This window comes from Carcharhinus amblyrhynchos, chromosome 13 (genome assembly GCF_965287045.1).
Source record: "Carcharhinus amblyrhynchos chromosome 13, sCarAmb.v2.hapA, whole genome shotgun sequence".
NCBI classification, from domain to species: Eukaryota; Metazoa; Chordata; class Chondrichthyes; order Carcharhiniformes; family Carcharhinidae; genus Carcharhinus; species Carcharhinus amblyrhynchos.
Genome location: NC_137336.1, coordinates 41,801,005 through 41,861,952, shown reverse-complemented (window position 1 = coordinate 41,861,952; position 60,948 = coordinate 41,801,005). Strand labels below are relative to the sequence as shown.

The 60,948-nt window shown below is 39.4% G+C and overlaps 1 protein-coding gene across 1 annotated transcript; it reads left to right on the top strand.

The window, feature by feature from the left end:
• Window positions 1-312: 312 nt before the first annotated feature.
• On the top strand, window positions 313-37,573 carry tspan17 (tetraspanin 17). The gene is made up of 8 exons (XM_080201571.1): window positions 313-717; window positions 15,616-15,666; window positions 17,379-17,525; window positions 19,730-19,900; window positions 24,437-24,562; window positions 28,842-28,889; window positions 35,694-35,810; window positions 36,061-37,573. Exons 1-8 carry the CDS (start codon window positions 637-639, stop codon window positions 36,124-36,126), a joined length of 807 nt encoding a protein of 268 aa, XP_080057697.1. The 5' UTR covers window positions 313-636; the 3' UTR covers window positions 36,127-37,573.
• Window positions 37,574-60,948: the final 23,375 nt, after the last annotated feature.

The window sequence follows — 60,948 nt, the reverse complement described above, 5'->3', positions numbered from 1 at the left end:
TACCTTACTGTGACCCCACCCCTCGCCCCAACTAAAGCGCACGCGCACCACCTCACTGTGCCGCACCCCCCCCCCCCCCCCCCCGCTGAAGAGCACGCGCACTTCCCACCGTCGCCCCCTCCCCGGCTGAGGCGCAGGTGCACGCGCACTCCCCACCTTCACCTCCCCGGCTGAGGCGCACGCACACTCCCTAGCGTCGCTCACTTCCCCCCGGCGGCGGCTCACGCACGCGCGCGCACGACCTCACCGTCGCCCCCTCCCCGCTGGAGACGCACGCGGACGCCCCGAAACTTGGCGCGTGCACACCGTTGGGAGGCGCAGGCGCACTGGCGGTGAAATGCCGGATGGCGGCGCCGGTGGTGGCGCTGCTGCAGGCCGGCGGCTGGGGTGAACACAGAGGCTGATAACGCGATGGAAGTGTGAGCGGGGAGCGGTGTGTTGTCGCCTTTTCCCCACCCCTCCACTCCCGTCCCGCGGCTTGAGCGGAGACCGATGTTTGTCCGCTCGCTGTCCTTGATGCGGTGGCGGAGCCTGGCTCCCTGGTTTCTCATGCTCGCTGCTGAGCTTCAATGAAGGCGGCGGCTGGCCGGCTCTGGGTTTTACTGTTTACCTCCCTCCCCCCTTCCTCAGCTCACCATGTCCGGGAAACATTTCAAAGGACCTGAAGTTAGTTGCTGCGTGAAATATGTTTTGTTCGGCTTCAACATAGTGTTTTGGGTAAGTGTTGCCGGCTGTTGTTTACACAGAGTGACCGAGCACCCGGGAGCCTTTTGTCTGACTCCGGCCCTCGGGACTTTCTTTTCCTTGTCTCTGGGACTGTGTCAGAACAAAAAAAATCTTCAGATCCCCTCGTTTCAGGCTGATCTGGAGGAAAAGTCCGCAGCTCATAGTTTGTGGAGTATTTTGCAACCAGTAAGAGCTTCCAATAATTTCAGTGCAGAGAGGTGGCAGAAGCTGCGTTCAAAAAGGACAATTATTGCCAATGTTTTAGTTTTGAGTTGATTTTCTTGCTCGTCGGTTGCTCGAAGCTGTTTGCCCGTTGACTTTTTCCTTTTGTTTGATTCCACTCAACAGTGCAAATGATCAAAGGGAGCATGATTCGTTTTTTTAAAAAGAAACAAAATCCCTAATTCCTGTATAGATTTCATCAGCCAGTATCTCTGTCAATGCACATTTTGTATTCTTTTAAAAAATCTGGTGATTTAAATAGTTGGGACAGCAAAGTGTCACCACTTTGGAAATTACAGCTTACTCTTAGTTATTTGTAGATACGGCGTTGCCCAATTTTAAGATTTTGGTCACAAGTTAATGATAAAATAAAAACGAAAAAGTAGTTTTTTCAACTTTTAAGGCATAGGCTTAAAAATTGAGTAGACTAATAAAAAGGCAATTGTCTGTAAAGAATGAGGTTTGAAGATTTAAAGGAGTTTGATTCACAACCAAAGTGGCCTTTGGGGTGAATAGGATGCAAGTTTGTGTGTTCCCTGCTTGTATTAAAACGTATCCCTGAGAAGTGTGCTGCTTGATCATTCACATAAGGCTCTTAAATGATTTGAGTTAATATAATGCAAACGTTTTAAATACCTAAGATTAAAAAGAGATGATTACAAATAGCAAGCTTTTGAGGTTGTTGTCGCAGTGTATTTGCCATTACTTTTCCTTTTGTAATTATTTGTAAAATGAAATGCAAAAGGCTAACATTCATAAATCAATTATTTCATTAATCTCATCTTCCAGCAGTTTGCTAGTGTTGTTAGTGTCACCTTCTTTCCAGAACTTGACAGCCATGGGTTTCCACCTGTTTGTCCTGTGCTGCCCATACACATTCCATTTAGATCAACTGCATCCAGTCTGTTATGCCTATCATCCATTTTCTCCTCTTGCATTTTCTGTTGATCTTTCTTTCCAATAATTCTGTCTATTGACTGCTCCAATTATATGACCAAAATATTTTACCTTTCTCTGTTTGTGTGCTAACTTTTTTTTGCAGTCATATCCAGCTGTTTATCATTAGATCTTCCATCTGACTAAATATGCAGAGCATCCTCCTACACGTCCACATCCCAAATTAAATCCTCTTATCAGTAGATTGTGTTTCTGAAGCATATAATGTAGATGATAAATAGGAGCATCTCAGTATTGTTATCCTAAGATTCAGATTCAATTTCAGTTAATATCTTCCACTTTGTCAAAGCTGGTCTTGGCTATCACAATTCTCCTTCAGATTTCACATTCACATAACCCATTATCTGTGCTAATCTGCCCAAGGCATGTGGACTTTCTTGGTTGTTCCATAAGAACATAAGAAATAGGAGCAGGAGTAGGCCATCTAACCCTTCGAGCCTGCCCCGCCATTCAATAAGATCATGCTGATCCATTTGCTTCAGTTATTACTTCAAGCATTAGGTCTCTAGATCATCATTCTCTTGGTCCTCTTCACGTTCGTTTGTAATCTGTCTTCTGCACTTTTGCTTTGTTTACAATTTCCAGTAGTGCCTCTTCCGACACTGCAGCTAGTTGCTGTATCATCTGTGTAGCTCAAGTTGTTGACGTTTGACCTATCAATGTTTGCTAATCTATACGGTTGGAAATTTGAAGTATAACATCACTGATAATGCCAACAGCAATTGATGAGTTTCCTTGATGAGTATCTTTAAATGGCAAGCAGGTGAGGAAAAGAACAGGAAGACCATTTGATTGGTGATTCAATTAAAAGGATGTGACGTGATAGTCTATTTTCTTTGGCAGTAACAGTATGCTTTCAGTTACCTGACCACGTGTTGTTGCCCTGTTGTGATCTCTTTGGTATGAGTTAACATTTTAAAATATGTAGATTTATATCAGTCGACTAAGAAAAATGGCAGCATACAGACTAGCCAAATTTCTGTCAAATTAATTATGGCATCTCATTGATCCATGGTGTCATGTAGTGAGCATGAATCAATATCTGGAACTGAAAAGCTTGTGGTGTCGTGTCACTGTTATTGAGCAGTTATCATAAACCAGAAGATGCTATGAGCTTTGCAATTTGAAAAAAAATACAGTTGCAAAATTGGATTAAATTATTAATAACGATATATTGATTCTCAATTTGTTTTAGATATTTGCCTTTTAAAATTATACTTAGTGAAACGTGGTCAAATAATTCCTGAAACGGCCTGAATATGTAGGCCTGCAGTGAAGACCCTGTAATAGCATTGCTATGTGGTAATTTCAAACTGGGCCACTGAACCTGATCGACAGGTGGAGATGGTGGTGTAATAGCAGTCTTACTGGACTAATACTCCAGAAGTCTAGAAAAATTAACTTGAGACATGGAAGTTGGTGGAATTGAAGTTCAAATTCATAAAAAAACTGGAACATGAAATTTCTTTCAATAATGCTAACCACGAAGCCATCATCTGTTATCATAATTCACTAATGCCCTTCAAGAAAAGAAATCTGCCGTCCTTATGCGGTCTGGTCTACATGTGACTCCAGATCCACAGAAATATGGTTGACTCTAAAATGGCCTAGCAAGGGCCAAGAGGGATGATGAATGCTAGCTTGGCTAGTGCCAAAGAATAAAACAAAAAGAGATAGTATAGGTAGTAATCTTGAATCTGGAATGAGATGGAGGTCATTTTGGTTCAGGATTGGTTGACTTCAAGTTCTAATGCTCTTCTGAGGTTTTAGATTGTGAATATGTATTGTATTAACTCTGTATATTTGATAAGAGCTAAGCTGACAATTGCTTGCTCATAATATTTATAATTTTCAGCAGAAAATGTTACAGGATGTCATCAAGGTGTTCATATCTATGCAGAAGTATTCAGAAGTGTGTTGTTCCTCTTGAATTATAATGCATTTTATACTGCACCAGAATGGCTTGCTATTTCAGACATTGGTTTGCATTGTCGGCTGTGGCTCAGTGGATAGCACTCTTGCCTCTCAGTCAGAAAGTTGTGGATTCAAATTGCACTCCAGAGATCTGAGTACAAAAATTAAGGCTGATTCCCCACTGCAACAAAAAGGGAATATTGCACTGAGTAAAAGATCCCATGGTACTGTTTTGAAGAGGAGGAGAGGAGTTATCCCTGGTGCCGTGTCCAATGTTTATCCTCCATCAAAAGCCAAAAACAGACAATTTATATTGCTATGTCTGGGACCTTGATGTATGGAAATTGGCTGAGGTGTTTTCCTACATTTCAGCAACAACAGCACTTAAAAAGAATATTCATAGAATATTCCAAACACTTTACAAGAGGCCATGGAAGGCACTATACAAATGCAAGTCTTTCTTTTCAAATGTCTACATGATGATGAATGCTGTCAGCTATTTCTGTTCTTTTTTTAATGAATACAGATATGTGTAAAAGAAATGGGCAATTTACATGGCATCATAAAGGGGGACTGAAATGTCAGGAGTTTCATTGACAAAGATCTATGGATTAATATACACTGTTTTGCATGCTGAGACACTGGAGCAACAATTAAGCAAACAAAATATTGATCTACATGGGGAATAAGGTACAAATCAGATAACAGTTGTGTTTAATGATATGCAGAAACTGTGCAGTATTTTGCTCAGACTGTATGATGAGTACGGTTCATTTTTGGTTATTTGAGGAACAAGGGGGGCATTCAGTCCCTGGAGGAGAGCCATAAAGCTTATTCTTAATGTCAAAGGACTGATTGTGCAGATACAAAACAACATTCGTCCATTAGGGAATAGAATGAACTAGTGGAAGAATTTACAGGCCAACTAACAATCTGATGACAGATTTTGATATGAAAGCTCCTTCCATGGCCACAACCATCTTTATACCAGCTCTTATGGTACTTATTCCTATGCTTACAGAAGTAATGGGTGAATGGGCCTTGATGCTGTTACAGGCAGTAGAGATTTGGGAGTTTACCTTGAATGGAAGATAGCAGGCCAGTCCTGAACTAACAAAAGTAATAGATAACTTCAACTTTATGGACGCTGTAAGATGTGAAGCTGGTCAGAAGTATTAGAATGGCCTAGTCTAAAGACAGCAAGGTATACATTGAATGTGCATATCATAATTCAGAGCCAAAGCTTTGGTTTCTGCTCACCAGGGGTAAGGATTAATTTGAGGAAAAATCTTGGCCTTTTCAGGCTTAAAAGTAGGAGATTGGGAGGGAAGTTTGTAAAACAATACAGAATTGTAAAAATAATATGATACAATAATATCGTCTGTTGTATTAGAGGGAAATGAGGAAAAAGACTTTGTGGGTAGTGGAAGCAGGATGGGCCAAAGCTGTCCTTACCTGTACCAACTTGTTTACTGGTTTATCCAGGAATACTGTGGTTAAATCTGGGTGTGGTTCCAGTAATGAATGTGAGATGCTTTATTGCTTTCAGTTGAAATCCTGTATTTCATACTGGGTATAGTTGCAATTTGGAAAAAAGCAACACTGTGATTGCAATGCAGATGGAACTGTGTATTCAGATATGCCAATCTATATAAGAAAAATTACTGTGTTATTTTTGAAGCATATGGGTCACGCCTAAATGATTTATTTTAATTAAAAATAACCAGTAATGTTTTTTAAAAAGTGAAATTTCAGGACTGTACTAAATCACATTATTGTTTCACACTGAAGTCATTAGTGTTAACAATGAAATATTAAAATAATAGTTTGAAAATGTTAACAAAGCAGCATCTCATTTTTTATTCTGAAATATGTTTTTTATTGAAAGGTATGTAGTATGATCTGTGTATGGAGGCCGACTAACTTTTGGGAATTGTAATAAAATTACTTGATTTTTACGAGTGTTTGAGGTTTGGATTCCAGTATTTTGCCCATTCTCTGAAAATCATGCAATTGGTCTTGATCGTTTTGCTGTACTTTGCAAAATTACTAATATTTCATCTTATTGGAGCTAAAGCAAATGGAAGGTTGTCAACAGGAAATTAAAAGTATATTGCTACTTTTATTATATTGTTTTCCTCTTTCACGAGTTTTGTTAAAACAAAGTATTGAAAATACTTAGTGGGTCAGGCATCATCAGAGTTAAGGCATCAGGAATTAATATTGCAGGTAGACGACCTTTCATGGAAAAAGTTCGAGATATAACATGTTTTAGACAAGGAAAAAGGGGACGGAAACAAAGAACAAAAAAGAAAGTCTGTGATTGTGTTAAGCAGAGAGATTAAAAGGCAAAAGGATTGGTCATGAAACAAGTGGTGCGACCTGGGGTGGTGTACATAGCAGAATCATAATCAGCTAATTTCTGGAAAAAATGGGAGCAGACCTTATGTGGAATTATTAAATTTGATATTGGTTGTAAAGTGGCTGTTCAAAAAATGAAGTGCTGTTTTTCAGCAGTGTAGGAGGTCAAGGCTAGATTTGGCAGTGAGGTGAAACATTAGAATAACAAGCGACTTTCATGATTGCATTTGTAATTTGTAGAGTTGTTTCCCAAAGGGATCACCCAATCAATGTTTGATCTCCCCAATGTAGAGGAGACTGCATTTATGAGCAGCAAATAAAGTAGCACAAGTAAATTGCTGTTTCTCCTGGAAGGTGTTTGGTCCTTTGGGACAACAGAATAAGAACAAAAACATGCAATTAATAAAGACTAGATACCTGCCCTAGGGAAGTGTTTGAGTGAATCTTAGGCTGTAGGCAACACTGCTAAAAGTGTAGGTATTACCTGTCTTGTCTTGTGAAATAGATGATCTGTTACTTTGAACATTGCAGTTCTTGAAATGATGGTGCAGTTCTTGAAATGATGGTGCTCCCATTCTGGTCTTAGGTCGGTAACTACAACGTAACATGCCTGAAGAAACAGCCACCAAGGGCAGGGAGTTGAGTTGAAGGGACTTTGAACCAGTGTTTCAAGAAAATTATTATACTATGCATTGGTAGAGGTCATAGCAATGGATGATATTGCTTCCGTTTTTGTCCATAGCCCATAAAGTAGACGTTGTGGTGTTTGAAGCTGTGCCCATCCAGGTGAGGGGAAAGTGTTTAGTTATGCTTCCAACTTGAGCCCTGTGGAGAGTTTTGTCCTCCATTAGTTTGCAGATTGTCCAACTTGGGCCAGGAATCAAGTCATTCTTAAGATTATTATGTAATTTCAGCCCTGCTTTGTAACTATGATATTTACATAACTGCAATTACTGCCAATGCATGCCCAGTTGTAATGTTTTGGACTGTCAATGCGAACAACAGAATAGGCGGTGACCAGAAGCAGAGATGCTTATCAGATAGTTGTTAAAGACTGATTAAAAAAGCATCACCTTCTCTGATTCAGTGGGGAAGAAAGAAGCTGAGGGAGGGGAGATTTCTGACAGCTGCAATTCAGGATTATAACCTCCATATTCTGTCTTTGGAGCTCTGGAGTTTCTTCAGTTAGATCTTATTCTAATCCTGAAGCTGTTCACTCAGTTTCTGATTCCTGCGGGTGGATGGGTCTCCTTGCACATTCTGAATCACTCGCTCTGGAACCTTTTCTCCTTAAACTTTCGTACCGGGTAGTAGCCCTGGAGCTGCAAACATTATGGCGTTTGCAATTTGGAATTACGGCCATCATGGCTGGATCAGCTGCCTTCCTTCCAACACCATGCGATCATGCCCAGATTGCCTGCTCACCCGCCATGGGGTTCAGAAATTGGGTGAAGTGCTTGGGAATCAGCGTAAGATCCAGCCAGCCAGCATTGTTTCTCCTAGAAGTGATGCCAGTGGATTTCTATGCATGCACAGACAAGTGTGTATGTGTAGGTGTGTTTCGACAGCCATCTTCACTTGGCAGGAAATGCTCTGTATTTACATAACTGGTTAAGCCGCTGATTAATTGTAGTTCTCATGGTGTTGATGTGTGACTTGGCAGTAGCAGTGTCAGCAAGGGAGATAGAGAGAAAATGGAATTACAGGCCGGTCAGCCTGATGTCAGTAGTGAGTCAATTCCACAGTCCATTGTCAAAGATTTTACAGCAGAGGACTTGGAAAATAGTAGTAGAATCGGACAGAGTCAGCATGGATTTATAAAAGGGAAATTATGCTTGTCAAATTTACTAGAATTCTTTGAGGATGTAACTAGTGGAATTGATGAGGGGGACCCAGTAGATGTGGTTTGTTTGGACTTTCTGAAGGTTTTTGACAAGGTCCCATGCAAGAGGTTGGCAGGTAACGTATAAAGCACATGGGTCAGGGATAGTTTATTCAAATGGATAGAAAACTGGTGGCAGACAGGAAACAAAGTAGGAATAAATGGGTCTTTTTCCAAATGCCACATAGTGACCAGTGAAGTACCATAGGGATCTGTGCTAGCACCTCAGCTATTCACAATATATATTAATGATTTAGATAAGGGAACTAAATGCAATATCCTCCAATTTGCAAATTACGCAATGCTGGGTGAGCTCTGAGGAGGATGCAGAGCTGCTTCAATGTGATTTGGGACAAGCTGAGTGAGTGGGCAAATGCATGGCAGAAGCAGTATAATGTGGATAAATGTGAGGTTATCCACTTCGATAGCAAAAACAGGAAGGCAGATTATTATCTGAATGGGTATAAATTGAGAGGGAAATGTGCAGTGAGACCTGGGAGTCCTTTTACACCAATCACTATAGGTAAGCATGCTGATGCAGCAGGTGGTAAAGAAGGCAAATTGTATTTTGGTCTTCATTGCAAGAAGATTCAAGTACAGGAGCAAGGATATCTTACTGCACTTCTACAAGGCCTTGGTGAGGCCATACCTGGAATATTGTATGCAGTTTTGGTGTCTTTATCTAAGAAAGGATGCTCCTGCTATAGAGGGAATGCAGCAAAGATTTACCAGACTGATTCCTAGATGGCAGGACTGATGTATGAAGTGAGATTGTGTCAGTCAGGATATTAGCTGGAATTCAGAAGAACGAGAAGAGGATCTCATAAAAACTTAAGTTCCAACAGGTCTAGACAGGGTAGATGCAGGAAGGATGTTCCCAATGGTGGAGGTCTCCAGAACCAGAGATCATAATCAAATGATACGGGATAAACCTTTCAGGACTGAGATGAGGAGAAACTCCTTCACCCAGAGAGTGGTGAGCTTGTGCAATTCACATCACAAAAAGCAGTTGAGGCCAAAACATTGTATGTTTTCAAGAAGGAGTTAGATATAGCTCTTGGGGCGAAATGGATTAAAGAATATGGGGAAAAGCGAGATCAGGCTATTAAGCTGGATGATAATGAATGATACCAAAGGCTTGAAGAGCCAAATGGCCTAACTCCAGCTCCTGTGATGTATGTTTCTGTGTCTTTGAAGACCAGCGAATGGTGAGCCGAGCACTTCAGTGGTATGAGTGCCACTGATCAGCACACACCTGGATATTGCCCAGTTCTAGCTTTAGTTGACAACAGCTGCTGCAGGAAAGAAGCTTAACATTGTGTAGTTGTCAACAAATGTCCTATGAAGCTGAGAATGTTTGAGCAAATTATGGTGCCCAGGGAACTCTTGCAATGTTTGATCTCCATCAACCACGATCTCTTCCTCTGTCAAGTATAATTCCAGCCGTTGAAGGGTTTTCCTGTTGGTCCCTACTGACTAGTTTCTTTGGGCAATGCTGCCTTTGTTTTGAAAGCAGGCCCTCAGGTGACCCAGCATTCTGTTTTTGGATTATGCCTGTGATCAGGTTGGGATCCAAGTCACTTTGGGATCTGAACTAAGCATCAGTGATGTAAGCACTGCATGATTGCACTGTTAATGACTATCTATTTCCTTGGTTATTAGGAGCAGGCTGCTGGATTTGCTGTTTGTGGGTTTTTTCCTGTTGAATATGGTATATCTGAAGAATTTTTTCAAGTTGTCAGGTAGATGATTGGCAAAGCTGCACTGATTTTTTTCAATATTTGATCTCTGAATGTGCCAATGCTGTCAAGGTTGCATTTATTGTCCATTACTAGTTGTTGTGAAAAAGTAGTTGTAGCCACTACCTTGAACTATTGTAATCATTTGTGGTAATCATGTTCCTACAATATTGTTAGACAGGGAATTCTAGCGTATTTACCAGTGGAAATGAAGAAACTTAGAGAAAAAGATCAAAATAACAACTGAAATTTGTAAAAAAAAATACAGCAGAGATACATTCCAAATGTCTTGGGATATTCATTATTTAAGATACCTCATGGAGTGCAAACGGTTTAGATCTGTAAGCTTAAATAACTCATCTCATTAAAGTGACCATGAAATTTATAATAGAAATAGTAATACATTTGATATAGAAATTGCAATCTGGATTTAAATCTTGACTAAGCACAATTTTTGTTACATATCTTAAAAGTAGACAGGAACATGTATATGCTTCGTTAATGGTGGAGAAACATTTGATCATGTTTATTATCCAATGTTAATATATATATTGCTGAAACAGTAAAGTTGAGGTTTGTCCAGAATCTATGTCCGGATTGGAAAATGAGTATCAGGCTAGAAAAGGGACAGGCAATCACACACACACTAAGTGAAGGGAGAGTGTAGTAAGGCTGTGTACAGTCATCAAAATTAAGCGGCCAATACAGAACAAATATTCGGAGGTGAAAGCAAAATACTGGGGATGTTGGAATCTGAAACAAAAACAGAAAATGCTGGAAAATCTCAGCAGGTCTGACAACATCTGTGGAGAGATAATAGAGTAAGAAGTCTCAACACCAAGTAAAAGTCCCATGGGTTTATATGGTTGCAAAAGTCACTAGCTTTTGGAGTGCTGCTCCTTCGTCAGGTGAAGGAAGCTAGTGGCTTTTGCTACCAAATAAACCTGTTGGACTTTAACCTGGTGTTGAGACTTCTTACTGTGTTTATCCCAGTCCAACGTTGGCATCTCCACATCGAGCGAGAATAGAGTTGGCATTTTGAGTCTGGATGACCCTTCGTCAGAGCCTTTGGAGAGTCAGACGTACTTCCAGGGTTTAGAATTGAAGACCAGAATCAAACAAGCTTGCAACGCACTGACAGCACAAAGCTACTTGCATAATTAAAAGAGGCCCTATAAAATATCATAAGCCAAGTAAAATGGAGAAGTTTAGGATATGGATTGAACATGGACACCAAAAAGACAAAAACAATGCTAGTCAGAAGGAAGACATTAAAAAAAAGTGAAGATCGAAATAGATGGTGTCACACTGCAACATATTGATAAGTTTGCCTATATAGGACAAATGATAAGCTGGGATGTGATGCTGAATTCAGAAGAAGGATAGAGATAGCCAGAAGTAACGTTGTGAAGATGAAGGATGTGTTAACAACAAGAAAACTCAAGCTTGTGACAAGAAAAACACTCAAATTGCTACATTGCTCCACTTTCCTGTATGCCTCAAATGGATAAAGATCGATAGATGAATATCGAAGAAAATTTGGATGCCAAGATGTATGCTTAAAATTCCATTTACAGACTGTATGACAAATGAAGAGGTATTTAAAATTGCAAGAACAAAAATAACAATTGTATCCAGAAAATAAAATGTCAATACTTCAACAATTTGATCGGAGCTGAAAACCTAAACTTCTACGCTAGAGGGCAAAATGGAGAGCAGCAGAAAGAGTCAGTTTAGGTACAATTGGGCAATCAATGTCACTGTGTAGTTGCAGCAAGCTACATTGGACCTGAGAATGGCACGCCAGACAGACGTCACGATGTACAATGACAGAAGATCTTCTGGTAGGAAAAGCTACAAGAAGAGGCAGAGAAGGGGGAAAGAGGGAACAGCAGCTATATATCCAAGGCAGGATACTGTATGTTGGAGTGGAATCTTGCTGGCAGAGGATCTTTTATGTTTTCCTTGCAGGACAGTTGTGATCACCACCTTATCCAAAAGTCAACATTCAGGACTACTTAGTGACAGCCTAGATTGTTTTTGACTTTGAAATGAGAATTCACCCATAACTCATGTTTCAGTGTCTATTTTAAAAGTAAAGTGCTTTGATGTGCAAGCTTTTAATACGACATTTGAGGATGGTTTTACATCTGACATTAAAGGGTTAAAAGCATTTTCAATACATTGCAACCATTACACAATATTGTGATGCTAAAGCCAGGAATGGATTTGTGTATGGAATATTTTTGGAGGTATTATTTAGCTGAGACAGTTTTTTTCTATATTGCTATATATCTCAAATAAAATGTTACTTTCTAAAATTCAAGAGACAAAATTACATTATAGAGTGAAGTAAACCTTTTAATATACATGTTGTAATTCAAGTAGAATGTAATTATGTATTACAATGCCAGCTGACTTTGACTCCCAAGTACATTTTTGAAATACATTAAAGTGCTTCTAATGTTTGTCATTTAATTTTGAGATTTGAGTGGAAAAATTTATAGTTTGCAGTGCTCATTTTAAAACATGGATAAATGCTATGTACTATTTACTCCAATATAATTGCTGTGGTTAACTCTTCATCCGATAGAAAGCTAAATTTTCTATTCTGAAAACGTGTACCCATCTCCTTGTCGGTTTGTAAGGTACAAGCCAGGTGCCCGTGGGTTCTGCTGCATAGTAAATGTGTTTTGATTTTTACTCTTATTTTTTCATGTAACATCTTATGCTGAAGGCATTTTTCGTAGACGTACTTTGAAGTGCTTTAAAATAAACAAAACTATCACTTTTGATTTAATTACTGATCAAATCATATAGATGATTGTTTCTAGTCAAATAATGTGCAGAATGTGGAGGAAAAAGCAGGATGATGGCACAAAGTCATAATATATTAATTCGGAGAGCTGGTGCAGACACTGGGCCGAATCACCGCTTCATGCGCCAGAATGATTTTGTGATTGAGCTAATCAGCTGTTGTCTGCATGACAATCAAAGGGAAAAAATAATCTTAGTCTCACTCATGACAAATAAAGAGAAAATTGCAGGGAGACTTACTTTCATTCGTGGGATGTGGACGTCACTGGCAAGGCCAGCACTTTTTCTCCATCCCCCAATGTCCTGTAAAATGTCGGTGAGCCGACTTAATGAATGGCTGCAATTGTGTATTGAAGATGAAGGGAGGGCGTTCAATATTGTACATTTGCTTACAATAAAGTCCTGCCTTTTGCAACTTTTATTCACCTATTCATTTGCCCATGCTTAAGTCTTTGTACACCAGATCATCCATTTGTATGAGCAATTGTTCCCTTATCTGTGTTTTCTTTCTCCACTCATTAAAGACATGTTATTATTATGCGTTAACAACTCTATTCTGGAGAGATGTGGCCACAGTTGGTGGTTGGTGCTGATGGGCAGAGATCTCAGTATATTCTAACAGAGAGATGGTGTAAGTCTCTAGAAGCAGATCCAGTAGTCCTAACCCTGGGCAATTATTCTCTCTTTTTAAGCACCTTTCCAACAGGGGTGAGCAGCTGTTCCTGGAATGGTTGCAGCTGAAATGATGCATGAATGGAGACATTAACCTGGAAATGTCTGAATCCCCCAGACCAGAGCTGCAATAACAACCCTGTTCATTTTGAAATGTTCACTGATTTGTTTTTTGTATGTGAAACTTGGGAGTGAGGAAGGATAATGGTTGCCAGAGTCAAAAGAAAATGTTACTTTGTAATTTTTAAAATGAAAGTACTTTGCAATTCTTTATGCTTGTCTGTCATTTTTGAGATGATTCATGTTTTTCTTAAATGAGGATTGTCTCTTAAATTTTTCAATAAATGTCTTGGATGTTAAAAGAACGGATGAGTCTTTTGTTACAACATTGAGGTCAGAGGCTTTCCTTGACTATCAAATACCATAACTTGCTGTACAGTAACTGCATAAAGCAATACAGCCCTGCTTCCATTGTTGGAATCTATTTGACTCCCATTTTAAAACATAGCCATCATTTGTAATTTGGCCATTTGCGAGGTTTTGCAGAAATGTAACTCTACCGAATGCTGCGAATTTAATGTACTGTAACACTGAAACATTTAATATAAATGCAGTTTGTTATAATTCAGGTAGAATGTGATTATGTATTGCAATAAGAGCTAACTTTGTCTTCCAAGTGCATTTCTGACCCAGTAACGGTATGTAATATGTTGTCTGAGGTCACGTGCCAACCAATACAAGAACAGCTTCTTCTGTTCTGCCATCAGACTTTTGAATGTGCCTACTTTGCATTAAGTTGATCTTTTTGCTACACCCTAGTTACGACTGTAGCACCACATTCTGCACTTTCTCGTTTCCTTCTCTATGAACGCTATGCTTTGTAGAGTGTGCAAGAAACAATACTTTTCACTGTATGCTAATACATATGACAATGAATCAAATCTAAGTATGAGTGTGCAGAATTTAATGTTCCCAAGTGCTTGCCACCCTTGCCTTTCCAGGTTGTAAAGATCACCAGTTTGGAAGTTCAATTTTAGAATTATTGGTGACTTGCTGCTCTGCATTGTAGATAGTATTTTCGTCAGCCACAGTGGAGGAAATGGTAGATGAGTTGCCAATTAACTTGGCAGTTTTGTCCTGGACGGTGCTGTCATCTTTGAGCATTGGAGCTGCACTCATCCAGGCAAATGGGAAGTGTTCAGTTACACTCTTGACGTGTGCTTTGTAAATGGTAGGCTTTGGGGGAGGTCCGGTGATGAATTCCCAGCCTGTGATCTCCTCAGGAAGCTGATAGTGGGGGAGTTAACAATGATAATGGTATTGAATATCAAAGGGAGGTGGATAGACTTCCTCCTTTTGGAGATGGCCATTGCCAAGCAGCTGTTATGCAATGTTTCTTCTACATGCAACCTATATCAAAGATTTTTGTTGCTGCTTATAATGAGTTAATGAAGTACCTGTCTTGCTTATTCTTGATATATTCACTTGGCCCGCTGTTGCTTTTGTGTCTGTCATTTATTTATACTCGTGTTTTTCCTCACATATTCTTGAAGTGGTGGACTGTTGGTCCAGGTGGGGGTGGTGGGGAAAGTATTTACAGTGTATTTGTAATTTGCCTGTTACTTGTTCATTACTGACTACATCCTTTAGTATTTTCTGTCACCCATACCTCAAGGTTTCGCTCTTGACAAGTTGAAAGAAGGAAGATGAATTTGCATTTATTTAGAACCTTTTGTGCCGTAGGTTGTCCCAAATATCTTAAAGGCCAGTGAATTTCTTGTCACTGTCGCTTTGTAGGCAAAGGAGTGGCTAAAGATCCACTCAACTTGTAATAGTTTCTGAAAACTCAATTTCAAACCCATTTAGGTTTGAGCAGCCTAATTCTATTTCTGAATAATTGACTGGGAAAACCAGTAGTGCAGTGCACACCATTGATTGATGGTGCAAAATAGTAGGACATGAAATTAACTGAGGGCAATTTCTATAAAACCAGAAATTGGAAAATACCATTTCCAGTTCATAAATACTGGACCTTCAACAGAAAATGGAAATGCAATACTTAAACAAAAATGATTGGGAGAGGCAAGTGTAAGGTTAATTTTGTCTTGCATACGTTGCTTTAAATTGAAAGTATAGAAATCTTACTCGCTCTAACCGGAAGTGTTGTATAATTATATGTAGCTCACTCAGTGATTTTGTCGCATGTATCCAGCACTGATTTCAAAGCCTTAGAGCTATCTTATTAGTTAATAAGTTAGTAATTGTTATCATATATATTAACATCTGCTCTATAAACTTAGTGTTATTGTATGTTTTGTCTTGCAGTTGCTTGGAGCAGCATTTCTTGGAATAGGCCTCTGGGCGTGGGCTGAAAAGGTATTTTGCGTAAGCATGGACTTTGTACAAGATGCAGTCAAGCCTAATTTACATAACTTTTGTATGCAATCTTTTCTCTGGGGGGAAAAAAATGCATCTTGTATTGTTAGAATTAGTAACGTTTGAAGGAGGAAGGACCATATAAATTGGATTCTGTTTCTGCTAATGAAGTATTTCCACTTCAGTCCCTTTTATTCTTTGTTTACTGACTTGATCATCATTGGAAAGCCAACATTTATTTCCCATCCCTTATCACCCTTGAGAAAGTGGCAATGAGCTATGTTCTTGAACTGCTGTAGTTGTTATGTTGTTGGGTAAAGAGTTCCAGGATATTTACCCAGTGGCAAAAAGGAATGGTGATATATTTCTTAGTGAGTATGTCACTTGAAGGGAAACTTCTAAGTGGTGCTGTTCCCATCCACCTGCTGTGAACCATAGGATCTCTACAGTGCAGTAGAGACCAAAATCCCCATAACCCCCATGGTGAATCCACCTAACCTACACATCTTCAGACACTGACACAATTTTAGTCTGGCTACTCCACCTGACTACGTCTTTATGGGAGGAGACATGGAGAATGTGCAAACTCTACACAGTTACCCAAGGAAGGCCGAATCAAACCTATGTACTTGGTGCTGTGAGGCAGCAGTGCTAACCATTGTGCTGCACATTCTTGTGCTTATTCTTCTAGTCAGTTGAGGTCACAGGTTTGGGAAGTGCACCTGAAAAAGCCTTAAGAGAGTTGCTATCAGCAGGTTTTTCAAAACCTTTTGAGCCACAGAATCCTTCTGACCTCCCAAAAGTATTGACGTAACCCCAAGAAGTATTTTATTGTAATGGAGACTTAAATCATAGTTTTTTTTAATCATTGTGCAATAGGTACAAACATACAAAATCAAATTGAAAAATGTTTTTTCTATTTCTTATAACTATACACTCATTCTAACTAAAAAGTCCTCTAGTTGAAAAAGTACTTCCAATCTTGTCATTTTTAATGGGAGGTGTAATGCTGACCTTTGGCTCACATTCATTTAAGACTGGGAGTGCTGTTTGAGAGGGAGATTCTTATTTCAGACATGCATGCGCAGACACAGTCACCAAAAGAAACACACGCTCTCCCTCCCTCTCTCCCTCACGCACACATCTCTTTCTTGTGCATGCTTCACTTTCTCTGTTGTGCAAACCACTGTCCCATGCACACCTCTCTTTCTATCGCATGCACTTATTGCCCTCGTGTGGGGGGGCGAAGTGTGCACAGTGGCATGTGGTGGCAAGAGGCAGGTGCGCGTGGGGGGGCAAGGGACGTGTGCGTGGGGCTAGTTGTCTCCCAGTGTGGCGTGTGCACGTCTCTCTCTTTTCCAGTCCGGTGTGAGCGCTTCTCCCCATCTCCTCCTCCCCCCCTCTCTGGTGCGTGCGCTTCCCCTCCCCCCGCTCTGGTGTGTCGCCCCCTCAGGTGCATGTCCTCCCCCTCTGTCGTGCGCTTTTCTCTCTCTTTCGCCGCACACCCCTCTTGCATGCTTGTTTCTTTCTGTCTCCCTTGGAAGCAAAATAATGTTTTAGTATTTCTCTGATCTTGCAATTCTGGGCTGTCCTGATTCTTTTTTTGCTTGTTGGAATGTAAGTCTTAGAGCACTGCATAATAATAGGAAGCTAGCTAGAATATTTCTGTATCTTTGACCAATTCTAACGCTGTGCAATATTTTCTCTTCCAGGGTGTGCTTTCAAACATTTCTTCTATTACAGATCTGGGAGGGTTTGACCCAGTGTGGTTGTTCATTGTGGTAGGTGGAGTGATGTTCATTCTTGGATTTGCTGGCTGTATTGGTGCACTCCGTGAGAACACATTCCTTTTGAAGTTTGTAAGTATATTTACATTCCTCTTAATGTGTTGGAAAATTACAATATAGATTGTTTATTAAGTTTTCTTTCAGTTATAATTAAGTTCCTCAACAGTTCCTGAAACAACAATTGTGTTCTAAATATTTCCTCACTTTTAAACTATGATTGAAAATTGTTTGTAGATTTAGTAAGTTAGAAAACAAACCAAAATAGTGCATGTTGGAATTCTGTCAAATAATTATTGAATCGTTTATGAAATTTGATTCATACGTATTTGAGCATATTTTTGCTCAAAACTAGAAAATTATTTGGAATTGCATTCGAGAATGTTATTAACAGATTTGAAAAGGAGTGGTAATGATTTTTCGAGATTGCAGAAGCCAACTGATGCTGGCAATATATGCATACATGATTTGACCATTATGGCTGTGAATGCTACAATCCAATACATCAGGGAGGAACTCAGCAATACTCCCTTTGGCTCCACGTGTTGTAGAAATCATTGCTAACTATTTGTGGTTAAACTGCTTCTGACAAAAATGATGTTTTTTTTCTAGTTTTAATTTAATAGCTATTCCTTTGTACCTATTCAAAGCACATAAACAATTAAAAACTCCCATTGCAATTCAAATTCCTGTACCAAACTTATTTTGATAGTGTAGTACGTTTTGTGAAGTCAATAATCCAACATCTTGTTGTCTGATGGTTACTGTGTATAGGATCCACAATTCCTTTTTAAATTTGACTGGTGGGGAATTCAAAACCCAGGTCTGCACAGTAATACCTGTCTGCATTAACCATAGATTAATTTTGTCTGAATTGGAAGCTAATGTAATTTAAAATTTTAGAAGAAACTGGTCACTTTGGTAAGACATTTAAGGAAATGCAGACCAATTGGGTCCAACTTATTTACAATGGCTAACTTAGGTTTTAAGAGTTGAAATAGTTTTGTAATTTTGTACACTTGAGCTAAGAATATCTACTGCAAGTATGTAACTGTGTGACCATTAAATGTTGTTTTTCCCTGTTTTCAAAATGGGGCAACTTCTCGAGACAGTGTAAATCCAACACCTAAAGTTGTATGGTTACTGGATATGGTTTGCTGTTTCTTTGCTAGTCATGTTGCTGAGAACTCTTGAGACATCATGCTATATGAAGGCATGGGAACTTGCACACAAGAATAGTTTCTGATTAAAATCTTGAAAGTAGTAAGATTTGAAAATACGTCACTAACTTTTTTGGGTGTTAGTATTTCAAACACTCAAGCATGCAGGCAAAAGACATTAGCATGACAGCATTTGAGTTGAGCTTTATCTTCAACCATGATCTCCCAAATAAAAATTACCGTCGGACCAAATGGAGAGGCAAATCTGCTGTTTGTCAACTCAACTCTACGTTGACCATGATGTAACCTGTTAGCAGCACGATCTCTCTCTTGCTTGTCCTTAAAGTAACATCAGCTGGTCTTAAAGGAAGACGCTTCAGCTTTTGTTGGTACCTAGTCTCAGGAATTAAAGATATGGCAGCACCAGTATCAAGCTCCATCCTGATGGTTGTCCACTTAACTTCGGAATCACCCAGAATCAATAATTCACACTTTATGGATAAGACATTGAGTCTGAGCTCTTCATTTCGCTGGACATTATCTTCACACTCATAATTCTTTTAATCCATGTTACAGCTTGCTCTTCTTCTTGAAGGTATCCAGATTCTTCACCTGAATATTCTTCTCAGGGATTTCTGATCGAGCCCAATAAGCTTTTGCAACGTAACCCATTTTGCCACAATTCCTGTGGTGACTAGAAGTTTATAGATTTTTGAAAAAGCATGTTAAGAGTAAAGGTGCAAAGTTTTAAATAAATTGTGGATTATTTTTCAGTTTACATTTTTTTCAAGTTAACAAAATATTTTTAAATTGGATTTGTGATAATTTCACCATTTCCAAAATTAGCAATGGGAAATAATAGAGGAAGAGACAGTGAGCAAGAAGGAGGATTTTGGTGAAGTTAATATGGGGAAGAAACACCAAATATTGATTTTTCTCTCCCAGTAATGTTATAACCAACAATTTATTTTTAATATATTTGATATATTTAAAAAATACAGATGTTCTGATGTTTTGAAAATTTAAATATATTGTACCAACTGAGAAAACATGCTACGCTTCTATATTTGTGTTATATGTTGGTGTAAGGCAAATTCTATTAAAAATTTTATTTTTCAGTTTTCAGTATTTTTGGGTCTAATTTTCTTCTTGGAGTTGACGACGGGGATACTAGCATTTGTCTTCAAGGACTGGATCAAGGACCAGCTCAATTTATTTATCAACAAAAATGTTCAAGCTTATAGGGATGACATAGATCTTCAAAATCTTATTGATTTTGCACAAGAATATGTAAGTAAATTGAATCATCTGTGTACTAACAGGGTAAAATTGATAAATAATTTCACAAACTTTAGCAAAAAGGGACCTAAAATAACATGGTTACACACAGGAGGCAGTAATTTCACTGTAATGTATTGTAGTTTATATAATCCTTCATACACATGAATGCTGACAGCATAGGAATTGTTTTGAAATTGATTTGATGAATACTCATGCCTTTCCCAGTTGTAGATGCAGATCATAGAATCCCTACGGTGTGGAAGAGGCCATTCTGCTCATCGAGTCTGCACCGAATCTCTGAAAGGACATTTTATCCCATCCCTGTAACCTCTCAGGTTTACCCTGCTAATCCTCTAACATATACATTTAAAGGGCAATTTAACATGACCAGTCCATCTAATCTGCACATCTTTGGACTGTGGGAGGAAACTGGAGTGTTTTACACAGAGAAAACATGCAAGATCCACGCAGACAGTCATCCAAGGCCGGAATTCAACCTGGATCCGTGGAGCTTGAGGCAACAGTGCTAGCCACCACGCAACCCAAATGGAAAATAATTGCCAATCTGCAAATTACTGATTTTTGTTTTATTCCGACTTTTCCCTGTTTCTTAACCAATCTTTTATTTGTGCAAGTGTATTATCCCCAATACCATAAGCTGTTCGCTTGTGCAATACCTTTTATGTGCCATCTTATTGAATGCCTTTTGGAAATCCAAATATATTTGAATCTACTGATTCTCCTTTATCTACATTCTCAAAGAACTCTAAATAAATTTCCCTTTCATAAAACCATATGGACTCTGCTTGATTATTTTCTAAATGTCCTGCTACTACCCTCTTAATAGATTTCAGCATTTTTCCAGTGACAGAAGTTGGGCTAGCTGCAAATAGTTCCTGCTTTTTGTCTTCCTCTTCCTTGAATAAGGGCATTATGGTTATGGTTCTCTAAACCACTGGGACTTTCCAGATCTAGGAAATTTTGTAAGATTGCAACCATTGCACCCACTGTCTTGGCAGTTACTCCTTAGTATGAGGGAACTTGTTAATCTTTAGTCCCATTGGTTTCCTTGGTACTTTTTATCTAGCAATAATTGTTTTAAATCCCTCCCTCGATATTGCCATTGATTTTTTTTTTACTTTTGGGATGTTTTTTGTCTTCTTTTCATAATCTGCCATTTCCATACCAGGACCTTAAGGAGTGTGAAATAGTGTTATTGTTATGCTAGTGTAATTTAATCTATAATTGTCAGATGTACTAGATCTCCCATTTCTGCTCCATTGCTAAAGTTGCTTCACACAAGGTCTGTTTCCATTTTCTTAACAATTACTTATGTTTTACTCAATAATTCTTATCTAACGCCCAGGTTCAAGATTTGAATGTTGCTCTCCTGTCTGAGAAGTCCTTCTCGCACCTCTCTCACTCTTGGATTATATACAAAGCAAACTTCTTTGTGTCTTGGTCTTCTCTTCTAATCTCTCCATAGTCTTTATTTTGTCATTACTGCTGAATCAATTGCTCTTAAATTTTCCTTTCATTTATAACCTTCAATAAACCATCTTTATCCTCCCTTTATCACTATTTAAAACTTTTATTCATCAAGCTCTTTCTGTGCAACTCTTCTTTCAGTCTCTCTCCCATTTACAATATTCAGGTTTTTGACTATTCAAGATTGTTATCCCTACTTTTTGATTAGTCCCATCTCTTTCATTTCTGGACATGTTCTACACGTCACAGATTGAGTCTTTGTTTTTTCCTCTCAGTTTAATAGGAGGAAACATTTTCTAATTTTTGAAGATATAATTCCATGTAAATTGATTGTTCAAACGTTTAGGGTCTATATGAGTTGTTAGCTTTGGTTCAATCTCTTTTTAAAGTAGGGGGCTAAACTAAGGAGCTTGTCGCCTGCTTCTTTGTTTAAAGGCATAAACATAGTTCAGTAGACAGAGGGAAGAAAAAAGGGGAAAATAAATAGTTCTATTGGCTATAATCAGGTTACAAATTAACCCATGCGTTGAATTGAATTTGGATTATAATTGTGTTATAATTGGGGCACACCTTGAAACTTAACTAGGACTGTGGTCTGAAGTTTATTATTGAGAAGTTTCAACTCATCAAATGCATGTGGGAGCTGATTGGTATAAAATTTGTGAAACTGCAAGTTTTGCATTTGAAAATGCTATACTGTCGCTTACTTGTCTTAATATGACTCAATAATGCAAATTAAGAAATAGCAGCTGTTATGCTATTCTGTACATTTTGAAGCCTTCAAAGAGTTCTTAGCCACATGCATTTCAAGGCAAACAATTTCTTAATCTCAGTTTTTAATCTGGTAATGACTTAATTCTGAAGCAATGAAATTTTAATGCAATATTCTTAACTAAAAAGTTAGTGGCATTAGATTTGGCCTTTCATTTGGAAGATTTTCACAAATTCATCCAAATACAAAATGTATGATAATACAACCTTTGAGCTAAAGATTGTAGTGCAAATATGAATGGAAATTTTTGCATTTGACAGTGTGCAGCATTACTACATGAAGAGAACCTTTGTATAAATTGTATCTGTTGTGGAAATACATCTGAACTGTTTTATTGCTAATGTTCAATTATATTATGTCTGCCAATTGAAAGTGTTACAATTCATGTGAAGACCATCTTACTGAGGCCCTCTCCCCTGCCTCATCCCTGTAACCCCACCCGCACACATTTAGCATGGCTAATCCATTGAACCACTTCATTTTGGGACACTAATGGGCATTACACCTAACCTCCACATCTTTGGACAAATAAATATTCTTTTGAGTTAAATCTAAAATGTTTGATAGATCCTCTCACAGATTGCATGCTTCAGAAAAGTGAAGCCTTCTGTAGAAAAGCAGGTGGGCTGCATTGGTAGTTAATTTGTTGATGAAGTTAGCTGAATTTAGAATAATGCAAATCAACTTTGAGTAAATATACACAGGATATTAAAGGGTGGGCGTTGGAAAATGCTTTTGTCTATATTCATTCAGTGTTTTCAGAATTTTGCTAATATTGCCTGTCCTTGGATTAAACTTGTGTTTCTTTTTAAAAAAAACAAAGTCACCAACGACTATTATTCTTGTCATGGAAAATGTTGGAAAATCCCAACAGATCTGACAGCATCTATGGGGAGAGAATGCAGCCAACGTTTTGAGTCCAAATGACCCTTCGTCAGAGCTCTGAAGGGTCATCTAGACTTGAAACATCGGCTCTATTCTCTCCCCACAGCTGCTGTCAGACCTGCTGAGATTTTCCAGCATTTTCTGTTTTTGTTTCAGATTGCAGCATCCTGCAGTATTTTGCTTTTATATTATTCTTGTCCATTTCTGCCATTGGCTTTGATGAAATTTCCTGTTACAGGTATTAATGTCTTGGCATAGTTCGTTATATTGTAATGATGGTAAAATCCTACTTCTGTTATCCTATATGGTGTCTGTGACTTGTAGTTTTTAAAGATGTTCCTTTCATTTGTCTAGTAAATTATAATGACTCTGGTAATGAGAAGGTGAAGGATTATTGGCATCACATGCTATGCACTGTGAAAGAAAACAGCTGTTTGCAGCACAATTTTCCACATACTGTGCTAGAAATTACAGCTCTGTAATTGTGAAGAATTCATTAAACAAATTTGAGATGTCCCTTTAACCACTTAAGCCATTTTAAACCACAGTAGGTGTCCAAAAATGGTTTAACTTTAATTGTGGTTAATTCTGGAGACATGTTTTCCTTAATAGGTTCCTTTGCTTTCCTTATGGGTTGGGAGTAGTGCCCGTAAAAGATGGAAGGCTTTTTTTTCAAAAAAAAAAAGCACCTGCAAGAAAAATTATTTGTTGAGAAGAGGAATGACTTTAAATACTGTCTGGAGTTTGGGGCATTGGACAATTTAAAGAATTAGTTTCCCATTCTACAATAAAATATTTTTTTCCCTGACAGCAAGAGTATCTTACATGTGACACATATTCATGGATATTATTTGTTTTCATAGAATCATCAAATTCCTACAGTGCAAAAGGAGGCCATTTGGCCTATTGATTCTGCACCAACTCTGAAAGAGTACCTTGCCCAGGCCTTTTCTCTGCTTTGTACACCTTGTACATTTCGGGACACTAAGGGGCAATTTACCATGGCATATCCACCTAACCTGCTTATCTTTGGAGTGTGGGAAGAAACAGGAACACCTGGAGGAAACCCATGCAAACCTTAGTGTCACCCAAGACTGGAATTGAACTGGGTCCCTGGCGCTGTGGGGCTGCAATGCTAGCCATTGTGCTGCCCCACAGCGCCAGGGATGCATCAGATTTTTTGCTAGCTTGTTTTCCTGTTAGAAGATGAAAATAATTGAAAGAAATTGGCTCTTTAAACACCAGAACACTCAGGAGCTATATGGCAAATAGGAATTGTATCTTCTGTGTGAATCAGGTTTCATAATTAACGCAGCTGTAGTGTGCTTTAGAGCCATCATATTTCAAGGATGTCATTGCAGTCTAATGGTGATATTTCATTTTTATTTTGTCATTTTTAGTGGTTGTGCTGTGGTGCTCGAGGACCCATCGACTGGGACCTAAATATTTACTTTAACTGTACAGATTTCAACCCAAGCAGAGAGCGCTGTGGTGTTCCGTTTTCCTGCTGTATCAAAGACCCTGCGGTATGAATATTTTATAAATTTGTGGTGGTGTACTGTATATAGTTATGGTTAAACTTGAAGGAACAGACATTGCATCCGTGAGTGAATTGGGGATTAAAAGTCTTTATAAGATTCAGATTTTTTGAACTTTCTACCATGACAGTTGATAATGAATTCTTAATGCATGTTTTGATGTCAAATGTTTTGGTCAAACAAAAAAATTGCAATAATTAATACATTTAATAATGCTCCATTTAGTTACTATAGATAATTACAATTTTTAGTGTTCCATCACAATGAATTGATCTGTCATACTAGATTGAGTTAGAATTTACTGCTACAAACTAAAGAAGCAGAAATTACTGCACTGGATACTCTGACACCATTTTTGCTTGAAAATAGATCAAGAACAAAATGTGAAATTTGAAAGTTGTAGAATGAACTGGAGGAGGGAACCGAGTGTTTGGTGTCGAAATTTGCTGATGACACCAAGATTGGGGGAGCGGCAAATTGCATGGAGGGTGTGGAGAGTCTGCAGAAGGATCTAGATAGGCTGGGCGAATGGGCCAGGAAATGGCAAATGGAATTTAATGTTGGCAAGTGCAAGGTGGTCCACTTTGGTAGGAATAATGGTAGGAAGGACTATTACTTACGTGGCAAAAAACTGCAGCAGGCGACGGTGCAGAGGGACCTCGGGGTCCTTGTGCATGAGTCGCAAAAACCCAGCCTGCAGGTGCAACTGGTGGTCAGGAAGGCGAATGGGATGCTGGCCTTCATCGCGAGGGGGATTGAATATAAAAGTAGGGAGGTCTTGCTGCAGCTGTATAGGGCATTGGTGAGGCCGCAGCTGGAGTACTGTGTGCAGTTTTGGTCACCGTACTTACGCAAGGATGTTTTGGCCTTGGAGGGAGTGCAGAGGAGGTTTACTAGGCTGATGCCGGAGTTGAGGGGGTTGAGCTATGAGGAGAGACTGAATAAACTGGGCTTGTACTCGTTAGAGTTTAGAAGAATGAGGGGAGATCTCATTGAGACGTATAAGATGATGAATGGGATGGATAGGATAGAGGTGGAGAGGCTCTTCCCGCTCAGAGAGGACAGTAGGACTAGGGGGCACAGCCTCAAGATAAAGGGGGGGGGCGGTTTAGAACGGAGTTGAGGAAGAACTTCTTCACTCAAAGGGTGGTGAATCTCTGGAATTCTCTGCCCGTTGAGGTGGTGGAGGCTGCCTCGCTAAATATTTTTAAGATGCGGGTTGATGGGTTTTTGATAAGCAAGGGGATTAAGGGTTATGGGGGGAGGGTGGGAATGTGGAACTGAGACACGACAGATCAGCCATGATCTTGTTGAATGGCGGGGCAGGCTCGAAGGGCTGGATGGCCTACTCCTGCTCCTATTTCTTATGTTCTTAAATGTTAACTGGTGCACAATGTTAGTCACTTAACTTTAAGTAGAAGTTTGTGCTTCATGGAATGGTGTAGTCCTGTAATTATAGTCTTGTGTTGGTGCACCGTGGGTTTTACTATGGTAAAGACCGAAGTAACTATTTTATAGAACTACAAAAGAAACAAGGATTTGCAAAAATGTTGGTCAGTAATTTTCCTGTGAAGAAATAATAAGTTGTGCTTGTGACTTAATCAAAATATGGGATATTATGCAGTGATTGTGAGTTGTAGGTATACTGCCTGTGACTTCTCAATCTGTTATTACTCTGATTCTGGAAAACCTTGGTGGAAATGTCCTGTTGCCAACTTCCTGTATCTGATTGACATAACCTTGCTCTCCTCTAGCCCTGTGGGAAAGTGCAACTCATTCAAATTTCCTGAATGTACAGCAGTTCTGTGAAGGCGTTTGAGTCAAAAGTTTTAGTTGCTTCAGAACTTAGTCATATTTCTGGATTTTATTCACAATTTTGTAACACACATTTTATTAAGTTAATTTCTTCAGGGCTGTAATTGTTTGTGGTGTTTTTCCATGAGTTTTGCATTTTTTTTAAACATGCTCCAGTGTATGTTAATGAGATTGTCTGGAAATTTTGGCATCGCTTACAAGTAGGAAGGTCAATGTAAATTTCAGCAGGACTTGCTGGTTATGTAGTTTAAGAAAATTCCAGACTCAAATGTAGTGTCCTAGCCCTACCCACCTTCAGCTGTTTTATCAATGACTGCCTTCCATCATGAGGTCAGAGCTGGGAGTGTTTGCTGATGGTTCTGCAATGTTCAGCACCGTCCACGACTCCACAGATACTGAAGCAGTCCCTGTCTGAAAGATCCAGACAATATCTAGGTTTGGCCTAACGAGTGGCAAGTAATGTTCATGCCACGTATGTGCCAGGCAAGGACCATCTCCCAACAAGAGAGAATCTAACTATCTTCCCTTGACGTTCAATGACATTACTATCGCTGAATGTCAACATCCTGGGGGGTTACAGTTGACCAGAAGCTGAACTAGATGAGCCATATAAATACCGTGGCTACAAGAGCAGGTCAGATGCTGAGAATCATGTGGCGGGTAACCCATGTGCTGACTCCCCAAAGCTTGCCTGCTATCTATTAGGCATGTCAGAGTGTAATGGAATACTCTCCCCTCTTCTGGATGAATATAGGTCCAACAACACTCAAGAAACTCCAAGGCCATCCTGGATGAAGTAGTTTGCTTGATTTGCATCCAGTCCACCACCTTCAACATTCAATCTCTTCACTGATGAACAGTGGCAACAGTGTATGCAATTTAGAAGATGTACTGCAGCAACTTACCGACCCTTTCCCCCACATCACATAGGACTACAGCAGTTCAAGGAGGTGGCTGACCAACACCTTTTCAAGGGCAGTTAATGATGGACGGAAAATGCTGGCCTCACCAGTGATGCCCACATCCCGTGAAATAATTTTTAAAAATGTCTACACTTTTTCACCTTTTATGAGTAGGTTGCTTGCACTATCTTTGGATGGATGTGTTTTGGACTGTTATACTCTTTATGCTATGTAGCAACTGTCTTGAGTGAGAGATCTGAATTAGATGCCTTCAAAATCTGGACTGGGGTAAAGCAAGGCTGTGTTATAGCCCCCATACAATTTGTAATCTATCTGACAAAGGCCCTTTACTTCATCAAAGAATCGTTGGTGCCCTTTCTTAGTGTTATTGAAGGATATTAATATCACAGTAGCTAGAAACTTCTACCTTTTGGAAAAATAAGGCACTGCGGTTTGGTGAAGCATAAAATTCCAAGAAGCAATTAATGAAATAGCAAAAGTCAGTGAATTAATTTGCTCATTAAAAAGACTGTCGTAACTGTCAAAGTAAACTGACCACAACAAACATACATTCGCGGATGACCACAATGTTGACCACTGCTCCAGATTTGCATTCCATTGTCAATCGCTCAATTCTGCACACAAGAAATGCAGACTGTACTTGAAAGTTGCCAAAGCAAAACTCGTGTCAACCCACACCTAGTTAGCCAAATATTCCACCTTTCATGCATGTTGAAGGAGGGACTCTGGAATATGTTGGGCACTTCCCATAGCTCGGCATCCGCCATTGACCAGTGCAGCTCAGTCTTCTATAAATTAAGGCAGAAAGTATTTGACGACAACAACTTGTAAATCAACAGTAGTCCTAGTGTTCAGTTGTTGTCCCTGTATTCCTGTACTGCAGTGATACCTGGACGATGTATTTGTGATACACAAGCACTAGAGAAATTCCATCAGAAGTGCCACCGGTGTATTCTCTGGATTCAATGGGAGGACCATTGAACAAACGCCAGTGTCTGAGTGTCTCCTCTGCCAGGTCTAGTTTTCTCACCTCCCACGGCCAACAGAGACATTATGAAGCTCTCCTTGAAGTACAGAATTTACATTAGTGATTGGAAGGAACTTGTTGCCAGCCGTTTGAAATGGTGATAACCTGTCCATCAAAGTGTATTCTGTGTTGAATTACAGCACCTTAACAGCAAGGCAGAGTGGCAACAGTGAGGAAAGAAAAGGAAGTAAATCCTTCACTCTACTCCAATATCTTGTGGGACATTCTGCCCCCTGTGCCCACAGATCTGCTGGTTGAGAAATGGCTTGCTGAGTCACCTGAAGGTCCATGGCAGAAATTCTTGACCCTGAGTAGACGACATCGTCAAATTGAGGACCAGCTACTACTGTTTTGTACTGTAATGCTGCCCAAGAGTTCCGTCATTGACAGCTTGTTACCAAACTAAGTAATTCACTGAAATGTATCTACTAAAGTAATTTACTAAAATATATCAATATTTTGCTGGAACGATGAAACATTTTAATCATTTTGGTTTTTGCAGGAGGATGTCATTAATACCCAGTGTGGATATGATGTTAGGTTGAAAATGGTAAGTGTTTGCAATTCATTTCTTGTTAAATAGAGGGAGAAAAGTTACAATTTGCTCTTGTTACTATTGGGGTCAAACAAACAACATTTCTGATTAATTTGGGAAACAGATGCCCACATTGTTTTAGTCTTACAGGAAGATTGTACGTGCATCTATTCTTGAAAACAGGTTGAAAATAGATTTCATCCTATCTGCCGTTTTTTTTTCTTTTCCTTTCTTAGCATTGTTGAAAGATATTAATATCACGTTAGTTGGAAACTTCTGCCTTTTGCAAAAAAAAGGCTCTGCGATTTGGTGAAGTACAAAATTCCAGGAAGCAATTTGTTTGTAATGAAATAGCAAGCGTCAATGAATTCATTTCTGTTTACATTTTGTTCCACTTTGATCATTTAAGCTACACAAAAAAATACTTCAAAGCCTAAATTGGGAAAAGTAGTCATAAATGGTTTCTCTTTTGCCCATTAAAAAGCCAGGTAATAGAAGCTTTCAGTTCGCACAGCCAGTGTCAATATTGAACATATACCTTTACGATATCTTCAACACTGCCTTAACTTAAAATATGAAGAACATTTTGTAATTATGCATTTTCCAAGCCAGCCACCTTATGACATAGTTAAGCTAATGCCGAGTTCTATGTCATGATCTTTATGACCTTTGAAGCTGGTGGGAAGTGAAAACAGAAATAGATAAAACAAATTAAAAAAATAAGTTTTAACTGCACTTCGAGTTCTATAAATGGAGTTTAATGAGAAAGTGGTGGCATGGTGATAATGTCACTGGATAAGCAATTCAGCTAATGCTCTGGGTCATGTGTTTAAATCTCACAACAGCAGCTGGGAAATTTTGAATTCAATTAATAAAATCTGGAATTGAAAGCTAATCACAGTAAAGTTTTAAGTTTATTTATTAATATCATGAGTAGGCTTACATTAACAATGCAGTGAAGTTACTGTGGAAATCCCCTAGTCGCCACACTTCAGCGCCTGTTTGGGCACACTGAGGGAGGATGTTACATGGCCAGTGCACCTAACCAAGGACTGTAAGAGGAAACCGGAGCACTCAGAGGAAACCCATGCACAGTTCAAGCCGGGAATCGAACCTGAGTCCCTGGTGCTGTGAGGCAGCAGTGCTAACCATTGTGTCACCTTTTTGATTGTTGTAAAAATCCACCAAGGTCTATCAGCAAAGGAAGTCTGTCATTCTTCCCTGATCTGGCCCACATGTGACTCCATAACCACTGCATTATGGTTGACTCTTAATTGTCTCTGCAATGGTCCAGCAAGCATTCAGTTCAAGGGCAATCAGGATAAAATCAAATTACTGTGGATGCTGGAATCTGAAACCAAAAGAGAAAATGCTGGAAAATCTCAGCAGGTCTGGCAGCATCTGTAAGGAGAGAAAAGAGTTTTGAGTCCAGATGACCCTTTGTCAAAGCAGAACTCTTGTTGAAGGGTCATCCAGACTTGCAACGTTGGCTCTATTCTCTCTCCACAAATGCTGTCAGACCTGCTGAGATTGCCCAGTATTTTCTGTTTTTGATGTAACAACTACTTCTGATTGAGAAGCCAATGACTGGAGATTTGGTAGGTTAAGACGCATTTCTTTTTCAAACAAGTTTTTGGTGTATGGTACCTTTTGACATAGGAGTGTTGAGGCAGAGCACATTAAAGCCTTTGAGGGGAAGTTTGGTAAGTATTTGAAGCTGCAGATTCTACAGGACAGTGGAGAGAGGAGCCGAGTGTGATTAGTTTGCATTGTTCTAACAAAGACATTTTAGGCTCTTCTATAAATGTCTGTGGTTCTATTTCAAGCTCAGATCCTGGCGATACAATGTAATAACACACCTAGACTGAACATGATCTTAAAACAATAGGTTTGCAACTAATAAATTAAATGAACAAACATTTTTCTAACCATTAAACCGAGGTAATTATGACATCATCATTATTAACCATAATCATGAGTTATCGTGGAAACTTTTCTCTTGTTTAAGTGAAATATGTTGAGTACTCGAAACTAATCAAGTGAAAATTTTTTCCCAATATTTTGAAAATTTTTTCCCCATTTTAATGTCCTGTGCTGTTGTTTATCCTAAACTGAGGTCTCCTTTCTTAGTTATAGTTGCTCTATTTATGGGTCCATGAGCAGCCAATTTTCTCTTTTTCGGGGAAATTCCTGGTCTTACACTACTAAAACCCATATAGGTGTTGGAAATAGTTATTACCCCTCCAGATTCTCCTATGTAGTGATTGAAACAGCTATTAGCTCTACACAACTGGCTCACTGAACCCAGTGTAATTCTATTTCCAGTGATCAGGTTCCTGTTAATAGGATTTTTAAACAGTGAAGTTGATTTGTATTGTACTAGTACTGAATATGTCAGTAACAGGTTGGAATAAAAGAAAACATAATTTGCAAAGAATAGATTACGTAACAGTGACAGAGCATTATGGTTTCAATTTGGGGCAGGTAAAATAAAATCCACAGCGATATTTTAAGGTTTCAAACAAATCCAATCTCAACAATATTGTGGTGGAATTGTTGCAATGTGGTTAAGGCTCAAGACTTTCAGCTACTTTTAGACTGCCCAATCATCTGCCTTTATACGATTTGTGTCTTTCCAGTATCTTGTCTTGTGTTAGATTATGGCTAGCCCACAAACAGCTTGGGAATCTTTTTTCAATTAATTTATCTTATTTAATAACTTGCTTGAATTAATTGAAGGAAGCAATTTGTGTTGAAGCACCATGTAATATTCTATTCCATGTCCCGTAATATATCGTTCAGTGCAAGATGTGAAGAATTGTTCATGAATGTGAATATTTTTGTGTACTAAAAATATATCTTGTCTGCTTATCACATCATCCTTGTCCCATAGATGATGGCCTAATTTCTGTAATATCGTGGGGAAAAAAGAGCCGTAAATATTCGGGACCTGTAAACTGAGAGAAAATGTTTATGTAAAACATTACATAAAAAAAGACACATGGCTTAAATCTTGTTACAAGTCTGTGATCCTAGTGTAAGATCTTTGTGGAATAAATCACTCATGTAGATAGCATGGAGTACAACTGCAAAAGCAAACTAGTTTAATCCAGTTTAGTTTATAAACATTCATTAGCAAATGGCCATAAGAGGGCACTATTACATTTATTGTTCCTGAGTAAAAATTTATAGTATGTTTGAGTTGCATGTAATTTTATACATTTCATTTATTCACAAATCAAACTCAACCACTGGTTTCCTATTTCTAACATATGTAGGATGACGTTACCTCCCTTTCCTGTCCAAACTTTTGGGTCTTGTGGAAGGATCTTGATTCATTTTGAACTGTTTCTGAGGGGAAGTTTTCTGTTAACAAAGAGGATTTTGATCTTGACCTACATTTCACATATCCATTTCATTAGACATATCTAATTGAATATGATTTGGATCTGTGCTAGGTTCTAGCATGATATGCTTTAGAGTAACTTGGTACTTGACTTTGATCCTAATTACCTGATTCATTCGACTCATTTGGGGTGGCACGGTGGATCAGTGGTTAGCACTACTGCCTTTCAGCTCCAGAGACCTGGATTCGATTCCTGGCTTGGGTCATTGTCTAAGTGAAGTTCACACGTTTTCCCTGTGTCTGCATGGATTTCTTCCAGGTGCTCCGGTTTCCTTCCACAGTCCAAAGACGTGCAGGTTAGGTGCATTGGCCATGCTAAATTGCCCTTTATTGTCCTGGGATGTGTAGGTCAGAGGGATTAGTGGGTAAATGTGTGGGGTTGCAGGGATAGGACCTAAGCGGGATTGTTGTTGGTGCAGATCAGTGGGCCAAATGGCCTCCTTCTGCACTAGAAGGATTCTATAACTTTATTTTTCCCAATTTTCTTCTATGTGAACCTCTGATGAAAATCATGATCTATATGTACAATGCTAACCTTTCTGCTGTCAAACGTTTAGATCAAGTACGTCTGAGGGCCACATAGTTCCATGATTCTTCCTGATTACCATTTCAAACACTTGTGATCATGCTTCTTTAATCTTCAAATCTTCTTTCCTCACCTTAGCCATATCATGACTCTCTTTCATTTCTTTTCTACTTACTGTGCTAAGTATGACTTCAGCAGTGAAAACCTCGTTCTTGTCCACCTTCTAAGAAACAATTCAGCGGGCATTCTGCCGGTAGTTGTGTGAAGGGTATTACCATAGGTAAGCTGGAAATTTGCCAGCCTGTGAGATCCAGTGAGAACAGATGTTAAATACAAATCTGAAATACAAATTTCCTTCACAAGAGCATGCTCCAGGATTTGTACTCTGCAGTCCATTGGGTACAGGTTAGACTTTGATGCTGTACAAATTTCCATTGGGCAATCATGAGCATCTTGTTTTTTGTTATTCTTCCATGGGATGTGAGCATTGCTGGCTGGGCCAGCATTTGTTACTCATCCCTAATTGTCCCTGAACTGGATGGCTTGTAGGCCATTTCAGAGGATAGTTAACAGTCAACCACTTTACTGTGATTCTGGAGTCATGTGTAGGCCAGACCAGGTAAGGAGAGCAGACTTCCTTTCCTGCAACAGTGTTGATGTACAGAGGGATTTTGGGTTCAAGTCCATAGCTCCCTGAAAGTGGCCACACAAGTAGATGGGGAGGTAATAAAGGCGTATGACATGCCTGCTTTTATTGGTCAGGGCATTGAGTACAAAAGTCAGGATGTCATGTTGCAGCTTTATAAAACTAGTTAGGCTGCACGTAGAGTATTGCATTCAGTCCTGGTTGCCACGTTACAGGAAGGATGTGGAGGCTTTGAAGAGATTTACCAGGATGCTGCCTGAATTAGAGAGTATGAGCTTTAAGGAGAGGCTGGACAAACTAGTGTTATTTTCTCTGGAGCGGAGGAGGCTGATGGTAAACCTGATAGAAGCCTGTAAAACTATGAGAGGTATAGATAGGGTTGACAGTCAGAATTTTTTCCCAGAGTTGAAACGCCCAATACTAAGGGGCATGCACTTAAGGTGAGAGGAGGAAAGGTCAAAGGAAATGAGGGGCAAGTTTTTTACACAGAGACTGATCAGTGCCTGGAACCTGCTGCCAGGGGTGGTGATGCAGGCAGGTACGATAGCTGCATTTTAAATGGCTTTTAGATAAGTATATGAATATACAAGGAATAGAGGGATATGGACCAAGGGCAAGTAGAAAGGACTAGTTTAATTTGGCGTCATGTTCGGCACAAAACTGCAAACTGAAGGGACTGTTCCTGTGCTGTATTGTTCTATGTTCTAGTGAGCCAGTTGGGTTTTTACAACAATCGACAATGGTTTCATTAAACTTCAATGATTATCATTAGACTTTTAATTCCATCTTCTGCATCTGCTTTAATTAAAACAATTGTCCTTTTCCTTAACTGCCTGGTTGACAGCGAGATTATCAGATCTTTGAGGATATTGTTTGCAGTGAAAAACACCTTTAAATACTCTGCAAGACAGTGCTTCCTAAATTACCCAAGTGATGCTTGTTGATGCAGCCATGTTGAACATCATCTATTCCACATCCATGTATGCACATGTTTTTATTTGGACCAGTTTTTTAAGCCTTTCCTCAGCAAAAAGACAGCTGAGTCCCTTGGTCGATTAGTTGAGGACCTTTCCAGCCTACAATGGAATTTTCTGTTCTGCAGAGTGCCAGCTGAGGGGAGAAAACCGGCATGCACCTTGCTGGCTGTACAGCTGGTCTTTATCGCTGCATTTGTGCAACACTCTGTGCAAAATAAATGCAGGCGTGGCTCACTCTGTCACACTAGTGGGATGGGGATGAAAAAAGGCAGTGGTACCAGAAATCCTGAGTTGACCTCTGATTTAAAATAACAGGAAACCCCATCCATCCCACTTCCAAGTACATGGGGGGCCCCTTCCCATCCCCATAAACCGGTAAGGGGAAATTCTTTTCTTTTAGTAAGGAATTCATGATCCCACCCTTGTTGCCAGACTGCAATATTTTTGTTGAATAAATCACTTGTGGACAGGATGGTGCTCTGGCGAAGTAATTTAATACGATTTGATTTATATACATAAATATACAAATAGCTATAAGACTGCACCAATACAAGTTCCTCTTTCAAAACCTTTAGATAATATCCACAAAACCTTAGTTTATATCCAGCCATAGTGCTCAGCTTTGATTGGATTATGTCAACACTTGAATTGTAAGTTGTCACAAAAAAATGAATTGGCAAAACTGATGATTAATACATTTTTATAATAAACAAGGCTGACAAAAACCAGCAGAAAAGAGTGATCCAACTTTGTTTTCATCTGTTTTCCTTCAGTTGCGCTGTAAGATGTATAGTGGGTATATGAGTTAGAATCGCAAGATGTTTTCGCTACAGATTGTTTGATACAGACAGATACATATTGTTATTTATTTACATGTTCTATTACGTAATTTACAGATTTTTAATTGTTAATTTTATCAAAATTTCAGACGTGTTTTGACATTCCAACACGCTTCATCAGTTTCCTTGCTGGAACATCATGGCTGTTAGATCATAGCCTTATTAATATTTGCTGATAGAAAGGGAGGGATATTATTGTACTGTTTTGTGGTTTTTCTGACATATTCAGCGCCAGCTGGCTAAATCTTAACCATAGGAAGGAATGAAATGTCTGACTCTTCAGAAATTGTGGAACAAGTATTTACTCATTGATTCCATTCTAATTTCCTGGCATGTAAACTCTTAACAACTGCAATTGATTGAGATTGAATGTGTATTGGATTGTGAGAGTTACAATCGAATCATGTACATTTTTGCTGTTGTAGGAAATAGATCAACAAGATTATATTTATACCAAAGGATGTGTTGGGCAGTTTGAGAAGTGGCTGCAGGAAAACTTAATAGTGGTTGCTGGAATCTTCATTGCTATTGCTTTATTACAGGTAAGCAATTTATACAGAAAACATAAATGGAGAATCTACAAAAATAAAAAGATAAAATATGTTACCCAGCATCTTTAAAAATAAAAACAGCTTAAGGCAGTGGAGGGGAACATTTGCAATTTTTCATCTGCATGTGCAGAACCAGTGCATGGTTACATTTAATAAAGTGACAATGTCAATGCTTGATTTTCTTACTGGAATTGGAATAATGGTTTAAAGTTTATATATTTATTTGATTTGGTCTTTTCAGATATTTGGAATTTGCCTGGCGCAGAATCTGGTGACTGACATTAAAGCTGTCAAAGCCAACTGGTAAAGTTTCACTGAAAATTATCAAGTCAAGTAGAAAACTTACACAGCTGTGGAAAGCACATTTGTAAAAGCACAGTGGATGAAAGTCATCAATATGGCACTGCCTCACCTCTGATGCTGAGACCTGTGGATGTAAACCATAAGGCTGCTGTACAGCGATTAGATTTTTACGATAACAAGAAAAACCTTAAATTTTGTTGATAACGGTTTCAAAGGGATCATTAGCAATTTGTAGTTAATGGATATTTTGAAATGTTACTTGTCTTTTGTGTATATACTACCACAAATGTATTAAGTTTGTTACTGTTAAAGATAATGTGATTTAGATGTTTTCTAAGTGGCGGGGAAGGGTTTGGGGTTGGGGGGAGAATGGAGGCAACTAAAGGGGGATTACAACTGACTCAGTTGTAGGAAACAAAATACTTTTGGGCTATTAAATAGTCCAATCCTGTCTGTCATGTGAAAATATTGCAACATTTGTTAGTTTAATTATCGATTTATTAAGAAAAACCCAGTGGCAGAATAATTAGCCTATGCAGATTAAGGTTTGGATCCATGTAGTAAAAATCGACAAATGTTTTTCAGACAGTGAATTCAAATGAATGTTGATTTAACCTACGTTTTTAACTATGCCTCTTTGTTATATAATGGAAAAATTTTACCTTACTGACTCTTCAGCATTAACTTTGGTTATTGCTGATGCTTTTTATTCCAATGGGCACTGACAGGATTCACATATTAGGAAGAAGGTCAACAATGTCAGATGTTTATTAAAATAGATTTACAGATAAATATGTAAGTTACTTGTTTGTTTCTTTTTAAATAACTTTACCACATTGTTTGCACTAAAATGTCCTTAAAACTGGTGGTGCAAACTTGTCTACTCAGGAAATTTACTTTAAATTATTCTACATGGTATTAAATGCTACAATGGTGTGTTTAGTCTCCCCAAGACTGCGAAGTGAGAAATACACAAAAAACTATATCTCAGCTGCTAATTTTAAACAACTGGTCTTTAAACTGCCTAGAATTTGCATGAATATTCAATGTTTATGTCACTACAAATTTCAATTTTGATAACTAGGTTTGAAATTTCCATGGCTGGTGTAACTGGTAGGTTATACCAAAATTTACACACTTTTTTATGCTGATGTTGCCAAATGGTGTTTGGTAATTTCTTGAGAATCTTACTCGTAATCGCCAGAACATAAAAGTGTCCACGATAAACGAACAGATTCAGCACGAGCAGTTGAGTATTGAGGAAAGCATGTATCTTTGATTATATTTCTTTTAGTCCTTCTTTATGCATGATACTTAAAGTTTGTAGCCATCAAACCGTTTTTAATGCACATTAGAAACAGTGTGTTTAAAATGACTTTGTGTTCTGCTGTACTTAAAATTTATTAAACATTTAATTTACAGCCTAGCCAGTTCTGGTATTAATGTGAAAATTTGCTTTCTCTGGTCTTTTGTATGGGTGTGGAACCATGTTAATGAGCAGCTGTAAGCAAAGGTTTTGTTGAATCAGCACACAAAAATTGAAGCAAACTTGGGGATCTCTTTATTTTAAGTCAGTTGCACACAAATTTCCTCAGTTCTTTGCGCTGACAGTACTACGCTGTATAAATGCCGTTGTTTCAGCACAAGATTAGAGAAAATTTTGGACAGAAATATTTGTATTTTGTGTTTAATATTTTGCTTTTATAGTATGTTTTTAAGCAAAAAGCTAGATAGGAGCATATGGTTAAAGCAAATAAAGGCAGATTTGCATTTGTCTGACGCTTGTCATGATGACCGGACATCTCAAAACACTTTGTAGCCAATGAAGTGTCGTCACTGTTATTATGTAAGAAACACAGCAGCTAATTTGCACTATGTGATAATGTGTAATGTTGGTTGAAGGATAAGTACTGGCCAGAGCACCAGGATAACTGTTCTGCAGTGGGATTTTTTCTGTCCACCTGAGTGAGCAGTTTGGGCCTCGGTGTGAGACTTGAACCCAGAATCTTGTGATAACTGAGTCACAGCTGATAATGTTCATAAAACCTGCATGTTGACTTTCTGGCTGAGGAGTTATCATGCTTCTTTAATGATTTATATTTCAGTGATCATGAAAATCCAGTAGAGAAATTAAGCCCTGTTAATAAATCAGTTTGAATGTAAAAATCCTTCCAAAACACTTCTAACCAATGTATAAATTTACATTGTGGAATGTAAATTAATTACTATTATACCGATTGGAGAATTGTCCAAAGATGTGTGGGTTAGGTAGAGTGGCTATGCTAAATCGTCCCTTAGTATCAGAGGGACTAGCTAGGGTAAATGCATGGGGTTAGGGCCTGGGCAGGATTGTGATCGATGCAGACTCAGTGGGCCAAATAGCCTCCTTCTGCATTGTTTCTATGATTGACAGGATGTTAAAAAACAAACTGTCGTAACTACCACAGATCTCCTGTTAAACTTTATTAACCAAACCTTAAATATTATTATAGCTATAAGCCACCTTGAGACAAAAAATGGTTGCCACAGCTTTCTGAAGACCCTTAGAAAATTTAACTCAACTCTTGCTTATAAACAGAATATAGAGAAATCTATTGCAAATCTAAAGCCTTGTTATGGTAGTTTATTTGGTATTTTTCATGTGATGTGCAGTCATTAAAAGTTGTGCTGAACGTGATAACTTCATTTTGAAGCTTTTAGAGAACTGTTAATTTTACCACTGCTTTACAAGGTATTGCCCTGGATTCCTGGATAAAAGGTATATAACCAATTCTGCTGTCCTTTCTTAATATGTACAGGGTTTTAAGATGATAATGAAGTCTGTTGTCTGGTTTTAGTAGTCCCAAAGTATAAAAAGTTGTGTAACATCCTTTTTGCCCAGATTTAAAAGTTCGTAGGAAATCATTATTGTGTTAACAACATTGTGTATGTTATGTGATTACTGAGCTTTCAGGATTACAATAAAGCTGTGTCATTATTTACTACTTGTTCTGACAGCCAACCTGTTTAGCTTGTGTTGATGTGATGGAGTTAACCATTACAATGTGGGCATAAAAATAGTTGCCTAATGTGCTGTTCTAGAATTATTTTACAAATGAAAGGATTTTCAGTTGAATATGCATTAACTTGTGTAACTGTTCCAAGTTAGACAACAAGAAAGACCTGCATTTCACACCCAATTTGTTGTCTTCATTGCTCCTAGTGACTCATCTTAAAAGCTTTTATTATCTTCATTCATGTACAAATTTAAATTCCAATTGTTTTTGACAGAAATCAATTTAAGAAGTAATTTGATTTGATTTACAAATTTGGCTTTTCTAACGCCAATGTTAAACCTAGCCTTTGTATGGACTGGTTACATGGAGAAAAATGAAGATCATGACAGTCAAATTAGTCAGTAGTTAATAAATCTGCATCAGAAATCTTAGGCATTCGCTGCCAGAGATCATCAAGAATGAGGAATTGTGGAAGGAAAAATATAAATTCAAAATCAATTGTTGCTCTAAATGTGGCATCCTTTGTAAATTGTGTTTCTTTTATTGACCCATAAATTTTTCAATGGCCATCAGCAACAGATTGCCACTCTGTAGCAACTTATTTGCTTAAATGGAAAGCAACTGTCTTGCCCAACCTTCCTGACTCAAGCCAGGTGAGACTGAAGGAGCAAATTATGTCCATGGTTCCAGCGGCAAAATACAGAAGGAGCAGAGCGAAGGAGGATTCACTGCTGTAAAGGAGACTTACAGTCACATTGAAAGGAAGAAAATAGGTTTCCATGATAAGTGACTGGGGTGTGGGGGTGGGGTTCAGAAATAGGCATGGAGTTGTGGATGTGGGTGAAGGAGAGGCAGGTTTGATCATCAGGATGGGATGAAGGACTCAGATATTAGGGTGGGAAGTTGACTATTGGGGTTTACGGTGAGTGGGGGGGTGGGGGGGGGCAGCCATTGAGTCCTCTGGGCAAGCCCAGTCAGGTTGACATGGCAGGATAGGTTGGTAAATTGCATATGGGGTGGGCAGGTGGGGTCCCCCCTTAGGAGAGTACCATGCAGGGCTTGGCCTAGGTGTTTAAAATAGTCACTTTGAAGTTAAAGTGCTATTTTCCCTTTTAACCCCTTTGTAAAACTGAGTGTAAAACTGGCAGAACCATCTGAAAGTGATTTAAATCACTGTTGGATGCCTGACTCAATTGTCCAGAAAAATAAGTGCTTCTCGATTGCTGGATAAACTCTTGCATTTTTTTTTGTGGGATAGGACAGTTGTATATTTAGCAGGCATGAGAACTGATTTCAATCCTAACTTCTGGGAAACTCCTGCGATTTAAGTTGCAACTATCCAGTGTCTCTGAATTCAACTTGAGATTCAAAGGTTCCAGACGCAAGGTAATTGACCCATGGAATTTGAAACTTCGTGATGTTAGTGTATCTTTAAGAATTTTTCTTTTAAAGAATCATGTTCTCTGCAGTTGTCAGCACATCTTTTCAGGATTTTTTTCATTGCTGCTGGGCCATCAGCTGGAAGTCTTTTTATTGCTTCTTCAATACCTTAAATGGGGTTTTGTTTATTTTTACCCTGGGATCTTTTCTGACCTTGCAGTGCGAGAGGGAAAATTGATTGACAAGTCAAAATCAGGTGGTTCCTCAGGAAAAAAAATCTAAGGATTTATTTTCAGTTTTAGTTTAGAAAGGGGTGGACATCAAGTTGGAAAGTAGTGATTCTCTCTGTCTCTGGTTTTGGAAATTCTGCTGTTAGCTGGAAGTAAACTCCCTGGTCTTCCTGGAGTAGAAAATGTTAGTGGTTGGCTTGTCTATTGTCTTCATCCCTGGTGCTTTGAGAAGTTGTTCTGAATTCAGGCTGTTCTGGGTGCATGAGAGGGCTTCTAGAAGTTACAAGGCTTTGAAGTCAGAGTTCTAATTCCTCACCCAAAGGCCTAAATTTTGATATCACTTGAATATTAGTCTTTGTTAAACCTGTGGCAAAGGTTTTGTTTATGGGATTTGTTTCATTGGAACAATGTTTAGCTGTTAAGGTTTATACAATATGATCATTTTCTTGTTTGTAATTGGTAAAGGTTATTGTTAATTTACTTTCTATACATGTTAACTGTATGCTTAAATAGACATTGTTAAATAAAAACAACTTACTGGGTCATCTGAGTTATACCTGAGGTGAAATATCTCAGGCAGACTTCATAGAATGCTTTGGAGTTTCTGATCTGAATTATGATACTTCTCAAGCAGTTTCCACGATGTCCTTGCAGTGGGATTTGCAAGGGTCCCCAGTGCATCCTCTGGTTTATATTTGTGGTACAACCATCTAGAGACTGGATGATCTGGACCTATGTGAATGTTTAGCTGTTGGTAGGAAACAAATGGAATGTTTTATTTCATGAAAAGTGGAATAGAATGTAGAGAAAAGGATAATATTTTAACATTGTATTGACTTCGGATCTGGTTTTGCCTGACTCTCTCTACATCGAGGACTACAGGTAAATTTTGAAAGGTGCATAGTAATGTTATGTGAATTATTATGGGAATAGAGCAAAAAACTTTTGCTAGGACTCAGAGAGGTGGCGATATGATGGCATTCGCAATAAGTCAATGGATGTAAAAGATTAGCCAGTGATCCTAGTTTTGTTACAGAACAGAATATAAATTGAAGAGAGGCCAATTTGAACGAAACAGTTATTTCACCAGAATATTTTTGGACTTGTTGATTGTGATCTAATGTCAAGCAGCCCCAGTCTTAGGAGAATTTGCCATGTATCTTGAGAAAGATGTTATTTTATTGCCCTTCCGTGTGGATGCAGGTGTTGCTGACTAGATCAGCATTTGTTGTTTGTCCCCAATTGCCCTTGAATTGAGTGGCTTACTGGCCATTTCAGAGAGCATTTAAGCTCCAACCGCATTGTTGTGAGTCTGGAGTCAATAGGTCGGATCAGGTAGGGACAGCAGATTTCCTCCCCTAAAGGATATTAGCAAATTGGATAGAGTTTTATGATGATCAACAATGATTTCCTGGCTATTCTGGTATTGAGTTTGTGTCCTGTTTGTGAACAGAACTCCTACTCCCCTGATGAAAGAACAGAAAGCGCTGCGAAAGCTAGCGGCTTTTGCTACCAAATAAACCTGTTGGACTTTAATCTGGTGTTGTGAGACTTGCTGTGTTTACCCCAGTCCAGTGCTGGCATCTCCACATCTGGCTTACCAGTCAGTGACTACCAGCATGCCAATACCGGCCCCCCCCCCACCCCCGCCCCATACAATTGCTGGATGTGCATGTTTCTGGCAAGGTCAGCATTTGTCACTCAATCCTAATTGCACTTGAACTGAGTTACATGCTGGACCATTTCAGTGGCAACTAAGAGTCAACTATGTTCAGTGGGCAGTTAAAAGTAAGCTACCTTGCCGTGGATCTAGAGTCACATTTAGGCCAGACCAAGCAAAAATGGTGGATTTCCTTTCCTAGACCTAATTAAAGTGAACCAGGTGGGTTTTTCCAGCAATAAATTATGTCACTATTATTGAGATTAGCTTTATATTTCAGAATTTATTAACTCAAATTAATCTCCCCCAAGTGCCACAGTGAGGATTAGGCCCATGTCGTCAGAGCATTACCCTGGGCATCTGGATTGCTAGTCTAGTTATTTTACCACTATGCCACCATCTCCATATTATTTTGGCCACTGTAATTTTTCAGACTTGAAATTATTCTGTGATTTTATAAATTGTTAATGGAATAAATTTCATCCAATCTGAGCAAATTCTGAATATCAATTCAGCTCATTTTGCAATTTCCTTTCATTTTGTATTTCACAAAGATCAAATTCATGCCACTTCTTGACAGAAGAGGGAGACATTTTACATCCAATAGTTGAGCAGTGTTTGTGCATTTCAAGTTACTATGCTATTAGAAATCTAAATAGTTCTTACCACTTAAAACTTAAGCTAATGAATAACTATAGAATCCCAAAATGCAAAAGGAGGCCATGTGGCCCATCGAGTCAGCATTGTCTTAGAAAGAGTGCTGTTCCACATCAGACTGCAAATGCAATTGATGCACGTGCAAGTGAATATTCTGGTACATTGTACAGTTGGCTGGACAGCTGGTTAGTGATACAGAGCAACACCAATAACGAGAGTTCAATTCCTGTACCGGCTGAGGTTATTCATGAAGATGCTGTCTCAACTTTACCTCTTGCTTGAGCTGCGGTGATCCTCAGGTCCTGTCTCCATTTCCGCCCAAGGCTATTTTCAGCAGAGCTGCAAAAAGGGTGGATTCGGAACTCTATATGTTTCTGTTTAGAAGTTGTCAGAATATCAAGTTCCTTGTCTATGTAGAGGTAATATTTAGTTCTGGGAAGATTAAAGTTAACTGTGGAAAATAGGATAAATGCAACTAAAACAGTGTGGGGTTGTCTGCACTTAAAAAAAAGTCTGGGCAATGTTGACTTAAGGATACTGAGGCTAAATCCTAAAATGGCTGGTGGATTTACTTAGCTGAAGCCATGGTGCCTGCACTGCTTGTGAAGAAATGCTGTCCTGAAAGACATTTTGTTTTGGGAGTTGGAGCTAAACTAAAAATATTCAGTGAACCCTCAAAGGCTACATTGCAATGGAGACGGGTGGAGCTTAGAAAGCTTATCTGTTTTCAATTTGTCTATGTATTTGCTGGATGAGGTGGTTTTTCTGTTTGGACCTTGTATTGTTTGCAGCTCATAGAGAAGCCATGGAAGATGTTAACCATCTCCAGGCAATTATAAATTAGTGAAGTCCTGGGAGCTGAGAACATAACATGAATTAAGAGCAGGAGGAGGCCACCTGTCCCCTCAAGCCTGCTCAAGCTTTCAAAAAGGTTATTACTGTTCTAATTTTAACCTCAATTTCACATTCTTGTCTACCTCACATAACCTTTCACCGCCTTGCTTATCAATAAACTATTTACTTGTGCTTTAATGATTCAAGGACTCAGCCTCAACCACCTTCTGAGGAAGAGAATTCCAATTGATCAACCCTCAGGAAAAAAAAGTCTTCATCTCTGTCTTAAATGGGTGACCACTTTTTTTTAAAACAGTGGTCTCTCATTCTAGATTTTCCCATAAGCAGAAACATCCTTTCCACTGCTACCCTGTCGAGACTCTTCAGGTTCTTTTATGTTTCAATCACATTGCCTCTTTTAAGCACCAGTAGGTACAAGGTGGTGAAAGTTTGCTGGCTCCTTGCTGAACAGAGTTCAGGTCCTGAAGAAGCTTAGGAAATTACAGAGGCCATTGAAGATGGGAAACGAGTTCAGAGAAACTCGAGGACAGTGTGTCAGCTCAGGTAAAGCTAGCAGTCTTCAAAAGAATTGAAACTGCTGGTGATTAGAGACAGGAGTACACCCTCGTGAATCCTGTGGAACACAATCTTGGGAGAAGAGATTGAATCGTTGGGATGTGAGCAGAGTCAGTGGCTTTTGAGGAAATTGCAAGGTTAGATTTTTGAAAGTGTAGTTGAAATCACTCTGAGGAATATGAGTTTTACCAATATTTTTTGACTTTCAGTAACATCTTGATTGGTTGCTGACAAATCCCTGGGATCTGTCTTGGTTGCATCTGCCATTAAATTGGCAGTGTGGTGTGTTGAACTACAGTTGGCCTGTTAATTCATATTTACTTTAATGTCAATTCTGAATATTAGTGTATTAGATATTCTGGCTTTGTATAATGTTTATTTTGTTCATTTCAAGCTGTGAAATTTCACAGACTCTCAATTGTTATAGCACAGAAAGAGGCCAGTGGCCAGTCATGTCTGTGCTGATTCTTCAAATGAACAATTCACCTTGTGCTATTCACTGCCTGATCCCAGTACATTCTTGCCTTTCAGATAATCAATTATCTCCTGAATGCTTTGATTGAACTACCTCCGTCGTTTTCTCAGGGAACATATTTCCAGATCTTAACATTTGCTGTGTGAAAACTTTTTCCTCATGCCTCCTTGCTTCTTTTGCCAATTACCTTAAAACTCATTCCATCAACTTGTTTATGCCCATTTGAAATTTTTTATTCTCCTCCATATAGTTCACAATGCTTCCAAATTTCATATCTGCAAAATTTGAAATTGTGCCCTTTACACCAAAGTCTAGGTCATTAATATATCAGATAAAGGAAGGTCCCAACACTGACTCATTTGCAACTCCATTGCAAACCTTCTTGTGGTCTGAGAAACAATCAATAACCTGTGCCCTTTGTTTCCTCGCACTAGCAAGGCCAATCCACCCAACCTGCATATCTTGGGACACCAGTGGGCAATTTAGCATGTCCAATCCACCTAACCTACACATCTTGGGATACTGAGGGCAATTTAGCATGGCCAATCCACCCAACCTGCACATCTTGGGCTACTGAGGGACAATTTAGCATGGCCAATCCACCTAAACTGCACATCTTTGGACACTAAGGGCAATTTAGCATGGCTGATCCTAACTGACAACAATATTCTCCTGGATATTTCACTTAGCAGGCAAATGGGATTTCAATCTTTTTGTCTATTTTAAGCAAAACATCACTGGTCCTTAACCAGATCTTAACAGTTGCCAGCACTATTCTCGAAATGCTCACTTCCAGAGCTTCTCCAATTTTCAGCAAGGTGACTATGTTCTGGAAGCATTCCTAAATCACGTGAAACATGGCTTGGAGGCGGGAAGAATATTAAGCAGAGTAAAAATAGTGTTGCCTCCTTTACAGTTCTTTGTGAAATTCTGTAACCTGAGTTAGATCTGTGTTTACTAAAGTGAGTGATGACAGTGCTGTGATTGGAAAAGATGATTATCTATTAAATAATGTGATTACAACAGACAAACCTGTCAAGTGCAAGAACAGCATTGTAAACATGAAAATGTGTTCAGCTGCATTGAAGCAGTGTATCCACTGGATTAGGTATTATTCTGCCATGTACAAAATTAAAAGACAAGACCAGTGTGAGATTTGGATCTAATTGTTTGCATGCTCCCCACTGATTTAATTTATTAAATTTAATTTATTAAAGAACTGTAAAGGAGGCAACACTATTTTAATTTAATTTAATTTATTGGCCTCTGAGCTACGGAGTCTGAGGCTCATCAAGGGGAGAGAGGGTGCCATTGTCAATGGGGTGCAAGTGACATCCACCCCCCCTACACTGGCTAACTCTAAGGGTCAGGGACAAGAGGGGGCTACTGGGAAGAGGAAAGGGGGTGAGGAGCGGAGGCCTCAGCCTCTTAATCTGCATAACAGGTTTGAGGTTCTTGCTTCCAAGTTGGACGAGAACGAGGCAGGTGAGGTTGGTGAGCAAGCTGCACACGGTACAGTGCTGCAGCAGGACATAGGCAAAGAGAAAAGGAAAAGGAACGTAGTAGTGATTGGGGATAGTGGGGTGAAGGGTATTGACACTGTCCTTTGTCACAATGACAAAGTGCACAGAAGGGTGTGTTGTCTGCCTGGTGCTCGGGTACGGGATGTCGCAGCTGGGCTGCAGAGGAACCTGGAGTGGGAGGGTGAGAATCCGGTCGTTGTGGTACATGTGGGTGCCGGCGACGTAAGCAAAATGCAGACTGAGGATCTGGGGAGGGAGTATGAAAAGCTTGGAATGGAATTAAAAAGTAGAACCGACAAGGTGGTTATCTCTGGGCTACTGCCTGAACCGTGTGCAGATGGGCGTAGGGTTGACAGGATTAAGGAAGTGAATGGGTGGCTCAGGGATTGGTGTGGGAGGAATGGGTTTGAATTTATGGGGCATTGGCACCAGTATTGGGGTAGGTGGGACCTGTTCGGGAGGGATGGGGTTGGTCTGAACCGTGCTGGGACCAGAGTGCTGGCGAATCGAGTAAAGAGGACTGTAGACAGGGCTTTAAACTAATTATGGGGGGGGAGGGTGTGAGGGTAGGTGACCTTACAAGGTCTAAAGTTAAGGAGAGTGTACATGTAAGGGAAGAGGCCGAGGATGTCCCAATAATAGAGGGAGTAGGGGGCGTGAGTATAGTTGGTGGCGTTGCGGCAAATAGGGTCCAGGTGAAGGCTGGGATGAAAGCACTTTATCTGAATGCACGAAGCATTCGGAATAAAGTGGATGAGCTGATGGCGCAGATCGACACAAATGGATACGATCTGGTGGCCATTACAGAGACGTGGCTGCAGGGTGACAGGGACTGGGAGCTGAATGTACAGGGCTATCAAGTGTTTAGGAAGGATAGACAGGAGGGAAAAGGGGGGGGCGTAGCTCTGCTGATTAAGGATAGCATCACGGTGGCAGCAAGGGATGATATTGGAGCCAAGGAGCAGAGGGTGGAATCGTCGTGGGTGGAGATTAGGAACAGCAAAGGGAGGAAGACGCTGGTGGGTGTCGTCTATAGGCCCCCGAATAATGATCTGGAGATGGGGCGGGCTGTTAACGCGCAAATAAGTGCGGCGTGCAGGAATGGGACGGCCGTAGTTATGGGGGATTTCAATCTGCATATTGATTGGTCGACCCATGTTGGACGTGGGGGGCTCGAGGAAGAGTTCTTGGAATGCTGCCGGGATAGTTTCCTCGAACAGTGTGTGTTGGAGCCGACAAGGGAGCGAGCTATCTTGGATCTGGTGCTATGTAATGAAGCGGGTAGAATTAGGGACCTTGTGGTGAAGGATCCTCTTGGGGAGAGTGATCATTGTATGGTGGAGTTTCTGGTGCAGATGGAGGAGGAGAAAGTGGGTTCCCGGACACGCGTCCTTTGTTTGAATAGAGGGAAATACAGTAGGATGAGAGAAGAATTGGCGAATGTGGACTGGGAGAGCGCGTTGGAGGGAGGGTCTGTTAAGGAGCAGTGGAGGATCTTTAAGGAGATCTTTCTTGGTGCTCAACGGAAATTTATTCCGATGGTCAAAAAGGATAGTAAGAGGAGAGGTAATAAGCCGTGGATAATGAAGGAGGTGAAGGAAAGTGTTAAACTAAAAGCGGAGGAATTTAGAGTAGCTAAGAGTAGTGGGCGAGAAGAGGATTGGGAGAGGTTTAAATGTCAACAAAGATTGACAAAGAAGTTGATAAGGAAGGGTAGGAGAAACTATGAAGCTGGGCTAGCGCTTAATATAAAAAAGGATAGCAAGAGTTTTTATAAATATATAAAAAGGAAGAGGCTGGCTAGGGTGAACGTTGGTCCTTTAGAGGATGAGAAAGGGGACCTAGTGGTAGGGGATGGGGATATGGCTAAGGTATTGAATAACTTTTTTGTTTCTGTCTTCACGGAGGAGGACGTGAATAATTTGCCGGGTGTTAGCGATAGAAAGGTGGTAGGACTGGAGGGTCTTAATGACATTACTGTTACTAGAAAGGCGGTGCTCGACAGACTGGAGGGGCTGATTGTGGACAAGTCCCCAGGACCGGATGGAATGCATCCGAGGGTTCTGAAAGAAATGGCAGAGGTGATAGTGGATGCCTTGGTGGTTATTTTCCAAACGTCGCTGGATTCCGGGGAAGTGCCGGATGATTGGAAAACGGCTAATGTTACGCCGTTGTTTAAGAAGGGTGCCAGGCAAAAGGCGGGGAATTATAGGCCGGTTAGTTTAACATCTGTGGTAGGTAAAATGTTAGAATCTGTCATTAAGGAGGAAATTGCGAGGCATCTTGAAGGGAATTGCTTGATAGAGCAGACGCAGCACGGTTTCATTAAAGGGAAGTCGTGTCTGACAAATTTACTGGAGTTCTATGAGGATGTGTCTAGGGCGGTGGATAGAGGAGAGCCGGTGGATGTGGTCTTTCTAGATTTTCAGAAAGCGTTTGATAAAGTGCCTCACAAGAGGTTATTGCAGAAGGTCGAGGGACATGGATTTGGGGGTAGGGTGTTAGCGTGGATAGAGGATTGGTTGTCAAATAGGAGGCAGAGTGTGGGGGTCAACGGGTGCTATTCGGATTGGCGGATGGTGACTAGTGGAGTGCCCCAGGGGTCGGTGCTGGGACCTCAGCTTTTTACCATTTATATAGATGATCTGGAGGATAGAACCGAGTGTAGAGTGTCGAAATTTGCTGATGACACCAAGATTGGGGGAACGGCAAATTGTGCGGAGGGTGTGGAGAGTCTGCAGAAGGATCTAGATAGGCTGGGCGAATGGGCCAGAAAATGGCAAATGGAATTTAATGTTGGCAAGTGTGAGGTGGTCCACTTTGGTAGGAAAAATGGTAGGAAGGACTATTACTTACAAGGCGAAAAACTGCAGCAGGCGACGGTGCAGAGGGACCTCAGGGTCCTTGTGCATGAGTTGCAAAAACCCAGCTTGCAGGTGCAGCAGATGGTCAGGAAGGCGAATGGGATGCTGGCCTTCATAGCGAAGGGGATTGAATATAAAAGTAGGGAGGTCTTGCTGCAGCTGTATAGGGCATTGGTGAGGCCACAACTGGAGTACTGTGTGCATTTTTGGGCGCCGCACCTGCGCAAAGATATTTTGGCCTTGGAGGGAGTGCAGAGGAGGTTTACTAGGCTGATACTGGAGTTGAGGGGGTTGAGCTATGAGGAGAGGCTGAATAAACTGGGCTTGTACTCGTTAGAGTTTAGAAGAATGAGAGGAGATCTCATTGAGATGTATAAGATGATGAATGGGATGGATAGGATAGAGGTGGAAAGACTCTTCCCGCTCAAAAAAGACAATAGGACTAGGGGGCACAGCGTCAAGATAAAAGGGGGGCGGTTTAGAATGGAGTTGAGGAGGAACTTCTTCACTCAAAGGGTGGTGAATCTCTGGAATTCTCTGCCCGTTGAAGTGGTGGAGGCTGCCTCGCTAAATATTTTTAAGACGCGGGTTGATGGGTTTTTGATAGGAGAGGGGATTAAGGGTTATGGGGAGAGGGCGGGAAAGTGGAACTGAGCAGCGACAGATCAGCCATGATCTTATTGAATGGCGGGGCAGGCTCGAAGGGCTGGATGGCCTACTCCTGCTCCTATTTCTTATGTTCTTATGTTCTTATTCTTTGCAGAGCATCTCGGCCATCTGAATGGCTATTTGAAAGTTTTGACAGATATATGATCTTTTGGCTATCCTCAAAAGTGCAAATAGATTCTGAGTGCAGAATTTCTTCATTCAGTAGCCCTGGGGAAATATGAGATTGTTGGCTTTGACAGAATGTTAATTAATTTACAGGATGCTGGCTAGGCTGGCATTTCTTGCCCATCCGTGATTGTCCTCGAGAAGGTGGTGGCGAACTGTCATCTTGAAGTGTTGCAGTCCCTCAGGTATAGAGGTACCCTCATTGCTGTTAGGAAGGAAATTACAACATCTGAAGAGAATAGTAGTTATTCAAGTCCCTATTCAAATAATTGTTTAACTTGAGAAACTTGTACGCTTTTCAATGACTTTGATATGTTGTTATGATCCCAGTTGATGCTATAACTGGATAGGAAACTCCCAGAATGGAACCATGGTTCAAAGGACTGTAACTTTTACATTTCTTTAAGCAAAAATGGAAGAACAAAGTCAGAGGACTGCTAATTAGCTTCAATAGCAAAAAAAATTTAGTAAACATGGAAAATTGGATTATTGTATAATACTCTTTACTCCCCATTAGCTTAACAAATGCACATAGATTTTAAGATCAACATGGATGACAAAGTACATTTGAAGTGATGTTAACACACAAGCCATTTTATTAACCCATGGAGTCCTTTATTAAACACACATTGGCTCTGGTTAAATATACACTCTGAACCTAAGGTAGTGTCTATGGATTTCTCCTCAGCATCGCCTCAGATGATTGTCACATGAGTTTCCAGACACCATTCTCATAAACGTGCTTTAAAATCTCTTTAACATGCAGTTAAGAGAGTGTGCAGGAGCTTTATATTGATTTGAAAAATGAAGCTATTTGAGAAAGTTCTTAATAGTTTTGTAGTATTATGTACTGGGAAACAAGCTGGTGTGTGTAGTATGGATGTGACTGAGTTAATCAACCTCGAGGACAGTTAGACTGCAAAGGTCAAAAATAAACAATAGAAAGTGGTTGAAATGGTAATGAACAAGGATCAGAGAAGCAGGTTGACTTGGAATTTACATTATGCAGATAAAAGAAGTGATTTTAAATCTGACTGTTTAATTTCATAAGAAACATATACAATTGGAAGATTGTAAATGTGATGCAAAATAAATATAGTAGCAATAAAGAACAAAACAAAGTTGATCATTTCTGGAAGAGGAATTTCTGAAGGACAGCAGAGGCAATAGAATAGAAGATCATAGACATATTTAAAGAGACACTGAAGACTGTTGTGTGGCTATGAGATCTTGACCAAGTGTATAAGAACATATGCTGAATCCAGATTTGTGAACACTGGTTTGCCACCAATGTTTGAGAGGAGAGCCTGTGTGAGATTTCCCCTAGGGCAGCAGGGCACTGTGTGGTGATGCTAGAAGTTTTATAGATTAGAAAATCTATTGGGACTATTCCCTTAAAAGTGGATTTTAGCTTTGAGTTTAGTTAAGCCAATGTCTGTGGCAAGTATTAGTAGATGAATTGTTAACTGTGTAAAGGTCTTGTTTCTTTAACTGTTATTTTCTTTTTTATTTGAATACACATCAAATATTCATGGCACAGTGGTTAGTACTGCTGTCTCGCAGCACCAGGGACCCAGGTTCAATTCTGGCCTCGGCTCACTGTGTGGAGTTTGCACATTCTCCCCATGTCTGTGTGTTTCCTTTGGGTGATCCAGTTTCCTCCCACAGTCCAAAGATGTGTGGGTTACATTGATTGGCCATGCTAAATTAACCGTAGTGTCAGGGGATTAGGAAGATAAATATGTGGTGTTATGGGAATAAGGCCTGGGTGGGATTGTGGTCGGTGCAGACTCGATGGGCTGAAAGGCATCCTGCACTGTAGGGATTCTATTCTATTTAAAATCATCACAAGTGGTCTGAAAGTTACTTGACTTCAGCTCCTCCTCAAAGTATACAAATTGCAAACTGTTGTGGCAGCTTGTTTCAAGTTTTCTTTTGGGATTTGAGCAGTCGGCCATCTGCCATGCCAAAACAGCCAATTTTTCTGTCAATGGAGGTTCACCTTTTGAATTAACTATTTCTGCACCATCTTGCCTCTTTTATTGATCTTCAGGCCATCCTGCCTTCTAGGTGAGAATTTCATCTCCTATCAGTACTGCCAAGATGCTGGTGAGAACACAACATCAGGAAAATTCCAAAATTCTCATTGCTGGCATCATGATGAAAATCCAGCTTAAAGTATGTTCAGAACTGATTACCGTAAGAAGCTTACAATTGTGCTGGCTAATAACCTTTAATTTTCCAAACTGTACAATAAGTGAATTTAATCTAGTTGAAGGTGTTAAGATGGAAAATAGTTATTTTCCATAGCCATCCTTTTGAATTATTGTACAGCTAACTGTGTTTGCTTGTTTGCTGTTGTCTGAGTGCAGCTTTACGTAGATTTCTAATTTGTTACGATATAATTTTGTGTCTCGGAGCTATTTGTCTTGGGGCTTTTTATACCTTTGTATATCAGGTTCTAGTCTGACATATGGGATGTTTTCCTGTATGATAAATAGTTGTTTTATATAAATGCAAAATATTGCGGATGCTGGAATCTGAAACAGAAGCAGGACATGCTGGAAATTTTCTGCAGATCTGACAGCATCTGTGAAGAGAGAATAGAGCCAACATTTTGAGTCAGGATGACCTTTCGTCAGAGCTGAAGAGAAGGAAAATTGGACAAAATTTATACTATGGTGTGGGGGGGGGGGTTTGTTGGTATTGGGGGGCCTAATTAATAGGAATGGCATAGACAAAAAGACAAAGAGAATGTAAATGATGATGAACAAGGCTGAAAATGGTGCTGTATCCTTTGAGATTAGAATGTGTAACTGATGGGACAAAGGTGCCAAAGTTTTTATTCCAATTCAATCCAATCAAGTCCAATTCAGAGTCTCAACAAGTTGAGATATTCCCGATCCAAGCTGACAAGACAGGGCTGTCACCTCTTGGGCTTGATCTACATGATCCAACCTGATTGGAGTAGACATAGCTCCTCCTCCAAGGCTTGATTGCATTTGCATCTTAGCCAAAAGGCCGAGATGCCACTTTTAAAAATTGCTTCAAATGAAGCTAAAATGTAACCTAATGACTTCAACCAAGTTCAGCATGTTGATACTACGCTTCATCTTAGCCAAAAAGCTGAGAAAGGACCAAAGTGTCAGAGGACAACCTGATGGCCCTAATAGAATGGTGGGGAAGGGGCATTTCATATAATATAATTTGCATTAAAGCAACTCAATATGGTCAATGTTAGTTCTTTTAATTTTACATGTCCCTTTGTTTTTCTAGCATGTATGTGCAATTTTGCTCTTTGGGTGGGGATTTTTAAAAAAAAAATTACTTAAGACTTTTAGCTGGAATTTCCACTGAGCTAAAAACTGGAAAAAAAAAACAATGCTGGCACGTGAAAAATGAAAAGACAGGTTAATCTCAAATGCTGGAAAATCTCAGCAGGTCTAACAGTATCTGTGAAGAGAGAACAGAGCTTATGTTTCATGGGTGAGAAATGTTAGCTCTATTCTCTCTCCACAGATGCTGTTTGACCTGAGTTTTTCCAACAATTTCTGTTTCTGTTTCAGCTTCCAGCATCCATAGTCATTTGCTTTAATCATAATGACAGGTTAATGCTTTAAATGGAGATCCTTTAACAGGAAAAAATGTTTTCTTGTAACTGTTGTGCCAACCACAGTTCAGAATTTTTATTATTAATTTGGGTTAAGGACTTAGAAGGAACAATTTTCAGGGATGTTTGTGGGAGTTAGGAATGCAGATGGAATAAATAGGGTGCCAGCTGATTTAGATACATTGAGACAATGAATTCTTGTTCACTGTTTGTTCTCCCTAACCTCTGGTTTCTTGCTAACATCAGCATGTGAGACAACCAAGTTTGGGCACAATACTGAAATGCAGATGTACAAAGGTCTTTAGCAGGCATCTTGCACTCTGGAAGGGCATTGTATTTGGCTCAGCGTAATTTCAGGCAAGTAACTCTGCAGGGGCAGAAGGAAATTTCATTGTTCATAAATGAGAGAATCCTGAATGCTCATGATGCCATAGAGAAAAAAATAAGTTAGTAGGAAAAATATAATACGAAACCAGGAATATGATGCTAAGCTCATCAGATATTTTCATATGTCTGCATTTTGATATTCACCCAGTCTTGGTTGACACACGTTGTTGTTATCGGGGAATTGGAGAAAGCCTGGGAGAACAACCAGCGATGCTCAGTTTCAGATTTCTTAGCTGGTTAGGCTCAATGAATTAAGGATTTTAACATTGGGAAAATGTAAATTTCAAAACTCCATGATGGAAGTTTTCAAAACGATTCAGGAAATATTTATTTGGGCTGGATAACAATGGGAAAATTAGGAGACTTAAGAATAAATAAACAGATTCAGAGCTTGAAAAAAAAATGTTTCATCACCTCCATAACAGATTAGCAAAATATGAGGTAATCTAGGTTTATTGACCTTGAAAGGAGAGTCAGCTGACTTTCAGAGAATCATTTTCAGGTATAGAAAGTAGGTGAGGGGTAGCTGAGATTGTTGATGAGAATTAGTGTTGTCTGCTGAACTTGCTTTTATTGCCTTTGAAGTTCCAAGAGGAATCTACTCAGAATTTTCCAATAGGAGATTGTGACTGGGTTGGAGTAGTTCATAATGCAAATGGGAAGGATTGGGAATATGAACCAAATAGTCTGTCCTTGTTTTTCTTTCAAATGTTTATATTCTTTGATCTTATTTAAGTATACTCATTTTCCATGTTATTAACCTGTAGCTGGTTAATATTTATACTGTTGAAGGTTATTAGTTGTGGTTGATTTGAGGATTCTATTTATTTTATGAACATGGTTAATCTTCAAGGATTTAGAGTGTTCTGGAAGAATTTGCATTTTGAAAGACACTGTCCCTTAAGGGATTAATGCAGGATTCAGATTGCTATTCCTGGAAAAACATCCTTTTACAAGAAAAGGTAATTAAGCAGTTTTAAAGAAGCTGAAAGACTCTTGTGGGCTGCGTACAAAGGTAGTCAGGTAGAAAAAATATAAGCTTGGAAAACTATGTTTAAAAGTTCACTTTTTTTGAGGAGGAGAAGGACCAACAGGAGCATTTGAAGACTTTGAGTCTGTACTCGGAGTTTAGAAGGATGAGGGGGGGATGGCATTGAAACTTACAGGATACTGAAAGGCCTGGATAGAATGGTTGTGGGAAAGATGTTTCCATTAGTAGGCGAGACTAGGGTCCGAGGGCACAGCCTCAGAATAAAGGGATGCAATTTCTTCAACCAGAGGTTTGTGAATCTGGAATTTGTTGCTATAGAAGGCTGTGGAGGCCAGGTCATTGAGTATATCTAAGACAGAGATAGGTAGGTTCATGATTGGCAAGGGATCAAAGGTTACAGGGAAAAGATGGAGGATAGGGTTGAGAAACCTACCAACCATGATTGAATGACAGAGCAGACTCGATGGGCCGAATGGCCTAATTCTGCTCTTACATCTTATTGACTTATGGTTTAACTTGTGAAAAGAGTACAGCAGTCCAGAACCAGTCCACAGCTGGAAGTGAATACATGCCTCTCCTAATTTGTTCTATGTGCTGGAGTAGAGTATTTGCAAGTGCTCTTCAAGCCCTCCTGGAAAGCAGTGCCAGAGTGATCAGTTATTTCACAGATCAGCAGTGAGAGAACAACTTCATAATCCTGATGCCATAATTCCTTTTCCCTTGAACCATTGACTTTTAAATTTTGGTAGAACTTGTTTATTTTTCTTTTGATTTTGCTGTGTGTGTGTGAGACTTAATCTGGAATTTTGTGTCCTCTCCCTGCGGTGAAGGAGAAGCGGGGAGGGGGGGGCGGTGTGGTTTCAAAGCAGCTGGCTCCACTTAGGCCAGCAGTGAAAGGACTTTGGTGCTGATCTGTACACTGTAGCCACCAGATGGTTTTATGCACATTGTAAGTAAAGGGTGATGGAAGGCTGGCCTTGGGAAGATTATTACATTATACTTTCATGCTGTATGTTTAAAAAGCTTTGTTTTTCTATTTGACAAGGCTGGCTTTACATTAAATAAGTTTGTTATTGAAAGAAGCCTGGTTCAAGTTTCTTTTATTCTGGGTAACAGTAGTGAAGGTAAACAATTGGCTATTTTGATGCTTGAATCAAGTCTTGAAACTAACGGTGCAACCTGTGCAGCAGTGGGGCCAAATAAACCGGGTACTCCTCCCATCTAGATTGTATCTGTTTTTATAGGCTGATAAGCAAGTGATTTTTTTTTTGTTGTTACCAGTTAAAACTCCAGGATGTTCTGGTTTCCAAACCTGAGTTTCTTCGGTTCAATATCTCATGGCTTTTGTTTCGTATTTTCAATCATGAGGTGTAATGAAAATACAGCAGCCAGTAAAAAAGGCAAATGATATCTTGGCCTTCATATCAAGAGAATTTGAATATAGGGATGTTTTGCTGCAATCGTACAGGGCATTGATCAGGCCGTACCTAGAGAATTGTGTGCAGATTTGGTGTCCTTTTCTGAGGAAGGATTCAAAAGAATGAGGGGAGATCTTTAGAAACATATAAGATTATGAAGGGAATAGATCAGTTAGAAACAGGGAAGCTGTTTTCACTGCCAAGTGAAACTGGAACTAGGGGGCATGGCCTCAAAATAAGGGGGAGCAGATTTAGGACTGAGTTGAGGAGGAACTTCTTCACCCAAAGAGTTGTGAATCTGGAATTCCCTGCCTAGTGAAGCAGTTGAGTCTGTCTCACTGAACGTTTTCAAGGCAAGGATACATAAATTTTTGATTGAGGGTTATGGTGAACATGTGGGTAAGTGGAGCTGAGTCCATGAAAAGATCAGCTGTAAATTATTGAATGGCGGAGCAGGCTCGAAGGACCAGATGGCCTGCTGCTGCTCCTAGTTCTTATGTTCTCCTGTAGGATGCCCTTGTTATAGAGGGAGTGCAGTGAAGGTTTACCAGTCTAGAACGAGGGGTCATAGTTTGAGGATGAGGAATAAACCTTTTAGGGTTGAGGTGAGGAGAAATTTCTTCACCCACAGAATGGTAAATGTGTGGAATTCACTACCGCAGAAAGCAGTTGAGATCAAAATGTTGAGTTTCTTTTAAAAAATTAGATAAGCTCTTGACGAAAGGGATCAAGGGACATGAGGGAAGGCAGGATCAGGGTACTGAATCTGATGATCAGCCATGATCAAAATGGATAGTGGCGCAGGCTCACGGGGCCAAATGGCCTACTCCTGCTTCTAGTTTGTATGTAATATTTTCAAATCACTACTTCTAAAATATCATTTATTTCTGTAAGGTGCTGCAAGGGGCCTGTAGGCAAACTTTAAACTTTAATTCATTCTGCATGATTGTGCTTTGTGTGTTTATTTTTCAGTTGTGAACATTAGTTTCAGCTATGTTTCCATGTTCTTATTGGATTGTGTAATAATTGGTATGGAATTAGAAGTACAAAGTCACCATGGGGTAAAAGTTTGCTAGGAAGTTGGGGTAATTTGTTTAAATATTGTACAATTAACATTTCCTTTAGATCGTTATTTTTAAAAGCTATTTCAATTGTGTTTAATACCACATCTAAACTAAAATGATAAAATAGATCATTTGTGTTGTGATTGTTTTTTTCCACTGAGAAAAACCTTGGAATGTTTTTATGTTATGGTGTTATACAAATTATTGTGGTAGTCATGGTAATCTTAAAATAAAGTAACCTTAAGTGTTAGATTCAATTCATTGTCATATGTTTTGTGCTGTTTTTCAGCAACTAGTGTAAAATTAATTGTTGGAAGTGTATTAATTCTGTAGTTAGATTGCATACTGATGCATACCAGTTACATAGGTATCAGTAAGATCAATTTAATCACCAGAAGCATCAATACTGTGCTTTGAATTTTACAGCCAATTTTAACATGTAAGTTGCTGATTTTTGCATCATTAATAATGTCACTAGTAAGAGCATGGTGTAGAAATAGCAGCTAGTTCTAATGAAAACTCAGCAAATGCATAGGTAACAGGGCTACCACCACCACTGTACATTACAGTTCACCCTTGCCATCACAGTACAAGGTCTAAAAGTTACAGAGAGAAGATGAGATTTGTTTTCCCTCGTCTTGGCCAGTATTTCTACTCACACTCTCGGCAGCTTCTTAAAGGTGATGACTTCTTCCCAGGATCTAATTTCACAGAAACTGTCAAAGTCCCTTTCTGTCTTTTCACACCTCCCTCAGCACCACCCTCCCTAATCCCACCAAAACTGAATTTAGAATTGAACAGATGGAAGAAGTTTTATTTGCAATTAACACACTGTGGAAGTGTAACCTCACCAACAACTCTCTTGTACCCGAGGTGCAATGCATCATAGTGAGATATGAGGTAAACCATGTGTTTAACAGCTGGATAGAGATAGCAATAGTTGTACAGTGGTTTATGTGCAGGCTTTGAGCACCTCAGGTGTCATTGTAGTTAGCTCTGGTTATAAAGGACATATCAGAATAAAATTATGGCATTATAAGTAGTGAAATTAAGATTTGACCCAGTAAAATTAAGCTTTTGAATTGTAACTATTTGGAAGTATTAACTGCTAAGTTAGCTAGCCAACTATACGCATCACAAGTTGTAATACCAGTTGTAGGCATTTTAGTAGTAAATAGTATGAAGTGCAGATCATCAACAATACAGTTCTGCTATTGATTCTAAATGACACCATTAAGCAACAAAGTCTTCATGATTGTGCAATCACATAGCAATCGAAGGAGGAAAAGATGGGAAGGTGTAACTAAGTGCACGGTGTCTAGATGAAGCACTGATTTAGAAATAAAGGACAGGATGAAAAATGGTGGAAAGACATTACAAGATGAGATTGAAAGTGTACGAGTACAATGTAACAAGCATTCGCTCACTTTATTCTACAGTTTTCTTGAACCAAGTCACCTATCCTAATTAGATTGCTGTTACGGTTCATAAAATCATAGAATACCTACAGTGCAAAAGGAGGTCATTCGGCCCACCTAGTCTGCACCGACCACAATCCCACTCACGCTATATCTCGTAACTTCACATATTTATCCTGCTGGTCCCCTGACACTAAGGGACAATTTAAGATGGCCAATCAACCTAACCTGCATATCTTTGGACTGTGGGAGGAAGCTCATGCAGACATGGACAGAACGTGCAAACTCCACACAGAGTAATCTGAGGCTGGAATTTAACCTGGGTCCTTAGCACCATGAAGTGCTGACTACTGCGCCACTGTGCTATCCTTATTTTGGTGTTGCGGTTTTATGGCTGAATTTTTTTCTTTTCAAAATCCAAATGTAAAATATTGCTGTAAGGTACGAATAAACATTGTGGATTAGATGAAGATATGAAACATCTAAAATATGACAACTACTGGCAGGAAAACTAAAGAGGATTGTGAGAAAGTTAAGAGAACTTCCTTTACATAGGAATTGTTGGATCATGAAATGATTTGACACAGGGAGCATTTGAGGTAGCGATCACAGCAATCTTTGCAACTTTTAAAGTGAATAGTGTGACAATCCTTGTGCGCAAACCATAAACCAAAATAACCAGATTTACCAAATAGCCTCTAAATGAAAAAAATTACCAACAGGTTTTGTTTTTTGTACCTTTTCACTTTAACATGAATCAGAACAAACACAAACAAAACAGAACATTTTACAGTAACTTCATTGCAGCATTAATATAAGTCTACTTGTGACACTAATAAATGAACTTTAAACTGAATAGGCAAATGCTACTCCAAATAAAAAGGTAAATTTCACTTCAAATGGTCTAAACAGAACAAAACATCTCGTGTACCTAAAAGCACCCACTTCATTCCTCACAGCCTTTTGAAATCAATCAATTTGGCCCTCAAGTCACATTCACTGGCAGGTGCAATCCATCTGAAGTCCCTAGATATGGTTAGCACTGACATGGTATATGTTCCAACTCTCCATCATTCAGGTCACGCCAATCTTGATGGTGCAGTTTCCAAAGTTCTTTTTCAGCTGACCAACCCAACAACACCTGGTTCACAAGGTGGTCCTCTGATACAAACTCTCAGCTTTTCGTTATGTTTGAGTTATTTTCACCACATTTTTGGATTAAATCATTTTTACGCTACTCATACATCACTTCCCCAAGTGTTTCTGGAATGCTATTCTTCTTCCTACTGTCAAACAGAAAACTGACAATATAGAGCTTTGTCGATTGCTTCTTACAGAAATTCTGGATTCTTATTTCTGCCCCTCTCCCTCTCTCTTTCTCTGCTTTTTCTTTGGGTCTGTATCTGTCTGCTGATTGCCCTCAGTTCCCCATTATTTCTGGCCACACAGCCCTTGTCTTGGTTCCTTTCCAATTGGTATTGCTGGCAGGTCAAGGGTCCTGGGGATCACCTGAACTAATATTCCTTATTATCTGTGAAAATTAAAATTGATCCCTTCACGATTGATGTCAGCTGTTCCAAAGCCCTTCTAAAAAATCTTTGAAAGACGTTACAATTTTTCTTTACCGTTCGTTGGCTAAAGATCACCACAGTCGTTAAAAGTGGAGTAGAGAGGAAGCAGAGCCGTAGGAAAACTGCAAGGGGATTTTTTGTGAAATGCTCTAAAAATAAAGTCAATGCAAATGCAGTTGGCCTAATTAGCTCTTTTTTCCTTATTGTGCAATTTCTGATTTTTGTAACACATTGTTTGCCCAGAATGCCTGAGTGTATTTAAAAGTGCCTGTAGTTACAATTTTTTTTATTATTCATTTGTGGGACATGGGCATTGCTGGCTGGCCTGCATTTATTGC

Bases quoted from the DNA above. Each gene is read 5' to 3' on its own strand.
- tspan17 (XM_080201571.1), top strand. From the start codon at position 637: ATGTCCGGGAAACATTTCAAAGGACCTGAAGTTAGTTGCTGCGTGAAA. The intron at 17,526-19,729 runs GTAAGTATATTT...TTTATTTTTCAG, and splicing joins ACACATTCCTTTTGAAGTTT to TTTTCAGTATTTTTGGGTCT. The intron at 19,901-24,436 runs GTAAGTAAATTG...TGTCATTTTTAG, and splicing joins TTGATTTTGCACAAGAATAT to TGGTTGTGCTGTGGTGCTCG.